This window comes from Melopsittacus undulatus, chromosome 4 (assembly GCF_012275295.1).
Source record: "Melopsittacus undulatus isolate bMelUnd1 chromosome 4, bMelUnd1.mat.Z, whole genome shotgun sequence".
Taxonomy (NCBI): domain Eukaryota; kingdom Metazoa; phylum Chordata; class Aves; order Psittaciformes; family Psittaculidae; genus Melopsittacus; species Melopsittacus undulatus.
In genome coordinates this window covers 15,880,409-15,941,443 of record NC_047530.1, presented here as the reverse complement: position 1 = coordinate 15,941,443, position 61,035 = coordinate 15,880,409, and the positions used below count along the sequence as shown (strand labels likewise).

Below are 61,035 nucleotides of genomic sequence, written 5' to 3'. Positions count from 1 at the left end.
GCCTCGACCGGATGCGGGACAACGCGCAGTAACAAAACAAAGACTTTCCCGACCCCAGCCCCCGTTCCATCCGGCTGCACCGCCAGTCTCTCGGGGTGCCGGGGGCAGCAGGGTTGCGGCGGTGGCCCGGGAGGGGCGGGCGCAGGGCTGCTGCAAAGCAGCGGTGTGTCCCGGTAAGGCCGAGCCGGCAAGGCCCAGCCGCTGCGCGCTGCAGGTCTGAGGCAATTCCCTCCCTTCCTACTGCCTATCGCCACAGAAACCCGCCCAGCCTCAACCCTCTCCGTGTCATGCCCCTTTCCTCAGCCAATGCGAAGCGGCGTGGAAGGCGGGGCTTGGGGCGCTCACTGACACGAGTCCAATGGGAAGAGCAAGCTAACGAGTGGTGACCAATGGGGGACGACACCGGTGAGGGCGAGACTGAGAGGCGAGAGGCTGGGCGGGCAGGGGGGCGAGGCCGAGAGGGCGAGGGCACTCAATCAGGTGAGGGCGGTGTTGACGGGCGGTAGCGGAGGCCAATGGCGGCGAGGAGGCGGGGCCCTGCCGTTCCCTCCCGCCGCCGAAGCTGCCAGAGAGTCAGGTGGCTCCGGGATGCGCGGCCGCGGCGGCAGGCGGAGGCGGCGAGGTGGGGGCCCGGCGGCGGCTCGGCGGCACGCGCTGCCTGCCCTCGCCTCTTCCCGCGCCGGGCTGAGGCGGCCCCGCGCCGGGCGCTGACCCCCCCCCGTCAGGCGCCTGGCCGTATGAACAATAGGCGGCGGTACCGGCTCCGCCGCCCCCCGCAGCGCCCGGCAGCCGCGGGCGCCTCCCCCTATGGAGCAGCTTCGCCATGGATCCCCTCACAGAGCTCAGCCAGGAGGGCGCGGGCGGCGGGGAGCCGCCGGGCGACGGGCCGCTCTGGACCGCCGTCTTCGAGTACGAGGCGTGCGGCGAGGACGAGCTGAGCCTGCGGCCGGGGGACGTGGTGCAGGTGCTGTCCCGGGACTCGCACGTGTCCGGTGACGAGGGCTGGTGGACGGGCAAGATCGACCAGCGCGTCGGCATCTTCCCCAGCAACTACGTGAGCAGCGGCGTGCAGGGGGGCGGCCCGGAGCTGCGGGCCCGATATCCGCCGCCCCCCGCTATACAGCGTAAGGCGGCCTGCGCCCGGGGCGGGGGGCTCGGCGTGGCCCCTCGCTGTCTCCCGGCGGGAAGGAGAGGGGAGGAGACCTGGTCCCGGCAGTCCGGGAGAGCTGGGGGGGAGGGACCGGGCCGGATCGGCGGGAACCAGACCTGATGGGATGGGGTGGGAGGAGAGCCCCGACCCTCCTGAGCTCCTTGACGGCAGCCTGGACCGCCGAGGGTGGGGGGAGGAGCAGCCCGGTGGGGAGCGGCCGCGGCGAGGCGGGGGGGTAGGGTACAGCGGGCACCGCGGTGGCCCTTGCCGCGGGAGCGGAGGGGGGATGCGGCGGCTCGGCCCTTCCCACTCTGGCGGTCCGGTCCGTTCCCTTTCCCAGGCGCAGCCGCATTTCTGCTGCTCCAGTGCCCCTCTGCTTCCAGGCCGGCTCTCCTTTCCGACCCTCGCTCAGGCGTTAGCTTTTCGGTGACGCCGGGAGCAGTTTCCCATTGTTAAGTGCTGTGTTTGCAGGGACTGATAAATCTTCACCAAGCGGAAGAAGCTTGGTGGCTGAGCAGTGTGTGTGTGTGGGATCACCTGGGGCTCTGCTGACACCCCCTTAGGAATTATATCCTCAAGGAGAGGTTGCCCTGTAGGTAGGAAGCCATTGCTTTCTGCAGTGTTGTTTCACTGCTAATGCTTGTTCAGTATCTTTCTCTCTCCTAACCAAAGGCTTATTATTTCTGACTTAAAAATTCCTTAGTTGGCATGTGTTACCAGGTTCCTCCCTAGCCCTTTGCTGTCTTAATAATTCTTTCTAAATACTGTGAATGAGTTTTAATCCAAGTTTGGATAGCTGGGCCTACCTGAGGGTTGCTTGGCTGAGTTGTGATGCTGAAGGCACAAAGGGATCGGTTTGTTTCTGTGAACTTCAGTGCAGTTTTGAAGCCTTTGTTGGAGAAAGAGAATAGGGATGTTTCATCTCTACATTTGTTTTAGCCACTGTGGACAATTGTGGAAAGAGAAACAGCATGGAAAGACTGTTTCTAGATCCTGTTTATCTCTAGCGACAATTCAGGCAAGATTAAAGTTTTTTTTTGAGGGGCAGAGAAAAATCTTCAGACTAGTAGGCTTTTCTAGAAAGGAAAAGGAGTAAAAAGATGCTTTGCCCTACTTAGGACATATCTCCAAGGAATGCAACTAATAGCTTTTGTCTTATTCTATGTTCTGATTGAAAACATTTAGGTGAAACCTCAGTGGTTCATCGTATTGGCCTTTGGATTGTGAAGGGGCTAGGCTGGGCAGTGATGGTGCTTGTATTCATGCTGTACATTCCTCCCCCCATGCACTGTGAGCGCTCATTAGGTTTTGCTTTTGAGATAGTTAGGAAAACCATTTCTGCAGAAAATCCTAAAGCCTCAGCTCCACTCCTGTTTTGGCTGTTAGGTGCAGGCTTGGGATTCTCCTGCCTTACTGCACTTGCTGTGGTTTGGTACTTCAGGAACAGTTGTCAAGTTGCATCTTTCCATTTTATTCTCATCTTACCCTTTTAGTGTCACAGCAGGACTACGCTACTTCTGTTAAGTCATCATCCATATGTTCATGACAGTAGAATTTATTGCTCCCCAGTAAGTTCTTAGTATGCCAAAGTAGTTGGTTTTAAGAAACAATGCTATTTGGACAGGGGATAAAGCTGGTTGAATTGGGTTGGATTGAAGTTTCATGTTAAAAATCCCTTAGCAAAGAATAATACCTACTCTTAGAGCTGGTGATGTTAGTTTGATAGCTGTTGGATTAACAAGCTTATTGTCTGTTAACTTATTGGGCTCTGAAGAACTGAAGTTTTGCAGGAATGAAGCAAGGTGTCATTCCAGATGTGCACTGTGGCACAGGAGCTAATTTTAGTTGCTTTCCTAAAGTTTATTTCATGTTTGCTGAAGGCTTTGGAGTGTAAATCCTAGAGATTCTGTTCCCACTGAGAGCTGTAGTACTATAACTAGTAATTGCATGCTGTCTTCCAGCCATTCACGTAGTGTACTTGAATCTTAACCTCAGTGAGGGTACTGTGGATGATCAAAGTAGCCTCTTAAGGCTGTCAGCGGTGGGCCAGTTTGAAGGGCCCTCATCTGTGCTGTGGGCTCTTGCACGCTACAGATTGAATTAAATAGCTTAATTGGATGGTATAATAAATGCAGATTAAACAGCACCTACTTTGCACTTGTCAAGATGGCCACTGGCTCATGGTTTACAGGCTCTGTAATTCCTTGTCAGTCCTCAGAGGAATGATAGCACTTCAGTTCTTAAATTCTAAAGCAAAACATGAATTTTAAACATTCCATTTACCTTACAGTCCAGTAAGGCAGGTCTTCCAAATTAAAAAGGAGTTTAGAAAAACGGTTAGGCTGTTTAGAAGAGTGAAGAAAAAGAAGTATTTTATGCACTAATGTAGGCTCTATAATTAGGAAGCTGAAAGAAAAAAAAACCCATAACCAAACCTGAAAAAACTAATTCAGCGCAAAGTGCCCTAAAAACCCTCTCCAAAAATGAAATAAAACTCTTGTAAGGATGAGGGGTTGTTTTCTGATTAAGTTACCCCTGAGGGTAAGCTGGCTGGTCTGCCTTAAAGAAACATACATTTTCAAAGTAAAGCTAAGGTCATAATTGCAAATAAAAGAAAACTTTCTTTGCAAAACAACTTGCAGTGTAATACATTAAACTCCATCTGGAAGCAGTTTTGCCTGACAGATTTGCTCTAGTTAATTTGTGCACCCGGCAGGGCTCTGTTGTTGCTGAAGTGGAACAGAGGGGTCACAGCGGACAGAAAGAGTTTTGCTTGCCAGGTCTTAGGTTTTCCTTTGCGGGCCGCGGTGCAGGCAGAGTCCCGGTGCAGGCAGGGCCTGGCGCTGCTCTCCGCTCCGGAGCTGTCCGTTCAGCACCGCCGGTGCCCCGCTGAGCCAGCGGGAAGTGCTCGCTCTACGTGTCTTCAGTGCCTCCTGAATCCATGAAATGCATGAAGGCACTGCGTGTGAATACCACCCGAGTGTGTGTCGGGAGTTCAGGGAATGGCCTGTCCATCAGGCATCGTGGCTCACATGCTTGTTCATTTGCTGTCTTTTAATTGCCCTCATCCCCAGGAGCAAGTTAAGTGAGCATTCTACCAGTGTTGAAATTCTGATTGAAGGTGATAGGACTCAGTATCTGATTTATTTAGCTCTTTTGTCTGTGAGAAATACCAGAACAGCTCCTTTTGTGTATTCTCAGTGTCAGAGTAGTCTCATTTGTGGAGTTAGTGTCATTACGGCCTTGTTCTATAATTTCAGTGTTTCTGGTCAGAATCTTCTGCTTCATCTTTTCTAGTAATCTGTAGCTCATGAGCATTTGAACACCAAGGCTGCTAATATAAGGGTGCAACCTTCTGTGTTGTGTAAATCCTTGAAGTTCAGACCATTACCCAAAAGATGTACTCACATAAACAGACAAATTCTTCTTGTGTTCTGGACTGGAAAGGGCCCTTTCTCCTTTTGGAAGACTTTCCCGGTCATCATTCCATCTTGCTTCCCATTAATTTACTGTTCATGGAACACTATGAAAAAGAGCACAGGCATCCTTATTAGACTAGCTAAGGTAGTGTGTGTATTGGCTGTACTGCATGGGAAGGTTGATGATATAATCCCAAGATGTAGTCAACTCCTAGCTCATAGGTTTGACTGACCTATGAAAGTAAGACAGGCTTTTTCAAATCATGTTCAGGGAAGATAGAACTCAGTCATAAAACCCCAGAAGTCTGTAGCTGTGTTTGTATCAACTCCATCCAGTTTTGTGACAATGTCTTGTACTTTTACGTAGGCCTTTAATTAGAGTAAGGGAAATATTTTATTTAAGTGGAATCTAACCTGCTCCCTTGCCTTATATGCCTGTGTAATTTCTTTTGAAAACAGTGGAGAGTTCTGTGTGTACATTCGATAACTAGAAAAGCCAGTAATATAATACAGCACTCTGTATTAATACCTACATCAAGTAAGTCCATTACAGACTTAATTTCCTTTCTGCTAGACAGAGCAGGGGAACAGATGTCAGATTTGGCATTTCAAATGCAGGAAAGTATTAAAAGTCTTGTTGAATTTCTGCTTAAATCCCAGCATTATGGTATTTTTTAATCAGGCAGCATAGCATCAATGGTGTCTCACTAGTGGCCTACCACTACTGTAAATACAACAGTGTCAGTATGTGGATTTCCCATTCTATATTTATCAGTATTGAATAGGTTCTTTTGGCCATCTGTGAGCATAAACAGTGTACAGTTGTACAGGGTTCATTTCCTCACCACTTGTACTCCAGCTGAAATTTATATGCTGAATTAAGACATCTGCATATGTATATTTTTACTACACAACACCACATGGTTACTGTGACAGCTGTAAAGTATATCTGTGAGTGCATGGGGATGTAAAATTATGATTCTGTTATTTCATATAGTCTCTGTAATGCAAACGTAGTGGGCATTAATCAAAACAAGGTTTTTCTTCCTGAGTATGCAGAGCTAGCAATATGTGGTCTGATCCATCTGTTTGTCACACTACTGTCAGTAATGGCAGAATTGGTCAACGAATATGCAATGCTTGTAGAAGTGTAGAAGAATGGGCGTGATTTGGGAAGGACTGAAAGATTGTTAGTGGCAGTTGAGTAAGAGACATTCAAATAAGGGACAAATGCAGGAGCAGATGCTTTTTGTGTTAAATTTTAGCTGTGTTGCATTAAGCACTGTATAGTGAAGTCAGTGGGTGTTCTTTCTTTTCTGGAATCTTGTAATGTCACTGAGGGCCTGTAAGTGTTAGAAGTGGTTAAGTGTGGTAAGAGGAGGCTATTTTATTGTGTCCTTTGCCAACATTAGGTCAAATTCATCACCATTCACAGTGAGTACTTCATACAGATTTATAATACTGCAGGATCTGTTTTACCATATTGTTTATCAATGTAAGATTGTCAGAAGGGACTAATACTTTCATGTGCATTGTTTTGGAGTGAAAATTGGCCCTTCCTGCAAGGATGAGGCTGGGGAACAGGGACCTTCAGCTGAGCCAATGTTCAGACTGCATAGTTGCTAAATGTTTACTTTTTTTTTTCCTCTTTCCCTAGTCCTGGAGATCGACTTCTCAGAGCTTGTTCTGGAGGAAATCATTGGCATAGGGGGCTTCGGAAAAGTGTATCGAGCTGTATGGATAGGAGATGAGGTTGCTGTCAAGGCAGCTCGCTATGATCCTGATGAGGACATCAGCCAGACCATTGAGAATGTCCGCCAAGAGGCCAAGCTCTTTGCAATGTTAAAGCATCCCAACATCATTGCCCTGAGGGGTGTGTGTTTGAAGGAACCTAATCTTTGTTTAATCATGGAGTTTGCCCGTGGTGGATCATTAAATAGAGTGTTGTCTGGTAAAAGGATACCTCCTGACATACTAGTGAACTGGGCTGTACAGATTGCAAGGGGAATGAACTACCTGCACGAGGAAGCAATTGTTCCCATAATTCACCGTGACCTGAAGTCCAGCAACAGTAAGTGCTACACAGTGAGCAGCCAGGCTGCTGGGATATGGCTTTGGAAAGAAATTGTACAAAGAGTGAGGGTAGTAATGTTAACTTAGTGATCGTTTCTTGTGAACCACTGTATCCTCTAATTCAGTCCCAGAGGGGTTTATATTTTCCACAGTATGGTGTTACAGACCACTGGAAATGTGTACTTTCACTTTGTAGGAGCAACTTAAATGATTGGATGGAAGACCAGCTGTAAATGTAACATGCTTCTCTAGTAGTTCATATATATATATACAGTGTCTCAGTTTTATTGCATTTCAGCAGTCTCCTGTATGTTGAAATGTCTTGTTGAACTTAAAATGTTTACTCTCCCTCCACTTTTTGGAAGGATAAATGCTCCTTTGGAAAGATGAATGCTTTCATTTTAGTTGGTAGATTTTGCTGTATAGATAAGATGCAAGCCTATTTTCCTTGTGAGAGATTTAACCCATCCCTTCTGAATTGGATCTTTCTTTATCCGTCATAGAGCTGGTGTTGACAGAAACATTAACTCAGGTAAATGAAATGGCCTTGCACACCCAGGACTTCAGCTGTTGTTTGTGCTGCTTTACATGGGATGAAGCTGACCCATTAGAGTACTGAACTTTGGTAGTTACTGTTCTGGAAATCATGGCAAATAGCTACTCTGTAGCACTAATACCATTATTGTCTGCCACTTGGGTATTGTTTTGTAGTGTGTCTGTTTTCGTAAAGTTAAAATTGCCTTGAAGTTAAACACATGCACAGAACATTATTGATGAGTGTGGGAGCAAACTGCTGCCGTTGTTTGAAGATCATCTTCTCCTTTCCTGATGCCTGCATGCAGCTGTTTAGCCTTTCTCTCTGCTTGTCTATGACTTATTGGTGAGAGCAATCGCGTACCTGCATGTTGGCTGCAATGGTTTAGATAGGTGTGTTAGTATAATTTTAATTTATGGCTTGAGTTAATAAAGACGCTAGGAACTGAGTGGCTTGGACGCAGACACATGTTCTCTTTTGCTTAGAGGGCAGTAACATCTAGCAAAGAGGTCTGACAGATGGGAATTTTTATATCTTAAATAGATTCACTAGAGCTAGCATTAACCATTATAATCATGTAAATTTCTAGGCCTTGCAGAATCCTTCTATGTTTTTTTGGCCTCAGATCTTGGGGCAGTGAATTTGCATAGTTTGTTATGAAGGAAAAAAAAAAGTATTATTAACTCTTATTAGTGAGTTTGAAATTAGGAACTAGGAGAGCTTTCAAATTACTTTCGATGGTGTTATTATTACACTATTAAAGTTTCCGTTTTTGTCAGAATAAGGCAATCTTAATGTCTATAAAATATTTACTAATATCTAAATCCTTCCCTTAAAAATGGCAGTATATACAGGCGTGTGGATAAATGCTATAAAATTAAGGATTAATTGGTTTGGTTAATGGATGACAGGCTGTGTCTGTGAATAGTAATAAATTATTCCCGCTAAATGTTGTACCTTTTCTCCTTACTTAAGGAAATATTTACTTGCTTATTTTGCTAACAGGCTGTCAAGACGTTATTGTTTAATGTTGTCTGAACATTTTTTGAGGTTTACAATGAAAGTTATTTTTAAAATAAAAAGCCACCAGCTCTTGGTGTTTCACTGTTTTATTTTCACTAGATACTGCTTGTTGTAAGAGGGAAATGTCAACCAGAGAATCATCTCAACTAGATGGGCACCAGTGCACAGTGCCACTAACCAGACACAGATATGGATGCTAGAAAATATCTGTACTGTCAGCACCAAGAGTAAATGTCTCTTGTCACAGTGAATCAGCAGTATGTAATTGTTCTGCACTGTAAATTGTCAGTGAGAAGTTGAAGGTATTGCTAAATATATTAGTAGAATTTTCCTCATTTGGGAGGGAGGAAATAAAGGGAGAGGAAGAATGAATGGGAATGCCTGTAGAAGGATTCAAAGACATCCTGTTTGGAGGAGAGAAATAGAGAATTTATGTGGTGGTCTTGACCAAAGATACCATCTGATCTAGTACAGAAATGATGGTTACAGGAAAATTCTAGCCCAGCTAAGTCTACAGCAAGCAGTATTACATTTGGGAAACTAAATAAATGTAGGAGCTGGTACTGGAGTGAAGGACTTCAGATATTGTAAGGAAAATTCATTGGTTTGTAACTCTCTTTTGAAATAAGATGAATTAGTAACCTCAGATACGGGATTGACATGTTACAACAGCTGTTTAGTTTGGCAGTACAGAATTCTTCATTCTGTGCTGTCTGGTGGAAGAGAAATTTTCAAAAATATGTGCTATTTTAAACATTTGAAAATACATGGTATTTTCTGGGCATATCTGTAAAGCAAATGTCATTAATATTAGATTATGACAAGGGTAAGAGCTTTGGAGGGGGCAAGAGGGTGAGGGGACCTGTTGGTCATTTTTGTTTGGTTGGATTTATTGTCCCCAAAAGTGTGTATTAGCCATAGATGCAGATAGACTTAACTCGTTACAATAAACAATTTTGGACTGCCCAAGTCATGTCTTTCCTGAGTACTCTGTCACTGTGTTGCTGAAATCCCTTATATGTAGTAAACATCTTGGAAATTTCTCTCCTCTGTTTTCTATGAAAAGGTTTTTACTTGTTTTGTGAAGGTAAGTGGACTAAGTGTGCAGTTGCATTCTGATTTATATATGGCTTTATTTGCATTTTCAGTGTTTTTCTAATGTACTTAGTCTTCTCAATATCTGTGGATAACTGAGATCAGGTTATGTTGTTAGGTTTGTGTCTGTAGTTGCGAGTAGAGCATTTACTTGTGTTACCCACAGACCAACAGATAGATTGTAATGTGTCTCTGGACAAGGACCAGCTTGTGCTTGCAAGAACGTGGGAAAGATTCATGCAGACTCATTTCTTTCATGTACTAAACATCTAGAAGTACTGTAGAGCTGTCAGGGGAGCATCAGCTGTATTGATCTTCTGATTGGTACTACCTACATTTAGTAACAGACAGTGATTCTCATGCATCTCATTTTGCCTTCAACACCAGCTGGGACCTGCACTATCTATCTGAAGGTGCAGGATGAGTTAGTTTGGGAGACAGAGAACAAGATGGTGGAGCGGGAAAAAACAGAGTTGCCTTATTTAAAATCAAAGTTTCTACTAGAATAGAGGAAAATTGGAGACCTGCTTTCAGACATCTGCCTGTATTTTGGCAGATACAGAATGCATAAAGACTGTACTTCATGATGAAACTTTTCAGAAGGTCATGTTACATTTTAAATGGTAAAATAAGTCAAGTGGACACCTGAATACAAGTCTAAAATTACCACCAGGATATGGAAGGAAAACAAAACCCTTTTTAATCACATCTGGTGCAGCTTTGTGGTCTCAAGTAGGAGGTAGCAAAACAATGCTTAGAATGATTCTCAGCATTTTGGATGGCATGATAAAGAAGATAAGATTTTGGAAGGCAATTTCATCTTGTAAAGGGCTGAGCTTCAGGAGATTATTTGACAATTCCAGGAAGTGTCTGTTTCTTGAGATTCTCATCAAAAAGTACTCTCCAAACTGTTTTTCTTCCTTTAATGAAAAGGTGGACATTTTGTCTGTTCAAGCATTTTTCTTCATTTTTTCCCTGCTTTTCATTATCATGACTTTATGTTTAATAGTAATACATTTAGCGTGTGATAAGATTGTCCTGTGCATTTTAAGTACAACGTTCATTGGAGGCAGATTTTTATTGCAAAACTTACAGGCTGAGGGTTGCCCACTTCATTGCATTGGGGATGCTATCAGGAAATGAATACGTAAAGATCTTTACAGAAAAAATTGAACACCTGTGATTTATTTTTAGAGTCCCTGAAATCTTTTATGCTATTAGTTCAGTTGGCAGTGTTGTTCAGTAGGAGAGTGTTACAGTGGTGTTACCAACTTGTATGTCAGCTGTATAACTACACAAGATAGCAACCCAGGAAAAACTTTTTTGGCTCTGTAAGGAGATAAGGTTTTCTCTTTTGGCATTGGATTCAAGAGAAGAGATTCAGAGCAGGCTGGCGTAGAAGGACTTGGGGGTGTTGTTCAATGAGAAAATGAACATGAGCCGGTTTCAGTGTGCACTCACAGCCCAGAAAGTCAACTGTATCCTGGGCTGCATCAAAAGAAGCGTGACCAGCAGGTAGAAGGAGGTGATCCTGCCCCTCTACTCTGTTCTTGTGAGACCTCACTTGGAGTATTGTGCACAGTTCTGGTGTCCTCAACATAAAAATGACATGGAACTATTGGAACAAGTCCAACAATAGGGGGCTGGAGCACCTCCTATATGAAGACAGGCTGAGAAAGTTGGGGCTGTTCAGCCTGGAGAAGAGAAGGCTGCATGGAGACCTCACAGCAGCCTTCCAGTATCTGAGGGGGGCCTCTAAGGGTGCTATTGAGGGACTCTTCATTAGGGACTGTAATAATAGGACAAGGGGTAATGGGTTAAAACTTAAACAGGGGAAGTTTAGATTGGATCTAAGGAAGAAGTTCTTTGTTGTGAGGGTGGTGAGGCACTGGAATGGGTTGCCCAAGGAGGCTGTGAATGCTCCATGCCTGGCAGTGTTCAAGGCCAGGTTGGATGAAACCTTGGGTGATATGGTTTAGTGTGAGGTGTCCCTGCCCATGGCAGGGGGGTTGGAACTAGATGATCTTAAAGTCTTTTCCAACCCTAACTATTCTATGATTCTAAGAGATGCTATTTATTCCATATAAAAATTAATCTGACAGAATCCTCTCTGGCAGAATTTACTTCCCTTCATCTGGTGATTGCTACCCTTTCCCTCTTCAGTTGTGTATTGGTACTTCACTGAGCTTATGTTACAGAATCGGTAGTAGGCCTCTCCTAGTGTGAAGGCTCCTAAATAATCTAAATGCTGAGCTATAGGGGAAAAAAGCACTTAGGAATGCCTACTGAAGTCGAATCACTGTGTTTAATACATCTCTTAGAGTCTTCCTTCTTCTTATCTCTTATTTGTGATTTGAATTTCATTTCTGGACAGAGAAAGGTGCTTGGTATACAATGCTTAGGATCAGAAAGGGCAGTCTTGTTGGTTTTAGTGAAGAATTGTAAATAATGAAGCTGATTCTGTTTGTTTCTATTTGTCTGTCAATGTTAGATATGCCAGCATTGCTATAGGAATAATGCTAGTTAACTAGTGCTGCAGAGAACTAGTAAAAGCATATTTGCTTTTTTTTGACTGGCTCAGCAAAATACATTTGTTATTTGCACTATGTTGAAAGATTTTGCTGAGCATGTTCATGCCATTTAGCAAAGTGCTTTATAAAAGTCACCATGTTTGTGTTCCGCAAAGTGGCACAGAAGATTAGCAGCAAAGTGACATAGCCAAGGTCAGAGAAAGAGGTAAGGACAGAGCTCAAAATAAACCCTAGCAATTCTGATTCAGTCAAGTCAGTGGTTCTTCCCTTCTTGTTCTTTGAAGGCATTCACCTCTCCTACTTTTTGGATCACCAAGGTAAGCTTGTGGTATCCTGAGATTCAAAGTTCTAGCTTTCTGAAGAAATTGAAACTCTGCTATAGCTTTGCTTATTTATTTTATGCAGTTGTTAGAGCCCTTTTCTGTTCATGAAAGTGCTAATAGAGTTGACTTTCACACGGTCTCTGGACAGTTCTTCCGAAGACTTAAAATATCCCTTGTTCCTTTTCTTCTTTTCTTCTTTTCTTCTTTTTTTATTTTTGTTTTTTATTTTTAAAGTATAGGCAGAATTTAGAGACAGGGGTTTGTTGTGACTAGTTCACATCCAACCCAAGGACAACACAGAACTTAAATTTACGTATCCATCTCAATAATGTGATCAGGTATCTCATTCCTTGTTGCAGTATTCAATTCCCAGTCCTTTCATAATTGACACTCTTCTGTTGGTCTTTACACAGAAGGAAAAGTACTTAATGTAAACATATTTGTTGTAGAGGAGAGCTCTTCCAAGGTCTGCTGGAAGCATGTTGGCAGAGGAGTTTGGAAGTCTGCACTATTATTGCTGCTGCTGATACTTCAGTGTAATTTGCTGACTAACTCTGCAATGTTGTACCTTCTATCAGAATGGATTTCCTTTTTCAGGGCAATTAGACAAGTGTGAGTAATGCTTTATTTAAAGTAGAGTGAAACTGTTTCAATGGCATAGGATCTGAATGCTTTACACTGGGTGAATAATTGATCTGGCCTTAGTTGTGTGGTTCTTTGCTCTTGAAGAGGAAAGTTAAAAATCTGAGGATTGTTATTTTTTTGGTGGTGAATCAGTAAATCTCCTTTTATTTATTTATTTATGTATGTATTTATTTTAGATTTAGCATGTGTGCTGAGTAGAAATCAAGCCTTTCAAACAGACTGAATATACTCCTATAGGTGATTAAAGATGACTCTCCAGGTTCTGCCCTTAGGCAATTATTTGATTCTATGGGCATGCTATACAGTATTGGTAATGGTGCATAATTCCTAGTTCTGGTTACTCTGCTTATTTCTCTGTCTCCCCAGAGTATCAGCCTTTGTGTGGATATCCTGACCACTTGCATTGTGATTAAAAAAATCCAAATAACTAGTATATTTTTGTGTGTGATGAGGAAATTCGTGCCAGTAATGCCACAACATTCGTTGAACAGAATGAAGATATTATACCTGAAAGTGATGACAATTTTTAAGCCGTTGAGACCCAGGAATTCACAGAAGTAGAGTGACAGTTGACTTTGTTGATTTTCTTTTTTGTGGGTAATTTTTTTTGTTTAGCTTGTATGAATTAGTGCAACTACTTTGCTCTAAGAGGTCTGACAGATGCTTTCATGTTGCAGTCTGATTTCCAGTATGTTTTAGTAGATTCCTCAAAGTTGCAAAATGAAAATACATCTCCTATAAGTGGTTTGTTTTGGAATTGATGGCTTCACTGTTAATTGCAAGTCAGAAAAACTTCATGGAACACGCTTGATGTCCACAAGAACACTTTGGTATCCTCCTGCCCACACCAAATAGCAAAATGGCAATTTCACAAATGGAATCCCTTATTTTCTTAGATAAGAATGGAAAGAGTTCCTCTCATTTTCAAGAAATGAAATTGTGTCTGTTACTTTTAAAAACCTAGCTCATACCCTTTTCACATCTTTTTGCCACTGCATATTTTTTGCAAGGTTCTTTTCTGCTCCTAAGAACAAAATAACCCAGAGTTATGACACTAAGCATGTTCTTGAAATTGTGCATATGGAACTATAGAACATATACGAGGAGACTTTAAGCACCATGATGCAGGAGGTGTGCCTAGGCATCTGTGTGCTTCCCCATGAATTCACTGTCTGACCATCTGTGACAGAGCTGGGATAAATCTGTGTTCTTCTGAAATTTCTAAGTAGCAAGTCGAGTGAGAACAGCCTTGTTGTGGCATTTCCAGGAAGCTAGAATAACTTTTCCAGCTCCCTCACCCCCTTTTTTTAATTGGTGTTTCTCCCATGTCAATTATCTTAATTTGAATTTTGAGAGATTTTTGTCAGCAGTTTCAGTTTTGCTTTTCTCATCAAACAATTTCTTCAGAATTTCAACATACCCAAAGCAAACAACTTCACTTTTGAAGCATCAGAAGTTAAGCACACTCTTGCTCTTTGAAGTGATGATTCATCACCCAAGATGGTTTCCTTAATTTAAACCCATTTTGAAGGTGGTGCCTCTTCCCTTAAGGCAAGCCAAGGAAAGCCTTCAGCTGTTGGAAAGAATGCAGGATATAGCACATGATTTTAAGTAGCTGCTTTTTGGTACATGTTTATTTTCTGATTCTAGGAGAGTTTCAGTTAGGTTGGTGTGACTTAGATTTCCAGAAGGTTGCCAGAGTTGACTGGCATAGCGGATAATTGCTTCTTAATTGTCTGCTGGTGGAAAAGTCAATTCAGTATTCCTCAGACCTGAACTTTTTGCAGATATGAAGAAGAAACAGTAACAGAACTTCATGCATTTAGAAGAGAAACTATCTCAATATGTAAGGATTTATAATGATGTTTTTTGGTTTCATCAATGTTTCTTAAGATCAAAGAGGACTCACATGTGCAGTAGTGAATCTTTTGATCCTAGCCTGTAGCAGAGTCATTCTGGTGGTAATGGCAGCATGGTACAGCATCCTTCAGGGTCCTTTTCAGATGGAAGTAGCCAAAGGATAGACAGCCCTCCTATGGGTTGTTCGGGTTACTACCATGCACAGCCCTTCCACTCTGCTTTCTAGAAGCACTGTCATATTACTCAAGCATTTATTATAACACCATTTTGGTCTGCTTGTTTGTATTACAACTTGAAACCTTCATTTAAAATGTGAGCACATCTTCAACCTTGCTGATTTATAGACTTACTGTTTAGATGTGTAGCAAATGATAGTCATCATGCCAATAGCTCCATTTACTAGTAACAGGTAAATATTTCTGCCACTAAGATCTTGCTGATCACAACAATTGCTGTGCTTAAACTGGGGATTCCTGGGGGGTTCTCAAGGTACTATAAAGTGGTAGTATGGATATTTGCTGTAAAGAGGGTATTTGTAAGGGCAGTGGGATGCATATGAACCAGGCTGTGTGGTCCATCTGCCACAAAAGTGTTAGAGGATTTCCTGTTGTTTCTCCTCTTTGACTATGGGCCTAGGAAAAAATGTTAGAATAGTCCTTAGTTGTTTTTGATTTTGCGTTGTCCAAGGATCCTGATGATAAGAAAATCACATAACTTTGATTAATGGAACTTGATATGTCTAATTCTGCTTGTTGAAGCATTGTCAATCTTGCTCTTGTATTTATTGGTTTGTTTTCTTATTTGATGTAATCAGTCACATAGCGTGTGGTTTTGATATGATTATGGTCATCTGGTAACTGGAGGAAATACTTAACGCTTCACCAGGGTACTGTGTAGTCACTAGTGATCACTGAGAAAGCTGAGTCAGAAAAGTAACAGAAACCTAACACATCAAAAAGTGAACAGCATTCTGATAGCTTTACTGCATTAGCTGTTATCTTGCATGGTCTTTCATGTGCAACAGTGCAGGACTACCCTCTTTCTCAGCAGGTGGCATCTTGTACTGCTCAGCTTAAGGTAAAACTTGGCAGTATTCAGTAAAGCCTGAATTTCACTGTTGTCATCTGTAGCTTGGTGTTGACTGTGCATCACGGAGCCCTTTTAATATTTGTTCTGATGAATGGAAATACACCTCTTGTCATTTTTTAAAGGTTTTTTAGTTACATCTGATTTAAAAAAAACAAAATAAAACCACCAACCAACCAAACCACAGAAAAAAACCCAACAAATGCCCTCAGCTTCTGGTGTGGTTTTTGCTGCTGTCTGTGAAGTTTTTATCTTCCTTACCTTTTAGTCTGTGGAGTACCAGCCTGTTTCAGGAATGAATAATACTTGGTGCTACTGTCTGTTTCACAGGGATGTCTTAGCTGAAGCCAAAGCAAAACAGTTTTGCACTACTTTTGTCATCATGAATTTAATGGTTTTATTTGCCTGGAAATGGCTCCCACTGAACCAGCATTATTATTAAATCTCTTTTCAAGCAATCTCTTGAGCAACAACTAATGAATGTCTTTCATGCAATTCTGCTCATCTCTTTCCTTTTTTTTTGTTGTTGCCTAATACAGTTCTTGCTGTTGCAAGCTTTCGAACTGATATGGTCTGGCTAAGCACTGTGTTGGGTATAGATGAAGTTATATTTTTTCCTTAGAGCATTTAGCTGATTATGAGGAGTACAGTAATCCATGCCTGAGCTGGAAGGTTGTTCCAGTGCAAGCAGTATGGCAGGATATAGTCTGAAACCAGAGCTGTTCCATTTTCCAGGAAACTCACCTGCATATTCTCCAGGAGCGTTCAGTGAGTTTTGTACCAGATCACTAAAATGATAAGACTTTTATCAGCTTGACTGAAAAAAAGGTGAAAGGATCGATTCTAAATATATAATGCCTGTGGAGGCCTTTCCTATCCCCTCCCCCATTATGCATTAGCTCTTTAGAGTTAGTGAACTGCACAGCTTAAAATCCAAGAACTGCTGTGCTGCCACATCCATCACCTCCTCTAGGTTGATAAAAGAGGACAGTCGGCCAGCTTGGTGGATTTGCTGAACTCTCATGTACACCCAATAATTAAAAAGCTGTTGCTTCCAAGGTATCTTATTTTTATTAATGTGTATTGCTGGATGGTTAGTAATAAAAAAGGGGAAATACTTGCATGTTACTAGGGACAATGTTTGTATTCTTTGGTTTTCCTTCTAATATCTGAAATTTTGAGTGAGGCTTAAATTCTGTGTTCTTCAGGATCTTATGAAACACTCTAATATTTGCTTGTGGTGCATAAGACAAAAGTTGCAGCCCTACTGAAGTGAACGGCAGAGTACCCAACAGAAGGTGGGTAAAGGCTGCATGTGGAAAGCCCAGACTCAATCCATGTGCAGATCTGTTAATCACTTTAAGTACTTTGAATGAAGGATCAAGAGCAGATTGCTCATTATCTGGATACTTGTGAAGCAAAGCTGTGCAGGCTGACTAAGGAATGTAGAGCTAAAATTGCAAATTAGATTTTGGCAATCCATTACAATATGAGGTCTCATTTTGGAGCGAGTTTTTGAAATCCTTTTCCAAAAGCTTAGTTTTGTCCTGAAGGCAGTATGCCAGTGTACTGCCAGTAGGACTTAATAAATAAAAAAAAAAGAACACCTGGCAAGCTTGTCCCCTTTGCAATAATGATGCTTTTTTGATGTGTTAGAGAAAGTGCAGCTAGCGTTTGGCTATATGAGACCATGACACTCTAACAATGCAGCAGTATATTAAAGCTATATTTTTATTTAACATCTGGTTATTTACCACCACCACCATCTGAGCTGAAATGTATCTTGAGAAATTTTGCTTACTCCTGGGAGGGGAAAAATGGGATTGGAACAATCATGATAAGTTCCAGAGAGGGACTTTTACGAGGACCTGTAGTGACAGGACAAGGAGGAGTGACAGAGGGGACATTTAGATTAGATATTAGGAAGAAGCTCTTCACTATGGGGTGGTGAAGCTATGCCACAGGTTGCCCAGAGAAGCTGTGGGTGCCCCATCCCTGGCAGTGTTCAAGTCCAGGTTAGATGGGGCTTGGAGCAATCTGGTCTAGTGGATGGTGTCCCTGCCTGTTGTAGGGGGTTTGAAGGTCCCTTCCAACCCAGACCATTCCATGATTCTGTGAAGTTCAATGAGGCTACCTTGTATGCAATCGCATTTTTGTTTGATCTAAGGACACTTTGCTCCTTATAGGACTATGATTAATGTTTGCTGTTCCTATAGTACCTTCTAAATAAGAGCCCTGAAGATTTCAGAATGCATTGTGTTTCTTCAGAGTAGAAGGGAAGGGGTGAGCAAATGGCTGCATGGTGCTGAGCTCCTGGTTGGGTGTAAACCACAACCATTTAGAAGGCAGTCAAAGGGATTTGGACAAAGCAAAGATTATACCTAGATTGTGAGGAGATGAGTACAAAAAATACATAAACTGGAATTGGCCATCCCAGTTGTGAAATTCCATTGGGTGTGTGTCAGGGAAGAAATTCAAAATTAGGTGTAGGATTAATATTTTAGTGTTCATGGACCCTTCGGAGTAGAAGTTCTCAGGAAGAGCCTCCAGAGCAGTCCTACCTCAGATAACTTTATTCTGTGGTCTGAAAAACAAACCCATAGAAAACATTAGGGGTTGAATAAGGAGACTCCTGTGTTCAAGATGAGGCTTCCTGTAACAGATTGGCTTGGGTTTGGACACATTCTGCCATGGGTAGGTGGGAGAGTCTGGATCCTGTGATATTAATCAGTCTTTTTTTTCCTTTCTGGCGTACTGTCAGCTTCAGTAAGCCTTTAGCTGACTTCTGAAACTTGTGTAAAGCAATTTTTTAATAAACTTGGAATTGTTTGGAAATGGAAATATTCTCCGTTTCCTTTAACTCTTGCACTTGAGACTTCTGCTGTATTTCAGGAAGAAGTTTAATGGTAGTGCCTCCTCATACAGGTCTGGATTGTTCTTGTGGTTTAAGCCCAGCCAGTATCTCAGAACCATGCAGCTGCTCCCTCGTTCCCCCCCTTTCCTCCCCCCAACTCCTGGAGGGATGGGGAGGAGAATTGAAAGAATGTAACTCCCACGGACTGAGATAAGAACAGTCCAGTAACTAAGGTATAACACAAACCAGTACTGCTACCACCAATAATAATAATGATAAAGGAAATAACAAGGAAAGAGAATTGGGGAGTCATTGGGGACTCCATACAGCTGCCTTCCATCTCCGACGCTTCCAAAGCACTGGAGGGGCCCAGTGGGCTGGATACTCACCCATATTGTCCCACATACCCTGCCACTTACAACTGTCCAGCCTTGGGGAAAATCTCTTGGTCCTCCTATCTTGTCATCTAACCCTAGACAAGACCCAAACACGACTCCGCTTAACTTTTGAGATCAGATAAAATGGTCATGGGTAAAGCACACTCTGTATGTGTGCCAACATGCTGATCCCCATCACAATCAGTAGGCAGGTCTCAATGATACCCAAAGGCTATTCAAAACCTTCAGAACTCTCAAATGATGCTGCTGTACTTGTCACTGGGGCTGGTGTAGCTGCTGTGCTTGGAGCTGGAGTAGCTGCGCCGTCTGCTGTGGTTGGAGCTTGAGTAGCTGCTCTGCTTGTCGCTGCGGTTGGTGTAGCTGACCAATTTGGTCACCTTCTATGATGGGGCTACAGAACTAATGGGCAGGGGTAGAGCAGTTGATGTCATCTACCTGGACTTGTGCAAAGCTTTCAACACTGTCCCACATGACATCCGTGTCTCTAAATTGGAGAGACATCAATTTGATAGGTGGACTACTTGGTGGATAAAGAACTGGCTGGGTGGCTGCACCCAAAGAATTGTGATCAAGGGCTCAGTGTCCAGTTGGAGACCAGTAATGCGTGGTATCTCTCAGGGATTGGTGTAGGGACTGATCCAGTTCAACATCTTTGTTGGTGACATGGACAGTGGGATTGAGTGTGCCCTCAGCAAGTTTGCCGATGACACCAAGCTGTGTGGTTCTGTTGATACGCTGGAGGGAAGGAATGCCATCCAGAGGGACCTTGACACGCTTGTGAGGTGGGCTGATGCCAACCTCATGAAGTTGAACCATGACAAGTGCAAGGTCCTACACCTGGGTTGGAGCAATCGCAGGCACAGCTACTACTAGTTGGGCAGGGGAGAGATTCAGAACAGGCCTGTGGAGAAGGACTGGGGCATGTTGTTTGATGAGAAAATGAACATGAGCCGGCTTCAGTGTGTGCTTACAGCCCAGAAAGCCAACCGTATCCTGGGCTGCATCAAAAGGAGTGTGACCAGCAGGTAGAAGGAGGTGATCCTGCCCCTCTACTCTGCTCTTGTGAGACCTCACTTGGAGTATTGTGTTCAGTTCTGGTGTCCTCAACATAAAAATGACATGGATCTGTTGGAACAAGTCCAGAGGAGGGCCACGAGGATGCTCAGGGGACTGGAGCACCTCCCATATGAAGACAGACTGAGAAAGTTGGGGCTGTTCAGCCTGGAGAAGAGAAGGCTACGTGGAGACTTCATAGCAGCCTTCCAGTATCTGAAGGGGGCCTACAGGGATGCTGGAGAGGGACTCTTCATTAGGGACTGTAGTGATAGGACAAGGGTTAATGGGTTAAAACTTAAACAGGGGAAGTTTAGACTGGATATAAGAAAGAAGTTCCTTACTGTGAGGGTGGTGAGGCACTGGAATGGGTTGCCCAGGGAGGTTGTGAATGCTCCATGCCTGGCAGTGTTCAAGGCCAGGTTGGACAGATCCTTGGGTGATACAGTTTAGTGCGAGGTGTCCTTGTCTTGGCAGGGGGGTTGGAACTAGATGATCTTATGGTCTTTTCCAACTTTGATGATTCTGCGATTCTAAACTGTTGTGTCATTTTGATAGCTTGCAATTAGGGCTTCACCTGGGACTTCCACCACCCCCAGTGTCTCTTGCTTCAGGAGCTTCCTTTAAGCTCAGGCTAACTTGAAGTACCTTCATAATCAGATTTTTTTATGTTTCTGGCAAGCAAGCCTATGATTTTTTTCTTCAGATTGTTCTTCCAACCTGTTTCAAAGCACTGCTGTCTACCCTAGCATGCTAAAAACACTGTTAATGGTAGGCTCAGTGAAAAATGGATAAAGCTTCAAAATATAACAATAGAAACCATGAGTTAATGTTGCTTTATCACTAGGTGGTAGTCCTGTTGTTTCATGGTCTGCCTAGGACTGTGGTGTTTAAATAAAAAAAATGGCAGGTATTCTGGCACTAAAATATGAGTGTACTGTCTCAGTTTGGGAAAAGTTATATGGAACTTAAATGTGAAGCCAGCAATCATCCATCAATTTAGAGATATATCCTGGCATATCACAGGCAACAAAACCAGGTTTTTTAACCCTACAGTTGGGAGCCTTGTCTTCCAGCCTGCTCCCTTCCATATTTCTTTCTGTATGCTTTCAGTTCACATTGCACTTAGTCACTCTCTTACTTAATTCTCCCTTCACTTAATTATTGTAACCATTTCCATCAGGTTTAATGTTCATTTGCTAATAGGTTTCTGTTCTTGTGTGCCAGGCTTACCGAGTAGCATCACTTGGTGTGACCCCTAAGCTGGACCATGCAAGAGAAAGTCTTGGATTTTTTTTTACAATTTCTTCCCTGCTTCTTAATACATACAGTTGGGACTGGGAAAGGGAGCATGAAGTTTTTGATACAGCAGTTGTCATGAAATATGGAGGCGACGAGCAAGTTTTGTGCTTAACTATTGTGTGGTATTGTAAGGTAATCTTGCTTTCCTGGGTATTTTGTTGGTGTCAGTTTTTGCCTTAGGAAGGTCCTTTAATATAAATTTGGAATACAATAGCAGGGTAGTTAAAGAAGCTGAAGCTGGTATAGCCAGAAATTTTTTGTATGCCTGGCTGTTCACATTATTTTGTGCGGTAGACAGCAGCCCATTTCCTCTGTCTTTGTATGTAACAATGGGCTATTTTTGCAGTGGGTGATCACACTGTAGTAGTTCCTCCCTGAATGTTGTTCTGCTTCAGAAGTGATGAGTCAGCTTTCAGCACAAGCAAAGGAGTATTCTGTTCAGCATTACACTGTGCTGATAAACCTAATCCTTTCTCTAGGTTGAGGAACCAGGAAAAGGCTATTATATGACTATATTTTGCTGCCTTGTCACTTAATTTTGACAATGAGCTGAAATGAGGAGCCATTTTCTACCAGTTCTTTGGCGTTCCTAGCAACTGGATCAGCATGGGTTAAAGTGTTTATTTTGCTCTGCTTGCTCTTTCCCACTGCTTTGGGCCACCAGAGACTAAGAATTGGACAGTTCTAACTGTCCAAAAGTATAGCTGAAAACTAAAATAACACTCCCAAAAGAAATAAGCAAAAAAATCTGATGGTGTTACTGCCTTCCAGGAGAAGTTTGTGTTTCTGAGAGGAGGTTATAGCATGTTTTCTGGCTTTGCTGGTGTAACTTGAGGGGAACAGCAGCTGTTAATTTAGTTGCAAAAAAAATTTCTTAATTTCCCTTGTGAAAACTTTCCTTCTGTGAAAGTAATCTACTTCTTTAAATTATCTTTCCATGCATTCTGGAGGTAGTATAGTGCTGGGTGAAAAACAGGAGGTGTGTTACTGAGGTTTTATAAAGTGATCAACCTAAAACCTAAGTAAAGCGTTATCATGTTTGTTTTAGTGATTAGATTGAAAGATTGAGTGCAGATGGCTTATCTGTTTATGTAGGGTAGAGGAGTGTGTTTGAAAGAAAAATAGATGGGTTTGGGAAAAAGAAAATTAAAGGAAAGGGATAGAAATTTTTATATTCTGGCAGAAGAAAAGAGATCCAGATCATCAGTGCTTCTAGCAGAATTGGAAAGAAGAAAGAACATCTAATAGAAATAAGATGAGCAGAAAAAAAATCAACAATGCAGTTATTTGCAGTGGACCACTATAATAAAGTTGAGAATATTCCCTAAACAAAGTTTGGCCAGCAGTTTTAAGCTTCTTACTGCAATAGCTAATATTGCGTGGTTTACCCGGCCCTCTTCTTATTTATTAAAATGTACGTATAACTAGATCAAAGGATATACCCATGTCTTTACCTTGGCATGGTGGTTTTGTGTATCTGATCTCATGGTACACACAGTAACAAAATTTTAAAACTGCAGGTTTCGGTGTTTTTGCTGCAGTGATTTCTCCCTCTGAAAGGACATAGATTAGTCCTAGGTACATGTATTCCCAGTCCTAAGCACACCAGTGCAGGTTCATGGGTTCCTAGTGGAAATTCAGTGTTCTAACATGAAGCTCCACTTTTGGAACTTTCCTTAAAGGTCTTATTAGATCAACAGCAGCCTTAACTCTGTCCTGTTAAATAATCCTGCACTGTCTAATGCCCCACAGAGCAGCCATCTCCATAATGACTTGTGATTATGACACAGAACTGAAGATGCAGTACTAGCAGCTACATAAAGGCTGAAAGATATAATGGTTTCTTAGAAATCCTAATCAAGTTGCTTTTTTTTTATTGCTTTGAGTGCTAAGGAAGAGGGGTTTATCTTTCTAGTAAAGCATAATAATGTGGAATGGGGGCTATTAGGGGAAAGAGATGACTGTCAGATACCATTGTGTCAGTCATACTCCAGTGGGTCTGTTTCTGTTAGGTCTATTTTCAGTATAAATGTTTGTTTAAACAGCAAAAGCATCTGAGTTAGCCCTGGCCCATTCTTGATGTCACTGATCCACAGCGGTGACTCATGATACTGAGAATCACCTCCTTTGGGATCTGTTATCACTGGGATCTATGTACTTCTGAAGACTTGGTTACTTTCAGTAAGGCTGACATTGGATTCTGTCAAAAGCCTGCTAGTTATTAGTATGCATACAGAATGATACTTAAACTGAAGAATGTAAACAGGCTTCACCCAACCTCAAGAAGCTGATTTCTATCACTTCCAACTCTACTAGAAAAGCTGATAGCTCAAATCACAAACAAAGGTAGGAGGATCTTGGGTACATCATCAGTTCTTCTCCCCATGCCTTGCTAACCAAGAAACCATCTTTTAATGGTACCAGCATTAGCTGAATTAATTCCCTATTACCGTTTGTGCAAATTGAGACTGGAATGAGAAACTCCAGTTGTATTAGGGAAGTCTCTAATGACACTTCTGTTTCAGCATCTGGTGTTGCCTGCTAACTAAAGAGGATTAGACACAGTGAAAGATCTGGTTAATGGCCAGCATTCAGTGCTGCAGAATGTACTGAAGATGCTCTTTGTGAACTGAGTCTGTTTTGGCTCTGGCCTCTTAACTATTGCTTCAATAGTCAGAGCAACTAAATAGACCATATCTTAAGTAAATGGACCTATTCTTGTGGAAATTTTTATTGCTCTTCCAGAATACTGTGATTTGGAGGGGGTAAATACCAGGACTTGTGAACTAAGGATGATTCTCTGGTAATAAGCATCTCAATTGCTGATTTCATTCATGGCAACAAGGACAAATTAAAGGATACAAGTAAGAGAGGCTGTTTAGTAGTTGGGATGGTCTTACAGGCCTAGGTGCCACAGTTAGTACTGTGAGCATGATGGTAATTGTCCATGAAGTATCTACAGCCCAAGCATAGGGTATTCTAAATCTTCAGAGTGGACTACCAGCTGCCACCTATAGGTCTGAACTACTCAGAGATGACTGAAAATGCTGTAAATTTAGTGATGAAAGGGAGCCGTGCTCTGCTGCTTTTCCTCTTTGTTACTGAAGCTTGTTTTGTCCTCAGCAGAAGCCAAAGCATCACATACGTGAAAACCTGTGCTGAAAATATAAGTTTACTCATCTCTAGCAATACATGGTTGTTCAATTAATTGCTGTAAAGTCAGACACTAATGACTGCACCAGACTGTCTTGTCAAATGATCTTTGAATTCTGCCTTACGCTATTCTGCTAGTTAGTTTGTCTTGTCATCAAACCAGTAAGCATTGGTTTATTGCCATTGGTTACCTAACCCACCCCTTTGTTTATATGGTGCCCACTTATTTCTCTGTGCTTTTCAGGAAACCTCACAGGAGTCTGGAATGAAAATATCCTTAATGCTTCTTGTAAGGCAGGAAAGATATTTTCAGAGAACATGGGAGAACCTCAGTAGACATTTCCATTTCAAAGAAGAAAGACTGGTCTTCATCATAACCTAGATAAGAGGAGGCCCAGTGTTTAATTTTTACCTTTGTATCTCTTAAACTCAGACCTAGCATGTCTGAACTGACTGTTGTCATTCAGAACTTGGTGTGTGCCTATCTCTCAAACCATTGTCAGAAATGATTATTGAGAGTACTTCTGGTAATAAAATTACTAGTAAATTCTCGGTGGTTGAAATTACACATCTAAATCACATGTAGCTGTATCTGGATGACTGCCTGATCTGGGGAAGGTCTTGCTAGGAGATGGGTCATATGGCTTGTCTCTTTGGGTCATATTGCTTGTTGTCTCAGCTGGGAAACCTTGAGATATGGAAGAGGTCTCTTGCTAGATGGAATTCGTTTGAGCTGTCATTAATTTCTCATTGTCAAATGCTTGTTTTCCAGAGTTAAAAATCTTTCAGGAATATACGAAAATGTATGTGAGCATTTGTGGCTTATTGCTTCTATAAGCACAGATGTTGAGGATAACCCTTAATCTAAATTTGCTAACAATATTTCATGCTAGTTTAAGCCAGTGTGCTTTGCTTTGCACTTGCAGTGTGCAAAGAACATGGTATTGGTGATTTGCTATATTAAGTTGTTTTGCTGTAGCAGTTGGGTCCTCAAAGCTGTTATAACGTGCTTTTAATTCCTCTTTTTAATGTGTGTGTAATACCTGGTTTGCATCACCAGTCCCTTTTGTACACTGCCAGTTGGCTCTTACCCATACTACTTAAGATGAGCTTTTAGCCTCTGTTGCAGTGGGAAAAGATGCTTTTGAGTTGTTAGGAGTAGTAGCACATAGCATACCTTCATCTACAACTTGGCTCTGTGCATGCACACAGGAAGAGATCACTTGCGTGGGCCCTGCTGGAACAGGGCAATGGTGATCCACCAGCTAACAAGCTGACACACATTCTGCATGTTCCTGCTGACTTGGGTCTTGTTTTTCCCTAGTTGCCTGAAAACTAGACCCAGTATCTTTGCTGCCGAAAAAAATATCTTTTTTAAGGCTGGGAATGTGGAATATTTTCAGTTAATTTTTCTACCTTTTGAAAAACCTTTTTATCTCATGTAGACATTTTAAATCAACACACCAGAATGATAATATTTACTGCCTTGGTTAGATAAACTGTGTTTTTTGATGTAGGTGCTCTGTATTCATGTCTGAATTCATGTTAGGCTGATTACCTGACTGCTGTTAGCTCTGTCCTAAGTGATCAGATCTATTCAGAGATGGAAGGGAATTTAAAATCTAAGTGTAGGAAGTATGTTGCTTATTGTGGTAGGCTAATGAGTTGCAGAAGAGAACTTGCACTCAAAAGTATTAAACAAGAGGTAATAACTGGTTGTAAATAAAGCTCACAAGCAAATGAAACCATGTTGATTAGCATGAATAAAATGCATTTGCAGTGTCCTAGCAAGTTGGCTTGTGTTCTCCATGAAAGAGATTTTTAAGGAAGAAACTGAAAGGAATTAATATTTCACCTGTTTATAAGATTTTTCATTGAATCTGAACAAACGCAAGAGGGAGAATCAAGGTTTTCAGTTTGAAAATCTGACAAATGGGCTAGAGAGGTTCCTAGCAGTTAGGAGTAAGCCTGTTGATACTGACCACGATAAGAACTGAAACAGATGCTGGAAAGAGTTATGATTCTTAAAATTAAGTTTTACAATTTTGGCTTGCAGGATTGTTATCCCAAGCAGTTTTTACAAGGAAATAGGAGGGGAGTTAAGGATGTAACTAAGGAATCAAGGACTTGCAATAATTGCAGCTCTTTCATTGTCCTTCCCTGTGGTCTTTTGTCATGGTAATTTATCTTACTTAGTGTGCATCTGACAAAAGAACAAGTTCATGGATACAAAAGATCTGTGTAAGTACTAATTATTTTGTTAGAAGCTAATACAAATCGAGGTAATTAGATTTAAATAACCTCTTGCCAGAAAGGTATGTACAATCCAACTGTGATATCTGGCGCTCTGTGTATTGAGCTCATTCAAATAGAATATGATCTACCTTGTGAACAAATTTATTTGTTGCTCATTGTGTTTGTGGAGGAAAGCAAAAAAACTCTAAAGCCAATGCTTGTTTTTTTCAAAGTTTTGTTTTGCCTTTACAGCTTCATGGTATATCTATATATTACTGCATTTAAAATTTAAATTAGATTTTATTATTCTGCCAACTCCGTAGGCAGAGTGCATGCACGCTAGAAGAAGAAACTTGGTATGTATATTCCAAGAAGGTTTTTACACTTGCAGTTAGTGAGCAACTTGTTACCAGTTTCTCTTAGCAGTCCATCTACTAGAAAGAAGGAAAAAAGGCTTGCTAGAAGAAGATCCACAAAGGAAGCCTTCTTCTGTTCCTGTTTCTTGTGATGGTTCTGTTCTGCACTGAAGTGTGGCACTAAAAATACATACTTTTGCACAAATGAGAAGAGTAGTAATTATAGGCGTCAAACTCCTCCTCCTTCTGCAATTAGGGAAATGGAGCATTCAGTAATGTTAGAAAGGAATTTTGCACTAGAAGCAAGAACCAAGAGCTTAACCATGAGTCCAGTTCATTCACAACTTGAGCTGGCCTACAAAAGTCTTGAAGTAGTATTTCGTGTATTCTGAAACCTTGTAGAAAGAGTAGCTGATTTTTTTTTTCTTTAAAATATTATTTTTTTTTAATTTTCAGAGAACAGGCTCTTTAACATTAATAAGAGTAAATGCAGTATTTAATGTTCAGATGTATATTACTTACTGTGCAGAAGGGTTCAAATAACATTTTGGGTTCTATTTCATGGGATATCCCATTTTGATTGTTGGAGGGAAATATGAGAATGGATATAAGATTATTCTCCTCCCTTCCCCCTTTCCCCCTCAAAAGCTGTGTTAGCTGCAGACTGATACTTGAGTCTTTTCATGGCCTGCTGAAAATAGTCATGGAGACGATTTTTATATGTACTGTAATTTTTGCAATGTTTTTGTCTTTTATAGGTTCTGTTATGATCCATGGTTGATTGGTTGTAGGTTGCTTGGTTTGTTTGGGGTTTTATTATTGTTATTAATTTAATTATTCAGTTTGCACACATATACATGGAAAGGGGGAATCCCCTCTTGTTTTCTACAGACCTTTGTCTACTAAAATTAAAACCTGAGTAACTGCATAATGACGATGTATTAGTGGCTTGATGCCTTTCACTGTGAAGTCATTGTACTCATGGCAATACAAATATTCTTTTCTTTGTGGTTCTTTACAAGTAGCTGAAAATCATTCCATGGCTATGTTACTTACGGAAGTCTAGTGGCCTGTTACATTCTGCTGCTTGATGTTGCATTTCTGGCGCACCTTTTGTGGTCACTTTATGTTAAGATAAAGAGAATAATGAGGTGCTGCTAAAGCCGAGTGGATACTTCTGGCCTCTGGTTTACACTCATTTCACAGTGGGATGACAGTACAGCTTTCTGGTTAACGAGGAATATTTATACTAAAGTATTCCTGAGTTCTGCCTCCTCAATATTTTTTTTAAAGTTCTTGGGAATAGAATCCTTTACCATTGAAACATGCCAGCTTAATTAAGAAAATAGTTTCATAATGATGGGGGGGGGAGTCTATAACATGGTGGTGTATATGAAGTCTTGAACTGGGTGTGTTATTATGGATCATAAACATTAATTCGTCTAATTGTGACTTTAAAAAAACTCTAAACATCTGTGTACATAGAGCTTCCACTACTGACACATTTACATGAAGAGTATTTCCAGCCTGTGTGTGTATCTGGATTTAAAAAAATAAAGTCCTCTAAGCAGTTCAAGAAAGAGATGCTATTACTGGCTTGCTGAGAGAGGATTAATTAGGGAATGTCTTCCCTTATCTGGATTTCTAGAAGTTACAGTGGTTCACTTCCTCTTAGCAGAGAATTATTATGCAGAATGACACTAGGGATTATGTAAAATTATCATGTTGCTATCTGTTTGTTCTCTGGGACTTGGTATTTTGGTTAAATATAAGTTATTTGCTGGACAACAGATCACTTGTCAGATAAAGGGATCAGCTTAAAGTAACTTTTAATAGTGTGGTATGTTTGAATAACAGAAAGTCAGGGAGAATCTTGAGATTGGGGAGATCTCCAGGAGGATTTTTTTTGCATAAATACTAGCTTTACTCTGCATACCTTTTATTCCCCCCCCTTCCCTTTTCTCCAGTACTGATACTCGAAAAGGTGGAAAATGGAGATCTGAGCAACAAGATATTGAAGATCACGGATTTCGGCTTGGCCAGGGAATGGCATAAAACTACCAAAATGAGCGCAGCTGGGACATATGCCTGGATGGCTCCTGAGGTCATCCGCTCCTCCATGTTCTCCAAAGGCAGCGATGTGTGGAGGTATACATTTGGCATTAAGTGATTGGATACTAAGAAGTAACTAGACCTGCCAGGAAACTCTCTTATGTTTAAGGATGAGTAATGGTGAACCAAATACTAAAATTCAGGTCTTAAAAAAACTTTATCCACCAGCTTTCCATCTATCAGATTCTCAGACTACTTTACTTTGCTTGTAAACTTTATTTTTTACTGTAGGAAGTGGTGAGCCAACTCCTGCATGCCTCTAAATTTTTGTTCTATAAATTTACATTCAGATTATCTTATGATTCCCAATGCCCTCTGCTTAATCTAAAACAAACTTTTTGTGCTTATTTGGCTATTGGCTGACATAATCAAAGGCCATAAAACTGTGAAATACTTAAAATTACTATTTTTTTTACTGTTTTACCAACAGTAAGATCATCTTATGGTTTTGGTAATAGTCTGTCACTGACGTGTATGTACATAAACACGCGGTACTTAGTCACATTCCTTGTGCAGTTTCAGCATGGATACATTTTTCACTTTCGTAATAATCTTAGGAATTATATCCACCCTTCTAGTCTTTCATATAGAATAGTAAATCTCTTCTCTAGGTCCATCTGAGTATGTAATCCATAAATCGTAATTTGCATATATATATATATTGTCTTTTCCATTCATGCACTGGGATTTTTGAGAGTAGGAATTACTTTGGTGGAGAGGGGTATAAGGGTCAGCCTATAGGCTTCTAGAAATTGAGTTTGAATATGACCATTAAGTGAATTGGTAAACCCAGAATTTGGTAAATAGCCCTAAAGCAATGACTTTTCTGGATGCTGTGTCACATAGAATTAGTACTGAACATCGGAAATGGATGAATTAGAGGGAATTTTGTTGGTGGAGGGAGAGCTATTGAAATGTCAGGATGACTGTCTTTAGAGCAGTCAAATTCTGTTGCTGGGCAGTAGTCAAATTCTGTTGCTGGGCAGTAGTCAAATTCTGTTGCTGGGCAGTAGTGCTCCCACACAAGTATGTGCATGCTGTGAAATCTGTCAGGATCAAGAAACATCCCAGCTGGCAGAATTGCCTGGTTCTTATGGCAGAGATTCAGTGTGGGGATTTTAATTTTCCTCGTCCAATTTTGCTGAATAGATAATATATTGCCTTGTGATAAGCCTGTGAACTTGTATTTTGTGCACTAGTGGTGTGGATAAAATTGACTCTGTAATTAAATGTGGTAGCCTCTGTAGTTAATCTGAGACAAACTAAGCAAGGCTTTTATTCTGAGCAAAGTCTGGCAGAAATGAAAACCTGAAGGCTGTGCACCTTTTCTGTGCACATGATGACAATACTGGTTTGTACACAGCTTGTCAAGCTCAAACCTCAGTTCTTTCTTCTGTGAAACAGTGCTGGGAATGGCCTTTAAAGGGTAACCTGGGGGAGAAGAAGTGAAGGGGGAGACAACTTCCCTGTGATTGTAACTTTACTAATCCAGGCATGCTGTGAACAGATGCATAGATGTTCTGTATCACTATGACATCATTTTAAGAAAGATGAGACATAACAGGTCAGTTGGTGATTTTCGTAATGGTAGGTCAAGTGCCTCTGCATCTGTTCAAAAATACCAGTTTGGTCATTGACCTAAGGACTGTGAATCACTTCAGGATTTAAGGATTATAAATAACTGAAATTATTTGTTAGAATATTTTCAGAATATTGTATTTCTATTTTTAAGATTCTTTGCAAATTTTCTCTTTTTATAGTTACCAGTCTTCCCTTGAAAATGGGTTGAGTTTCCCTCAGTGCTCTTCCTTACACAGAGGGTCATCTCCATTAGGAGAGCTGTTGTACTGACTCTGAATAAGCTTTCTCTCTGGTGGCCAAAACCTTGAATCAGTTAAATAAGCTGAAAAGAACATGGTGTTTGAGGCACGTATACAGAGAACAAATACTTGCCCGTGCAGTCACTACTGTTATGTCAATTATTGTAAGCACTAGATTTTACAAAGGCAGTCATGGTCACATGTAATAAATCCTGTCCCCACCGAAGGATGCAATTTGAAATTCTTAACAGGATGAACTTTTCTATTCTATTAGGCTTGCCTCTCCTGTTGTCCACTTCAGCCTCTTGGTTAATCACTGGAATAAAGGGAATTTTTTGCCTGACAACCTTACAGTTAGTCTGTGCAGCATCAACAAAACTGGCTGTCTTTATTAGCATTCACAAACCCTTTTATTTCAACACCTTTTCTTTAAAGCTTATTAGAATAATACTGCTGGTTGAATTGCTGCCCAGCCTTTTAACAGCAATCTTGTTCTGCTTTTGCTCTTGCTGCACAAACAGGTGAAGAAGATGCGGAAGATGTTTGCCAGGACTGAAATTGCCAATCTTATCATAAATAACTGCTTGATGCAATTCCTTTCGAAACATGTATCAAACTCCATTTAAAGAACTCATTTGTCCCACTCTAAAGGAGGGTTGGCAAAAATTTACAAGGCTGAGGAATGTTCACACATGCCGGTGTCTGTCACCAGGGCTGGGCCACTGCAAAGCTTCTTGATAATAACAGCACTTGGTACATCTTGCTAGAGAAAATTTGTTGCTCTGAGTTTTGCTGTGCTGCACCCACAAGCTTTAGCTGTACAGTAGAAAGCTTGTGCTTATATTGTGCGGAGGACAAAGAAGCTAGGGTTTTATTTAAATATGTCAGTTTCTGTAAGTCTATTTGTGTTTGAGCCTTATGCATTTGCTTTGCATTTACAGGGGTGAGGAGGTAGCGCAGATATTGCAGTTTATCCAGTACTGTACAGTAAGCAGTAGACATATAATTCAAATTTCTTTGTCATTTTAACTGTTTAAATGTATTTCTTGTTTGCTGCACACTTTGTTTTTTACTTGTGCTGCTTAAAAGGCAATCAAGTTGTCAGTATGATTGGTATGCAGAATGTAAAACCACCATACAACCTTCATCTGAGTTCCCTGTGTTCCTCAGTTTAGATGTTTTGAAGACGTATCTATTCTGAGACCAGTAAAATAATTAGGAATTTAATTTTCATTTAGGAATGGAATACCAGAACTACCTAAAACATCTGATTAGTAGGTCAGGTTGTTTCAGTGGTGGGTGTAAGAACTTCAGTCACTAGAATATTTCATTTGAATAAGGTGTTGGCAAGCATTTCCATCTACAGCTTACTGCGTGCAGGCTTCTGTAGTCTTCTATGTGTAATGAAGCACTGGCAAGACTTCAGTACCTGGCAGATAAATGTTGACTAGCAATGTTGGTAGAAGCTCATGTGGGACAAGTGTTGCAACTGACTGTTGTGAAATACGCAGGAAATGTCTACTCTGGAACTGCCAGTCTGATAACAGGCAAAATGCTGTTAATAGCCATTAAAATGTAATGAAGTTTATTTCTTAACAAAGGTAATGTATTAATGTTCTGGTTTCTGTTGTTGCTGGCGTTTCCTTATTGGGCTGATAGTTCCTTTCTCATGGAAAGTGCTGTACCTAGGGAGATGGATAAGAGCAACCTATGGTACAAAAACTTGAGCAATAACAGTGAGAAGAAATTACTGTTTTTTTGTAAGTTCACAGACTTACAAGGGAGGTGGCAAAATCACATGTGAAATCCTGCAAGACCTTCAGGCTTCTTCCTGAAAATCCAGTCTGTAGGATTAGACCTGATGTTAAATGGCTTAAGGGATTACTGGGTCACTGGGAGATGGTTAATTATTCATACAAGTGTCAGTTGACTTGGATGCATGGTCAGCATCACATGGCTCATTTTGTAATTAAAGCCCCAAAATTGCTACTGTGTGCTGCAAGAATAAATGAGCTTGATAAGTTTTGATTCCTCCCTGTTGAGAGTGAGGAGAGGCCCTTGGTTCTTTCTTCCTATTCCTTTTTTTGTATAAATCTCTCTGACTTTTTCCTTTGGCATTCCCAATCCTCTGCTTGAGGAATTAATGGAAAACACTCTGTTCAGCACCTCTCTTACTGTTTAATCACTTGGGATGATTGTTGTTCATATACCACAAAGCGGTGTTTCCCTTTTTCTGCAGAAGCAGTATTATCAACAATGAACTGTAAGTACATGAGGAAGAGGTGGATTCAGCTTTGTCAGAAACGAAGTGACCTTTTCTGCAATCTGTCCATTCCTTTGTCTTTTTAAAAATTACCCCACTGAAAAAATGCTTTGAGCACATCAGTAGTGCTTTCCTAACCATCCCATTACAAAAACTGTCTAATACATGCTTTATTCAGCACTAGTGGTAAAGTAATAACAAAACTCTTTGGTACCTTTTCCTGCCTTTTGATATCAACACTTGTACCCAAACTGGAAAGTAACGTGAAAAACCAATCAGATTTAGACAGGCCAAATATATATTCAGTACAGGATTCCTTTTCTTTGAGTCTTAGGAATCCTAGGAAGACAGAAAGAAAATGGGAAATTCTTAAACTCCTGTTTATTTATTTATTTATTTATTTCAGATGAAGCTCTTGAAACAGTCAGGAACTGAGAATCTTGATGAAAAGAAATGTGCTAGCAGCAAAGGCTGGATCTCTAGTGACTGAAATTCCATATCTAAATAGGAAAAGTAGAGTTAAGCCTGTCCAACAGCAGCAGTTACAATGAATTTGATGGGTTGGGAGGAAGATTGCAAGGGTGCAGGTTGCAATGAAATAATGAAAATGTTGGTTACTCCCAGATGGATAGGGCACTTGCTGCTTTGAAACAAGAAGATATTAATCTTTGAGCTTCAGAAATTGCTGTTTCATGGAGCAGCTATGCAGGGAGTATTTAGGAGAAGCAGCTTTTCATTTGGTCTTCAGGTGTGCTTACGAGAGGCTTTCAAAACTGTACAATGTGATTGTGATCAAAATACATGTATACTTAGATTCAGTATCTTTGCCAGAGCAATTAAGAAAAATCATTTTGTTACAGTAGTGTTTAATATCAAGGAGATTAATGACAACATTGAGAAATTTTGCTTAAAAACAATAAAACGAGAATGTGGAACATGGTTATCTTTTGAGGATGCTATGTTAAAGCTCAGAGAAATGCACAGGAAAGACTTTAGATGAATGAAGAAGACAATGTAGAAGAGACATCCTTCAAAAGGATGAACCTGTATTCAAATGAGAAAATTAGGCATGGACTTAAGTGCTGGCAAGTTGAATGTAAAACACTCCCGAAAATTAAAAGGATTTTGAGGAGAGTCTTGTGAAAACCATAAAAACAAATAAATTGCTTTCAGATGCAGCACAAGTGAAAACACTGCAGAACATACAGCCCACAGGCCACTTAGTGACTTGTGTCTGCTGTAATGGAACAAAGAGGGGCTTTTTAAGCTGAAGATTTCTCTTTAGGGAACCTGAGCTGGAGGACATCTCATGCTGAAATACTGTCCACAGAGGTGTTAAAACTGACTGATAAAATGGGCAGTAACAACAGTTTGCTGGAATTTACAGTGACACTGAAGATTTCTACAGGAATATGACAGAGCTGTGCTGTGTAATATGTTGCTTAAAGCTGCCTTAATGCTAGAGGAAGTGGAAGGCAGCAGACATGATGGCAGTTCTTAAGAGCTTCCTGAGGATCAGCAAGTCTGATTTTGGGTTCTACTAAATGGTAGAAACAGCACTAAAGAGGGAGGACCTGGTGGACATATAAGCATATATGGGGAAGAGTCAGCTTTTGTTAGAAGAAAATCAGATCCTGTGAAAAAATGGGAATTCTTGAAGGGGTTACTGTGTATGTGAACAAGTGGTAAGATTGCTTGTGCCATATTTGGATTTACGAAAACTTTAAACAAAAACTTTCTTCAAAAACTTTTAAAGAAAGTAAATTGATGGGGGAAAAGAGGACAGGTCTGTTTCTCATCACTTAGTTATTAATTACCAGAGGAATAAATCAGTTTTCTTGGGGAATTATGTGTTCAACGTAATCATAAGTAATTAGAAAAAAAAATGGCTAGGTAACATTTGCTGATAACACCAAGTTATTCATGATAAGAAAAGTTAATCTTCAGAGAGCTGAGGAAAAGCTTTACTGTAATGAATGATAAAATAGATGAAATGGTAATAAATACAAAATAGTACATAAGAGAGAGTTTCACATGTACAGTGATGGACTCTATATTTTACTATTATTATTCATTATAAAGATATTGGAGTTACTGTGATAACCTAGCTCATGTTGTAAGGAGTCAGAAAGGCAAGTGGCAAATTAAAATTTAATAGGAAAGAAAGAACAGGAAATACTGTGCCTCTCTATGTATCTTTAAAACTTTGTGATTTTGGTCATTCCAAAAGAAGACGTCGAGTTCAATGAAAGATATGAAATGGCTTTTCTTCAGGAGAGTAACTAGATTAGGGCTTAGCTAGAATAGGATTTTGGGAGCTGGAGGGAAAATGATTTAGGCAGGTTGTAGTAGGAGCCTGTGAAATCACGTATGACATGGAAGAAGTTGATAGGGAATTTATGTTCATTCTTCCTTGTATTGAAAGAACTACAGGGAAGCAAACGAAATTACCTAATGACAAGCCCAAACCAAACATGTGCAATTATTTTTTGGTAATGCATCATTAAATTCGTGGGGTTCACTACCACAGAACGTGGTAAGTGGGTTCAGAAGAGAATATGACAGGTCAGTGGAACAAAAAACTGTCAGGTCACAAAATATGAAGCTGTCTCTGTCTCAGGTTTCCTAGAAGCAGAGAGAATATTCTGAGAATAGGTTGTTTATCATATACCTGGGGAAAGAACAGTCCTGGAACTATTTCTTTAACATCATAGTTAATATTTCATAGAACACTTTAAGAACAACTTGATTCTGAAGAAGTATTTTGCAGTTATTTTTAACAATCGCAACCCACCAAACAATCCTCCTTCACATTTTTGAGGGTTTCACTGGGTTCTGATTTGAAATTTGCTAAATTAGTCAGAAGGTTTTTGTTAATGTTTTCCAGACTGTTCCCAGTTTCCAGTGAGAAAATTATTTATGAAAAAGTGGCTATTTCAGTCTTAATTAAAAAAGCAGGTAAAATAAGGCACTTTGCCACCTTGGCAACCATCATGAACTTGTCCAGAAAACTGCTATTTCTTCGTATACCAGACTCACCCTGATAGGTTCGGGTACTTTTTTTGTTGCTTAACTGTGAATGTGTTAAAGTCAAATACCTATTGTCTTTTCTGTTTTCTTCCTGGTAGTTACGGTGTGCTGCTTTGGGAGCTGCTAACAGGGGAAGTACCATTCCGAGGAATTGATGGTCTTGCAGTAGCATATGGTGTTGCCATGAATAAACTTGCCCTTCCAATCCCTTCCACGTGTCCAGAGCCTTTTGCCAAACTCATGGAAGGTAAGCCAGTGGCAGTGTAAGTATGGTTTGTGCTGTATCTGGAGTGTCGTTGAACACTGTCTCCTTGTGTTTGGCTTTATTCAGTGGTGCAGGTTATGATGGGAGCTAGGCTTGACTGTTAGTGTTGCTGTGACAGTTACTCTATTGCAAGAGTAGTACGCAAAAGTAATTTCCCTAACATTTGTTAATCAATTGGCTTTGTAGGAAAATGGGAGTTACTGCTGTTGTCATCTAGCTTCTTGTTTTCTAGTACTGAAGACTCACCAACACCGAAACTTAACATATATTGGTCTCGTTTGAAATCTTCAACTTTATTTGAAATTCATATCTCGAACATCTTGCTAGGCAGTGTCTGGTTTGGAATGAAACTTTATCCTACTGACATTTCAGGGAGATGGTTTAAATGTGGCTTTGACATTTGAAAACAACCCATATTATCAGTCAGAATGATGTGATTTTCTGCTTTGTGTGTGGAGATAGTTCATGCCCAAAGTAGGCTATATATGGAGGAAAGTAATATAGGAGTTTGTTATCAGAGCTTCTGTAGTTATTAAAAAGGATTCTGTGAGGGAGCTTTTGGATGTACCTATGTGACCTGCTCTGCTGGCTATTGCAGCTACTTACATATCTCCTGAGCTTCAGTTGTTCCTCCCTTCCTCCCTCCTTCTTTTCCTCTCTCTCTCACAGTAGTACCTTTAGTATGTTTTTCAGTGACCTTATTCTCAAGTTTCAGGTATAGTAGCTCGAAAGCAATATAAATTAACAAACTGCATCTGAAAGAGTTAATGCAACTGCAAGCTCAGTGCTATACCAGGGCAATTTATTTTGACATAGTTCCCTGAAAATGCCCTGGATTTGTTAAATGTAAGTAAGGTTATCTGCTGCTGGGGTTAAAAATCATGCCCTCTATTGGGAAACTAGGGTAGAGACTCATGGCCAGTGCTTGAAGCCAGGAGCACAGGGGTGCACCCACATGGCTTTGGAGCACTCAGCTTCTCCGTTTGCAGGGGGAAGAAGAGAACAAGAAAACAATTACTTTCTGCCCCTTCACCAAAACTGTTTTTCAGACAGGTTGTTTCCCATCTTGGGTGAACTCTTGTTCCCCTAATGCTGCTTTTACTTTTGAATGCCTGCTCTGGTGGTCTTTGCTGAGACAACAGAGCTGAACTTTCCCTCCTTACAGAAAAGACTTGTATGTTACAACTGTCCTCATTAGTGCAAATAATGGCAAATCTAGGCCTGGGAAAATAAAAGCCACAGGCCACCTGCATAGTTATCCTGTTAACTCATTCATTCATGCATTTGACTGGCTGTGATGTTTTGTTTTACTTTGGGTCACATTTGCTTTGCCATGCTTAAAACCTGGGGTAAAGAAGTAGGAATTATGGCACTGACAGTCCAGCTGTATTGCACATTGCCACTAATTGGTCATCAGCAGGGGACCTTCAAAGTGCTCTTTAACATCCTCAGTACTCTATTTTGATAAGGGAAGCAATTTTGAAATCCATAAACACAAATGTGTTCCAGCTTATGCCTCCTGGAACCTGACCAGATGCTTAAATACCAGCTTTTTGATACCAGCAGTTTTGAAACTGAAGCTCCCAAGTGCAAAATCTCAGTAATGCTAAAATCAAAGGAAAGACCTGCAAAACCAAGCCTCACCAGTTGCACAGATTTTGTGAAGTGTTATTTGGTTTTAATTACAGCTGCTCGTTGGTGTATTTCAATCCGTAAAACTGATGAATGAATGTCTTTTAAGACATTACCAGAATGTTTTTAAGCATGTTTCCTTTTTTCCAGCTGTAAGGTCCAGGAAACTTTAGAAAATCTTTACAACTCATGCTGCAGTAATGTGTATCTGAAATCCAGAGACCACTTAAAGCAATGACAGTATGAGCATATTGAGAGACACTCATATGTTAGTTTCTCTATTCATGCACAGAAGCTGTATTCCTTAGAAATATGCTTGATTGCTAAGCTTTTTCTGTTTGGTTCTTAGAATCATAGAATCATTCAATTTTGGCATGCAGGGGTCTACCAGTACTAAAGAGAAGAAGGATACTTGTTGAACAAGAATCTTTGTAAGTGCCAGTACAGGACAATACAGAATGAGAAAGTGATGCTTTCTGCAGGAAGTAGAAATAATAGTGAAGTGAGAGGGAGAAGTAAGGATTTCGTATTCAAAAGCATTGTTAAGTAAAACATTTTGACTTAATGACTTTTTAAATACATGTTATTAATGATTTTTATAGCTTGAGATGTTCCTTCATACCATTTTCTGTTTCAGTTTCTGTCTCAACATGCAATTCCCATCACTGTAAAAGGAGTACCTTTTTGTACTATTGCTAGTTGAGTTGCCTCATGTGGTAAGATAGGACCTTAAATTCTGTGATTTTAGAGCTCTGTAATTGGGTAAGTTATTGCATTAGATTGTAAATGAAAAAACTTATTTATCCGTGGTTTCTCTTAAAAGCAAAATAAAAAAGCCTGATGAAACAATTTTCTCTCAAATAATAAAGAACCCTTACAAATAAGAAAACTGAAAATGCACTATTTGATGTCATTATGTGCTTGAATCTCCTGTTTTCACTCAAGTTATGCTTGATGCCCAGTCTGCTTCACAAGAGAGATGTTCAGTTCTGTGGAAGACATTCATAATGACTCAGCTTAATATTAGTTTGGCATTAGAGAGAACTCTGATAGCATATCCTGCAGTATGGCTGTTAACATTGCAGAGTAAGTGTGATAGAACAATTGTTTGCAGCTCTTGCATAGTGTCTTCAGTCTGTGAGCACATACAACTTAAAGCAAAAGGGTTAAAGAAATTATTTATGATTTTTAATATATATTTGAAAATGTAACTTCCTGTAAAATGGGTAAACTTCTATTTTATGTGGCATATTACTGCAGTAGAACCTAGAGACCGGGTAGTTCAAGATCTTAGGTGATGCTGGGTATTGTATGAACATGAAAGCATGAAATCCATACTTGACTATGAAGCTACAATACTCAATGCAAGTGGGAAATGGAGAAGATGAGGTAACACAGATAGTGTGCATGCTACTCTTAGCCACTGGGGATCAGTAAAGTACAACTCATCTTCTCAAACCTCCATACTAAGAGATGCTTAACAACTGCTTATCTTTGTCCTGTTCTAGATTGCTGGAACCCTGACCCACACTCACGACCTTCCTTTGCCAGTATCCTAGACCATCTCACCGCCATAGAAGAGTCTGGTTTCTTTGAAATGCCCAAAGATTCCTTCCACTCCCTGCAGGAAGACTGGAAACAAGAGATCCAAGAGATGTTTGATCAGCTCAGAGCCAAAGAAAAGGTAAGTCCCTGAATCAATGGCAGGTTATGATGCACAAAAGGGAAAAATCATGAGTAAAATAAATATCCTCATGCTGAACTGCTACTCTAATATTATAGTGAGCTTCCATTACACACTATGCAAATTGCTATGATGAGTTGTCTCCATTGTTTAATGTATCTGATAGCTATTTCACTGTTAGATCTTAATTGAGAAGCCAGATGATAGCTGTAAACAGTAAACACAGGGGAGGTGATTTCAACATATATACTCTAATAAGCATGGCAGTTTTGGTTCTGTGAGGTTTGTGTTTTCCAGGTTCTAAGTACAGCTAAAGTGGATAGACTATAATAAGCATGAGTATTACCAGGGGAATGGCATAATAAGTGTTACAATTGAAGTCCATCTGGGTAAATAGCAGGAAACAAAAATACTAGCAGGAATAAAAGGAATTGTGACTATCAGCCTCCAAGAGGCTGATGTGAAAAAGCTGAAGTTTTCTTCAAGCATACTTATGTAAAGCACAGCTTGCTGCATTAGATGGGTCCTTGCAGGGACTGTCTTTACAGTTGTTGCTATGAAATACTGCAGTGGAATCACTAATAATATTTTTATGAAGGTTCATGGTCTCTTGCCTGAAAGAATTTTGTAATAAGCAACCAACTTGATTTGGGCTCAGAAGTTGGACTTGGGAGGCAGAGAGAAGGAGCTATATATATCCTGTTCACCTCAGGAGTGAAATGCACTAAATTTCGCCTCCATCATGATGGGACAGGTAACAGTGACATCACTAAAAAAAAATTAAATAATCTAAGCTAAAATCTAACCTGTGATCTATTTGAAGTTTAGCTTCAAGTCTTCAGTTTGGAACTAGCCAGCTGGAGATAATTATTCCGAGTGCTGAATTCTTTTGTCCTTGTGGTAAGAGGAGTGCAGTAAAAAGACATTTTGAGATCTCAAGGACAGTTTCAGTTGATTTATTTTGTCAACAGGGGAAAAATTGGAAAGTTTGCCTTATGCATCTTTAAGCCTAAGGTGCAGCCATGCTTGGTGGAAAATTATGGGAATGGCCTGATGTTTTCCTCATTCATTTTTGTTAGAGATGTGTTTTTTGCTATTACGATGCATGAGACGGCAAGGTTATTTTTAAATAGTCTAAGTCATTACTGAAGTTAATATAGGTATTTGTTGAACAGGAAAGCAAGGATTGAATCTTTTGACTGTTATGAATAAATCTTCCAGAATGGTTCCCATATGCATGATACTCTTCAATGGCTCTCATAAACATGCTCGTGTTAGATATCTAGAGTATTTTCTCATGACAATGAATTTAGGAGTCAGTACCTTTGCACAGAATCACAGTGTGGTTGAAGTTGGAGGGACCTCTGAAGGTCATGTGGTCCAAGTCATTCACACACAACCAGCTAGAGCCAGGTGCCTAGGACTGTGTGTAGATGGTCTGCAAGGTGGGAGGCTCCACAGCCTCTATAGGTAACCTGTGCCAGTGTTCAGTAATGCCTATGGTAAAAAAGGGTTCAGAGGGTACCTCCTGTGTGCCTATTGCCTCTTGTCCTGTCACTAGACACTGCTGAAAGGAGCCTGGCCTATCTTCTTTGCACCCTTCCTTCAGGCTTTTATACACACTGATAAGATCACCTTTCCCCCCACCCAAACTTTCTCTTTGCTAGGATAAACAGACCCATCTCTCTTTTTGCCCTTCCTCACAGGCAAGATACTCCAGTCTCTTAATGATCTTCAGGGCCCTTTGTTGGACTCTTTCCATGTCAGTATCTTTTTTTCTGGAGACCCCAGAACTGAACACAGCCTTACAATGCTGATACCCATATTTTAATACTGATAGGAAGAGTCTTAAATGGCAAGCACAGAAGTTCTTGAAGATTGCTTTTGTCTTTCAGCTGAGCCTTTAAACAGTGGTGCTAGCAGTGCTCTGAGCACAAGTCATTGCTGCTGTATCTTCAGAATATATAGTGTTAACCTTAACCCACAGGTCACAAGGTAGTTTTTTGTTTCTCCTTCTCTCCCTTGCAGGAGCTGCGCACATGGGAAGAAGAACTGAGTCGTGCTGCTGTTGAACAGAAGAACCATGAGGAGTTGCTACGAAGGAGGGAACAGGAGCTGGCAGAACGTGAGATTGACATCCTGGAAAGGGAGCTCAACATCATTATCCACCAGCTGTGTCAGGAGAAGCCTCGGGTGAAGAAACGCATGGGGAAATTCAAGAGGAACCGGCTCAAGTTAAAAGATGGCAATCATATCAGCCTGCCTTCAGGTTGGTCACATGTTAGGCTGTGTCAGGTGAAATGAGAAGAAGAGTTGAACCTGTAGGTTTGGTAACTCCTTTCTATTGATACATACACATTAGAATCATAGAATCTAGAAAGTATTTAATGTACCTTGGGAAAAACATGCATCTTGAGATCAAGAAACTCAAGAAAATATGATCATCTTGTGGCTGGCATTCCCCAGAATTCCAAATATAAAGGACAGAAGTAAGTTTGAGTTATGACATGTTTGTTAGTCAATGGCTGTATATGGTTCATAGTAAAAACGTTGGTGTTGCTGTGCCTGGGATTGCTCCAACCCAGGTGCAGGACCTTGCACTTCGCTTGGTTAAACTTCATGAGGTTGGCATCAGCCCACCTCACAAGTGTGTCAAGGTCCCTCTGGATGGCATTCCTTCCCTCCAGTGTATCAACCGAACCACACAGCTTGGTGTCATTGGCAAACTTGCTGAGGGCACACTCAATCCCACTGTTCATGTCAGCGACAAACATATTAAACAAGACCGGTCCCAACACCAGTCTCTGAGAGACACCACTCGTTACTGGTCTCCAGCTGGACATTGAGCCATTGACCACAACTCTTTATGTGCTGCCATCCAGCCGGTTCTTTATCCCTCGAGTGGTCCACCTATCAAATTGATGTCTCTCCAATTTAGAGACAAGGATGTCATGTGGGACAGTGTCGAATGCTTTGCACAAGTCCAGGTAGATGACATCAGCTGCTCTACCCCTGTCCATCGGTTCCATAGCCCCGTCATAGAAAGCCACCAAATTGGTCAGGCAGGATTTCCCCTTAGTAAAGCCATGCTGGCTGTCACCAAGCACCTTGTTGTTTTTCATGTGCCCTAGCATGCCTTCCAGGAGAATCTGCTCCAAGATTTTTCCAGGCACAGAGGTGAGACTGACTGGTCTGTAATTCCCCGGATCATCCATTTTCCCCTTCTTGAAAATGGGGGTTATATTTCCCTTTTTCCAGTCATCAGGAACTTCACCTGACTGCCATGATTTTTCTAATATGATGGTCAGTGGCTTAGCAACTTCATTTGCCAGCTCCTTCAGGACCCATGGATGGATTTCATCAGGTCCCATGTACGTTCAGGTTCTTAAGATGGTCTCGAACCAGCTCCTCTCCTACAGTGGGCCCAAGGTCTAGATTTTCAGATCGCCTGAGGCTCATCCATCATTACCTCAAGGATCATGGCTTACACTATATTCTGTGTTTTCTGAGAGAGGTTGGCTGTTCACAAGAGCAATGATAAAATGTGCTTGTTAACTATGCTTTTCTTTAGGTCTGTAAACACATATTGCTGGTGGTTTTCCTTAGCTTAAACTGAGAGAAGATGAAAGGAATTTATCCTGGGATATACTTTGGCTTAAATGTCAGTCAGTGCATGGGGATATGTGTGTGTATGTATCTCACATACACACTAAGATGATATATTTTTGTGAGTGTGAATGCACATTTTTGTTCTGAAGTAACTGCATGTACAACAGCAGAATAGCTATTAACTGTAAAACTTTATTTCTACATAGATCCTGTAATTTGCACTCTTTGTAAGTTAACATGAATTATTACTTCATTTTTTTATATTAAACAAAAGAATTTTAACTTTCTGGTTTTGTTTTGATTTTCTTTCTTTTGGGAAACAGATTTTCAGCATAAATTCACTGTGCAGGCTTCTCCAACGATGGATAAAAGGAAAAGCTTGATCAGTAGCTGCTCCAGCCCTCCTGCAAGTCCTACCATTATTCCCAGACTCAGGGCCATACAGTGTAAGGAGCTCAATGTAGTATTTAATTTGGGAAATGTGCAGTCTGTCAGCGTGGTAAGATGCCAAGATTCCATATCTAGGACAGGACTGTAAAGAAAGTGTTTCTAAAGTGTTTGCCTTGCATCCTGCATGTATACATTTGGAGAGAAAAATTGAGTATGTTGGTGATGGGGGGGGGAAGTATGTCCTTCTTTGGAGTCCAAACCTGACTTACCCATGCTCTTGAAACATTGCTACTTATGTAGAAAAATACATTGCTTGGGTGTACTAACTTGCAGAACAGAACTGTGAAGCATTATTAAGGTGGATTAAGTTACTGTTGGAATAAAAGAAAACCGAGGGGGCTTGTCATGAAAATAGTTTCCCCTAATAAACTAGAATTAGGCAGACAGTCATGTTTAGAAGTATGAAAGGGATTTTAATTAGTATGTAGTGTTTGTATTGGATATCACAACACTTGTGTGTCTGGTATCGAACTAGTGGTTCTAAAAGAAACACCAGTGATAGCATAAAGCTGTAAAGCCTACTTATACTAGTTTTGAAGGGATGTAGTTGTTAGATATGTGTTGATAAATGGTCAGAACTATGGGAAATAAGCCTGAAGGGGTGTTTTCATTACTATTCCTGCCCAGCCTATGTTTTATTCTTTGTGTTGCTGTGGAACCAATTCTTTAATTTGTGTATCTTTTTTTCTTTCTCATTTTCCACTGTTCTTCCCACCTGTGAAGTGACTCCGGCTGAAAGCAGTAAAACGTGGGGACGAAGCTCAGTCCTTCCAAAGGAGGAAGGAGAGGAAGAAGAGAAGAGAGGCCAGAAGAAAAAGGGACGCACCTGGGGACCAAGCTCGCTTTGTCACAAGGAGCTAGGTGCAGGAGAAGATGGGTAAGAGAGAACCTGGACCAGACTGGTTTCTAGGTTCTAAAATCAGTTATGAGCTGGCTCATAGGAGATTTGCCTTTCCTCTTGCAAACATTTTTCCAAACTTATTTTCTGTACCAGGGATATTAGAGATTACAATACTGCATTGCAGTCAGGCCCTTGCTAGAGGTACAGCATTGACTGACGTTTTCACTGTCTGTTGTTACCTTGGTATGTATACTTGTAAGCAGTAGAATTTTGTGGCTGTGCATAACTGTTTCTCTAGTAGCTTTTCTTTATTTCCAGGCTCAACTTCCTGTAGTTTCATATAATAGCTGAAACTACTTCTCCTTTACAATTCACAGCTATGCTTTTTCTTGCCCTAAATGCTGTTATTTGAGGTTCAACAAGACAAAGTGCTGTGTCCTGCAACCCTGTGCAGTGCTCCAGGCTTGGGGAAGAGCTGCTCAGCAGACAAGGACCTGGAGGTGTTGGTTGATGGAGCTGAACATAAGCCAGCTTGTGCCCAGGCAGCCAAGAAGGCCAACGGCATCCTGGCCTGTATCAGAAATAGTATAGCCAGCAGGGCCAGGGAAGTGATCTCCCCCTGTACTCAGCAGTGGTGAGGGTACATCTTGAATCCTGTGTTCAGCTCTGAGCCCCTCACTACAAGAAAGGAGGTGCTGGAGTGGGTCCAGAGAAGGGCAATGAAGCTGGTGAAGGGTCTGGAGCACAAGTCTGATGAGGAACAGTTGAGGGAACTGGGAGTGTTTAGTCTGGAGAAGGGAAGGTTCAGGGGAGACTTTATCGCTCTCTACAATTGCCTGAAAGGAGGATGTAGTGAGGTGGGCTTTGGTCTCTTCTCCCAACTAACGAGTGATAGGACAAGAGCTAATGGCTTCAGGTTGTGCCAGGGGAGGTTTAGGCTGGATATTAGGAAGAATTTCTTCATGTAGAGAGTGATCAGGCACTGGAACAGGCTGCCCAGGGCAGTGGTGGAATCACTGTCCCTGGGAGTGTTCAAAAACCATGTACATGAGGCCCTCAGTAATATGGTTTAGCGGTGCTCTTGGAAGTCCTGGGGTAATGGTTAGACTTGATGATCTTAAAGGTCTTTTCCAACCTGGTTGATTCTATGATTATTTTAGAAGTATCTGGTAGAGCCAGAAACATATCTCCTCTTTGGGCTTTTGAAAAGGACATGTAGCTTGAGTGAATATATCCTGAAAGTGATTTTTGCATAGATCTATTTCTGTAGATTCTTATCTTGTGGCTTCCTTTTTTGTGTGCTTGTCTGAATTGTTTATACCAGCACCCCAATGGATCATTGCTGAAATTCTGCTTTAAACATAGGAATATTTTGATCTTCTAAGAAGTTTGAATGCCTTGTTATTTTTAGTGGAGTTGGAAGCTTTTTCCCCTGCTAAATTGATAGTTTGATTCCTGCCGTATTTTTTAGCAGGGCAAATAAAATGGTTATAATTTTTCTTTAAAATTATGTCCTCAGGTGTGAAATTCTTGGAAAACAGATATTTACATAATGCATCACTATCGCAGTCCTCTGCAAGAGGGCCTGGATTTGAGTGTTCTAATGACATTGAAATGTTCTTCCTCAAAGGTACTCTTGACATGTGAACAGGGCAATGTGGGGGAAGCTGCTTTGACTGCTGCCTGTGCTTTACCTATTGTCACGCTTTAAAATTATTGATTATATAAAAGGGCAGGAGATCACTGAAGCTGGCAGAAAAACATTTCCACCTTGATAGAAGTCATGTTCTTAGAATTCTGGGAATAAAGCTCTTCAATTTTCTGTTCAGTCTGAAGCTCTGAATTGCTTTTGGGTACAGACAGCTGGAGGGGAGTTGCTTGCTAACCATGGTTGCTCTTAAAACAATGGTGTTCTTTCTACAACTGAGATGTTGGATAGTATTCATCACCTTTTCCAGGGAGACTCAAAGCTATAGCATTTTGCAGAGTATCTGAAACATGATAGTGTTGCTGAGAGAGTAGAGTGGTTAACACATAAAATGAAATACAGCTTCTTGCTGAGATTATGCAGACTTAATTTTAAGGTCTGCACTGCAGACTTTAAATTAAAGAGAGCAGAGTTACAGTAAATGTTAGTGACTCAAAAGATTGAGTTCTTGCTATTTTTACTGTTTTATAATTCTAATTTTGGAGGGTGGGGGGTAATGAGGTAAAGTGAAGAGCTAAACTTAGGATAGAAAAGTCCAATTCAAATCTTCTTCATGACACTGTTCTAGTAGCAGCAGTGCTACTATTCCAGCTGCTTTCATGACTCTGATCAATGGAACTTGAATCTTCATCTTTTTTATCACTTTCCATGTGATCTCCACAGAAAGCAACTCTAAATCTATGCAAGAATTACATTGTGAGAATTTCAGTGAAATTCTCTAGCATGAATAAACTGACCTGTAATTAACGTCAAATAAAGGCAGTCATGAAAAGATTATACAGTGATTATTCACTCTTCTGCATTTATCTTTGAGCATAATGAATATGCACAGCAGCAGAAGGATGCTGTGCTGAATTGCAGAGACTGGATGAAGCTTTATTTTGGACTAGTGTTGTAACAGTTCAGTTGTGATCTTATGCTATATACTCAAGGATATCTGGTGAAGTCTTAATTGTCTTTAAACTGGGCATTGGCTTAGTCTCTGGCTGTTGCTGTGGCTTGGGTGATCTTTACCCTGCTTAAGTTTTCATGCTGGTGATGCTACCGATTTTACAGAAGGTGACACTAGATGTGGGGTAGTCATGGTTCTTTAGCAATGCTCTCTTAAAATCATGCAAGCTAAATAGGGGTGAGCCTGAGAATGGTAGACACATTTTATTCGTGACAGTATTGTATTAGTGCCTCAACATTACAGAATATTACAGAATGGTATTACGACAGTGGAGGTGCAGTCTTACAGTTGTAGGTAAGTTTTTTGCAATTTGCTGAGCAAATAAGCTTTGTCACCTTATTAATCCTAAAGAGAGGTGCTTTTGACTTCCCTATAGAAAAAGGCAACAGAGAAATAATTCAATCATAATGCAACAATCAGAGTAATAACCTTCCTGTTATTTAATCTAAATAGATTACAGGTAAGAAGTCTTCAGGTTCCTGAATTGTTTTGCTGGTGTCTGAAATAGGTAGTTTTACTGCTAACATTTTCAAATCATTCCAGTTGCTTTTTCCTTGGAGCAGCAACAGGTAATATTGCTGTAGTAGGAATGTACTCAGCATGTTTTGAATTGTTTACAAATGCACACTACTGTCTAATTTTTAAGGGGATGTCAAGCTATCCTCTGGACAGGTTTCTGGGGTCTGCTTGTAACTTGGGGAGGAGAGAGAGAAAAAATGAAAAATAAAAAGGAAGGATGAAGATTTTATAACCTTGAGGCAATCATAGCAGGCATTGAAATTATTTTGGTAGCTATTTATCTCTCTGTTCAGACAGAGCTGCTTACTAGAGTTGTTTCTGATGTCATGAAAGTACTGCAGGGAACAAATAGGTTGATGGTAGTGAATACCTATGAATACTAATAAGCTCAGGTGCCTGGTGACATACTCTTAAATGCAGGTGACATCAGTAAGGATTTGGGTTTGGGTTTTTCACTCGTTTGTGGTTTAAGTAAAAGAAGCAATAACATGATTTATGATTTTTATTACCTGTTTTTCCATAATATACTTTTAAATGTCTGTACTTCAATGAGATGTTTTCTTTAGAGAACAAATATTGGGATTTATAATACAGAGGCATGACTCCACTGTTACAGTGACCTGAGCATATTATTGTCCCAGTGAATGATCTTTGACTTCCATTGCTCATTTGTATTTCACATTGAGATGTTTTTGGAGACATTTTTCCCCTCCTCCCGCTGAGCACTTTATTTTTTACCTGACATGGTAGATTTGCCTTGGTTTAAAAAGAAAGTGTTCCATCTGATTTTTTTAGTGGTGTTTTCTATTATTCTGCATTCATGGTATCAGCGGAGGGCTTTTGACCACCATGATGTAATGAATGAGGGAGGGACTTTCTGACTTTTCTTGTATTTTAAGGTGCTGTAAAGATGTTGCAAAATGTCTTGCTATGGGAGGAGTTCAAATATATGTAGTTAAAGTGGATTCATACATACCCTATGTAGAATATGGAAGGGGGGGGAATGACAATTGGTTGTGAACGTGGTACATTTTCTCCCATCATTCTACTGTTTCAGTCTGAAAGCTCTGGTAGAAGGATACAAACAGTGGTCATCCAGTGCACCGAACCTGGGGAAGATCCAGAGAACTGCTCCTGCTTTTCCAGGTTTCACCAGCTTAGCAGAGATGGGTAAAAGAATTCCCTGGACTTTATATTCTCATCTCCACTTCCATTCACATCTGAATAAACCTCTCTTTTCCTGACCTTCACCCAGTACCTTACAGCAACGTTTTCATTTAGGTGGTATCCAGTTTTCTTTTATTCTTTGGGAAATAATTTTCTCCTTTTTGATTTTCTTTCTGTTTACCTTTCTGCTTGTGCCTCTTATCTGTCAAGGAAACAAGCTTCTTTCAGTTCCCCTCTAGCACCGTGCTACCTCTCATTTCCATTCTTGTTCATGGTATTTAGATGTGCAGCATGGTTACACCTTCACTTGTAAGGAAAGATCCTTGTAATTTTCCTGCCTTTTGCCCTTCACTCCCAAACATATAATTTTACTCTAGAAATAACTGAGGTGTAACTTGTTTCTGAAATACTGCTCTGCAGTTGATCCCAAACACTTTGATAGTGTTTCCAGTTATTTGTCTCAGTCTATGGGCTTTGGAGACAGTAGGCTGTATTTGGCACTTGGAATGATGCTTGCAATGAGGACAGTTCTGTCTTCTGAGTTAAGCTTATTTTCGTGTATGTTTGTAAGACAGTGAAATTTGCCAGTGAAAATGTTACATCAGTGCAAAGTCTGTTTTCATTTGCTTTTCAGATGATGAAGACAGTGAATGCCTCAATGGGGAGGGCAAGGTTCACCCTTCACCTGGGCACAATCAGTCATACCTCTGCATCCCATTTCAGAAGAATGAAGACTGGGATGGCCCTTCTAGTGATGCCAATGAGGAGTCCACCCCTGTGAACTCTGCTACGAGTACCCCACAGTTGACACCCACCAACAGCCTCAAACGTAGTGGCTCTCACCAGAAGCGATGTGAGATTGCATTGCTTGGCTGTGGAGCAGTGCTGGCTGCTGCAGGCCTGGGTTTTGATCTATTAGAAGCAGGGAAGTGTCAGCTGCTGATCGAGGAGGAGCCAGAGGCACCCAAGGAAGAGAAGAAGAAGCGTGACAGCCTTTTCCAGCGAGCTGGACGCCCGCGCAGGAGCACTAGTCCACCTTCCAGAAAGATCTTCAGGAAAGATGATCCCATGTTGTTGCTAGGCGAGCCATCCACATCCCTCACCCTTCTGTCCCTGTCTTCCATTTCCGAATGTAATTCCACCCGGTCCCTGCTGCGCTCAGACAGTGATGAGATTGTGGTGTATGAAATGCCTGTCAGCCCAGTGACAGTCAAGGCTCCCATGCCAGCCATTACCAACCCACTGGTCAATGTCCAGATCGAGAGGTTCAAACAAGACCCCAACCAGTCCCTGACTCCCACCCATGTGACGCTCTCTTCCCACACCCAGCAAAGCGGGCACAGGCGCACACCTTCTGATGGGGCCATCAAAGGGAGTGGACTAGTTGTCAATGGGTGTCCAACCAGTGGATGCCCTTCCAGTAGCTGTTTAACTGGAGCACTGGGAGCAGGTAGGTTTTCAGCCATCTTCCTTTTCCTCTTCAGAATAAAGACCCAAAGAGTATAACTATTCATTAGGAAGTAAACATGTTGCTTACACAGCATGCATTGTGATGGCTAGTCCACATGATGAGCTTATAGGTGCTGCCTTTACACAAAGATGAACAGAATAATGCAGTAATGGTCTCTGTTCCAGCATCTCAGCTAAGGAATTCTCCCCTCCTGTCCTGTGAAGCAGAGTGTAGTACTGTTTCTTAGATAAAGATGGTACCAATGTACAAATGCTGTGCATTTTAGCAGTTCCTTGGTATTCCAATGCCTTTATACACTTGTTTGTATTGCTGTTATAATATCAAAGTAAATTCTGATCTTTAAGGCAGTGAAAACAGGATCTCTAAAACAGTTTGGGGCTGTGCCACTGTTGCTCTTATTCTTTTGCAAGCAAAAGGGATCTTCCTGTGTAGGCAGTGTTCTCGCTGTTGCAGTCTTTAGGAGTGGCTATGACTTGATAACTTAAAAAAATACTTTCCTGTTTTCTTGCTCTAGTAATTCAGAGGGAAAAAAAAGAACTAGAATAATAAATTAAAATCTGATTTAATTAGACTTTTCCCAAAGGTAAAACAAAATGTGAGGTTGTCTGTTGAATGGCAGTCTGCAGTAAAAATGTGGGTTAATGCAACCGAGAATACTCATTAAAATTGTATTCATGAAAATTTAAAAGTTGTGTTTATATATAAAAGAAAACACCATCCTCCACCCCTACACAAAAAGCTACTGACAAGTGTCCACAGTAGGTGGTGTTCATTGAGTCTTCAGGAAGTTGGTACTGCTCACTGCAAATAGATGTCACATACCCTGCTGTGCAAGTGTCTCCCTGATCCATTCAAGTTATTGATGGCTAATGTGCCCTTGGAAGGATTTGGAAAGTCCTCACCACTGATAGGAGGTCAAACCCATGCTCTTCAGTCTGAGAACTGAAGAAAGCAAATGAGAGAATGAACAAAACTTGTTCGTTGTGCCAGGCCAGTGTCTTACAATGTGTTGAGAACAGCATAGGGTTAAAGAAGACAGTTCCTTCAGATTGGTGTGATTCTGAAGAAAGGATCTTCATAGATTCTGACTGGAGGCTTTCTGCTTTGAAAATGTTTTAGCAGTATACATACAATAAGTTAAGATCTGTTGGAACCATTTAGCAGTGACATCTAACATGTTTCCTTCTTCTCTTACATCCTCTGTTTTGGATAGGTGTATTAAAAACACCTAGTCCAAGTAGAGATCCCAGTGAGGTCCCTCGCCTGCCAGACCCCAACCTTGTTTTCCCTCCAGCCCCGAGACGATGGAATGCACAGCAGGACCCCACACTGGAAAGACCCAAGACACTGGAATTCCTGCCTCGGCCACGTCCTGCAGCCGGTCGCCAGCGGCTTGATCCCTGGTGGTTTGTATCACCCAGCAATACCAAGGGTGAATCTTCTGCTAACAGTTCAAGTACTGATACTCCAAGCAATCTGGACTCCTGTTTTGCTAGTAGCAGCAGCACTGTAGAAGAGAGACCTGGACTGCCTGCACTGCTTCCTTTCCAGGTGGGTCTTCCTGTAGAGGAGCGGACACTGTTGGACATAGATGCTGAGGGGCAGAGCCAGGACAGCACCATTCCGCTATGCAGAAGTGAACTTAACTCACAAAAAGCTGCAGCATATGAACTCAAGCAAGAATTCTGGTCCTAGTAGGAAATCCGCTGGGGACAGTGAGCCCCTCTAAATTCAATCCTACTTTTTGCACTGAGAATGCACTTTGAAGACAGACGAGATGGAGGGATGCTACAGAGATCATATGGTGCTGCCTCTGCTGAAGATGTGTTGTTCGACTGCCTGCTTTTTTTTGCAGTTGGATGAAACTTGGCAGCTGTGAGCTGCTGACTTGCTGTGGGGTTTTTCTGTAGTCTTCCCTGCCCTCTTATTGCAGTTTGAATCTGCAATGAGCTGAAATTATCATATCAAAGTCTTTGTTACTGACCTTGTAGGATTTGGCACTTGCAGTAAGTATATTGATATCTATCCTGGTATTAATCAGTATTTTCAAAACTCAGATACTACACTGCAGCAGACATCAGTGTTTGATGTTTTCCCAAGGAATCCAGGACAGAAACAAGTAAATATCTGGAGACTACATTCTCTAAAATGTGTTCAGATCATTAGATAGTCCTGGGAATCATGGTGCCCCCAGAGAAGGAGCAGAAGTAGCTGTCTTCAACTCACTTGTCCTCTTTTGCTCATGTGATAGTGCAGGGTGGAACAGATTGCAGAGGAAGGGCATGGCATTCCTACTGATGGAGATTTTTAAGAACAGACCAACTAGACTGTTGGGAATGAGTAGGTGTAGTTAATCCTGACTTCAAGGCAGGTTGGATGGACTTCAGTGATCTCTTGAGGTCCTTCTTGGCCGTATTTTTGTATGATCCTGTGCTTTCAGAAAGATGGAGGCTTATGGTATAGCTGTTAACTCTAGCTTGCTTTTTTGTTTAAAACTTTGGTTCCATCAGCCTCCTTTTCCCACCCCCTGTATTCCAGGCTCGTAGTCAAGCTGCTCAGCTTTGGGAAGGGAATTAGCAGGAGCTGTTTCTTTAAAGCTGTATTGGCTTGGTTGTATCCTCTCACTTGTTTGTTTTTTTTTAACTTCCTGGTTTTCCTCCTTTCTTACACTTTTTAGGAGTGGCCCTTGAAACCCAAGACTGTTCTTCTGCACACTGATAATTGTTTAAAGCTCTTTTGAAATTGAGGCTTGTTAGTAGTTGGATTGTGCAAACAAGAATCAGAACATCTGGATTCTGTTTTATTTTGTCACTGTCTCACTGTGTGACTGTGGGCAAATAATGTAACCTCTGTGCCTAAATTTCCCCGTCTGTAAATAATAGGAGTAATACCTACCTCACAGGGGGAGGGGTTGGGACATATGTAATAGAGATAAAGTCCTTTGAGATCTTTGAGTGAAAGGCACTATAGACATGTAAAACTTTATTCTTGTTCAGATATGTAAAAACTGCTAACTGGAGCAAGAACAGACCCCTGTCTTGAAGGAGGAAGTCACACAAATGGGGTGTGCCTATGCTCACAACATTCTGTAAAGAGACTGCAGGTGTGTATGTGCCTCTGCAGGTATATCTTACTGGCTTTAATGAGAGCTTCACTCTTCCCCAGTTTTGGCATTATAAATAAGGGATGTGGCCTTTATATGAGCATAGTAGGGTAGTCTGCTTTATTGCAGGATACGGCATATCTGTTCACTCTTTTTGTAGAGATCAGTGCTCATTTTGCTGATCTACTGTCCATTTGGGTACAAATAACTGATGTGACAGTGCTGCCAATGAAGTCCTCAGCCTGTTAGGTCAGTCCATGAAGTCAATGTAGCCAAATACTTTCTCAAAGCTGTCAGCACAGAGAACCTGTGTGTTTTAAATGTTTGTAACCTGATGTTAAAAAGCAGCATGTGTGGGGAGGTACCATACTTAAGGGTCTTTAGTTCTGTTTAAGGGCTAAAACCAGCATGTTGCCATTAGTCAAGCACGCCTTTTTTTTCCCAAGTAATTACAGTTTGTTTTCCTGTAGAAAGGTCACACATTTCTTGTTTATCACATTCCATGAAATGTGTTTAATGGCAGAATTGCTTTTTGCTGCCTTCCCCAGTGAATGCTACAGAGCTAGCCTTAATGGTGCTATCCAGCTGCTGAAGCTGGGTAGACTGTTGACTGAAGACAAGGTATTCTGATGTGGAGCTAAGATACTTAAAAAAAAAAACTTGAATTGCTGACACTTCTGTTAAATGTAGATCTTTGGCATTATTGATTTCTTAAGCACTCATCCTTTTTCTTTCTATTTCTGAAAACTCAGTTTGTGATGTAGAGACCAAAAAAAGGCAAGCCCCACCCAACAGATGGTTAATATGGATTATGCTATAGAGAAAAACTCAAGGTATGACAATTCAGAGGCTGTGTCAGGGTCATAAAAGCAGGAGATTATATATTTTTCATACTCTAACTTACCATTTTACCGTCTGAAACGAAACTGGATCAGCTGTTCTGCAATGCAGTGTTTTCTATCTAAAAAGTATCATCACAAACATCATAGAAAACATCATCATTTAAGACATCACCTGGAATAGGTCTGTTTGAACAGAAAAAGATCTGTTTACTTGCATGGAGTGGGAGGTTACTTTTCTGATCACATTAGATTACTCAACCCACTAAACTTTATAGTAGTTGGCCAGTTACTTTTACCAAGTCAACCATAAGGTTTCTGTCAAGTCCCCAGCAGACAAGACTACTGTAAAGCCAAGTTGCCCTGTCACCTCTTTTGCTTAAGGAAGTTGAGGATGAAGCATCAAAGCTCCTTTCTTCTCTCTCCCTTTTAGGTAACAACTTGGTGACAGTGCTGTGTAGCTGACCCATTACAAGTACTTTGCTCTGAAGACCATCTTCCCAAATACCAAATAGACATTGTTACATCAAGGGAACTAGGTAGGACAGATGACAAGGAGTCAAGGATCCAGATCAGGGTTTCCAGCCTAGATACTCTGTACTACAATGCTGACAGAAAGACTAGGTAGAAGTGTAACATTTGGTGTCATGGTTTGGTTTTGGTTTTTTTTTTTTTGTTTTGTGGTGTTTTGTGTTTGGTTTGTTTTCTGGTTATGGGTGTGTTACATTGTTGTTCTGTTGGGTTTTTTTGGTTTTTCTTGGGTGAGGTAGTCTTTGAGCATCAGCCCATCACTGTCTTCCAGCTGGGAGCCCTGTGGCTACCCTTAGGTATCAGGCAAGAGGAGTCTGCTGTAGAACCAAAGCTGTTGGCTTTAGCAGGTGGTGGGTATTCTCTGGCAGGCAGAGTGGGCTCTCAAGGCAAAGATTTGTCAGGTGTTTTACCTTATGCATCCCAAAAGCTGCTGCAGCTGGTGCTCTGAGGCCTAGAGGCTATATGCATGTTTAAGCTAGCTGATATCCTCTCTGTATCTCCATCCATACCATCCTGGCTTGATTTCCCTCCTTTCTTAATCTGTTGAGGGATTCCTTCTAGTTGTTGGAGCTGAGGTGCTCCAAATCTCCACTGTAGACACTGAGAACATAGGAGTCCATCAACTTATAGGTCTTTTTTTTTCTACTTGTTAGTATTCTTATTTGTCAGGGAGACAGAAGTTCCAGAATACTGTTGATTGACATACCTTCCTGCAGTGCTCTTGAGGAAGATGGTGAAAAACTTTCTATTAAAACATTTTAATAAATGTATTGTTTCTTAAATAGCTGATTTTTTTTCTGAGAAAAAAAGATAAAATAAGATCATAAAATCACTGAGCAGTCTAAATATAATGACAAAAGAATGGTGTAAAGTGCATTTAAACAATTACAGGCCTCACAAAGAGGAAGTGACATTTTTAAACTGATAGTAATAGGATGGTTGCTGAGAGAAATCTTTCTGGTCTGGAAATGTATTTTATTTTAAAAAGTCAGCTGGCAGTATACACTAATTTATATAATTGATGTGGCCATTTAGGAAATAGAAAAGAGTTTGCCAGCCATTCAGAATATGCTATCTTTGTAGCATGTTTGTTTTTCCTATAAAACTTTGGGGAAAGCACAGACATAGCAACCAGTGCAAAAAATGACAAATTCTTTGATGGAGATGATGGAAACTGCACAATGCTCAGTTTTGCCAGCAAGTAGGTTTTATCTCCTTCCAGTCTTTTCAGAGGTGCATATGTAACTCTATAGGTGTGTTGGGTTTTTTGTTTTCCTTCAGGTTATTATTCCGATGGGTTGATATTCAGCATGGGGCCAGGAAACTCAGTGAAAATATTGTTTTTGTAATGGTTTTCTAACAAAGTTAATATTTTCAAAGTGAATTTTTCATCACTGATGTGGAAAGGCCTGTTCTGGTTTGGCATGCTTTTATGATGAAGTATTTTTCTGTACCTCTAGGAATGGGAGTAGTTGCCTTCCTCTTCATAGCATGCTGTTATATTAAGACTTGATGGACAATACTGCGTAGAGATATTACTTGGATGTAGCATGAAACCAGATACCTCTCATAGTGTTGAAGGTGAGGCAGTAATGATCAAATAAAGAAAGGTCTTTGCCATCTAGAGTGTTATGTTAAACAGAAAATTGAGTCACCTTTCTATTTTAAGCTTAACTTTTATTTGAAACTTTATACATCTCTGTGGGATGAATATGGGAGCTGGAGTCCCATTAGATGTGTGAAACCAGACCTAATACTGCATTCCGGAATTCAATGATAGCCTGTTACTTTTGTAAGTAATTTTAAGTTAATATTAATGGTTTTGTTTCTTTGGGGTTTTCTTGAAAACCTTTCTTCGTGGAAAAAGTGCTTATTGCTTTCTAGCCTTTTCCATGTGTTCTAGAAGTATTCCCAAGAACTCTTACCAATTGCATGGCAAATAAGGAGGCTTGTATCTTGCACAGTGATAACAGGTCATCCTTTTGGCTTCACTTTTTTCAGTATGAAACAAGGTTTCCTACAGTTGGAAATTAAGATTTATGATCCTTAATCATTCCCCTGTAACTGCAGAACAGTTTCTTAGCTTCCATATTTGTAACTCACTTCAGGCTATAGTTGGGTAAAACAGGAATTAAGAGTGAGGGGGTAGGCATGTGTTAAAACATATTTGCAAACAAGCAATAAACACAACGTCTCTGTGCAAAGAGAACCAAAACATGCTGGCATGAAGGTAACTTTCAGACTTCATAACTATGGTTGATCATATAATTAAGATAGCTTTAGGAAAGAATGCATTCTTCTGTTTTTCTGAGTTTCCTATTGTAAGATGAAATTGTGTTGGTTTGCACAGTCAGTGGTATTGTATCCAGCTAGACAGAAAGATCTTTCATCTCTTCCTTTTTCTTTTTTCCCTATTTCCAATTCAGTTCATGGTTTAGATTGCTTTGTTTTGGTTTTGGGTATTATTTTTTGTGTGGTTGAACAGCAAAAGAGTCTTAAGAAGAACTTCTGTTTATTGTTTCCTCAGCCCTACTTTCACAGTTTTGTGAGGCAGTATGGAAATGCATTTGTGGTTTATTCTGCTGCTCCCTGTGTTGAACGCAGTAGTACGCAGTCACATGCTGCGATTAAAATGTGCATTTGCTTTTGTTTTTTTCTCATGCTCAGCCTTTTCAAGCAGCTTTGCCGTTGGTCAGAGATGAATACACCTTCTGAAATGACCTACATCAGCTTTATTTTTGAATGCTAAGAGAAAGTCATTCCCAGGCCGAGGTGTGTGTGCTTGATGAAAAGGTAAATTGCCACTGGTGATTGAGTGGTGACCTGATGTAGTTACCAGAATTATTATTGATCCTATCTAACAGAACTGCAACTGGAAAGTCTTCAGCATTGCATCAGTGTTGTGTACAAGAAACACGTTTCATCTCCCTCTGTACAGGAGTGAAAAATATTTTTCTTTTATTTTCTTTTTTCCTTTGGTTCTAAATGACCAGGAACATTATTTTCCTACTGAGAATGGCTTCTTACATTGTAGTTTATTGGTTCTGCAGGGTTTTTGTTTGTTTTTTTTTTGTATAAGCCTGTGTAATGCATAGGTATGTATTAGGTGTATCCTGTGTTTCCAGGTGCCTTCCATCTCATGTCTCCTTGCTAGGGCCTGAGGTTGTTTTTTGGAGGGAACTCCCTGGTCGAAACTTTTAGTACTGTAGCATTCTTTGTCACACATCAGGCCATCACACACCAGCATTGTAAACATTTCATGCCCTCCCATTTAGTGATGTGCATACACCCTTGTGGAAATAAGTATGTTATTTTTATCTCTCAATGAGAATTCTGCCTCTGTCGCATCTGTATTGGTTATTAATTCTTGCTACCATAGTACTTGCAGGCCTAAGACAGAAACCAATACATGTTTTAGGTGTGATTTCACCCAGAATGTTTCCAAGCTGGAAGTGTAAGACACAACTGGGGGAAGTGAAAGTAGAGGTTGGCAGAAAATAGCAAATAAAATAGTTAAATTATCCTTCTTAATGTAATAAGCAGAGAACAGAGGGATAGTAGCTGCTTGGTCATCTATTGACCATTGTAAGTAAGTTGTGTCCTAAAGAAGAATTTAAGGAATGTGTACTGGGCTGGTTGTTCTGTTTTATTTTACCCTGAGCTACCTCATTTGTAGAGACAGAATGGGAAGAAAGCGTAAGTTTTGGTAAGAATTGCTGTAGGTTGGCAGTTGAGGAAGGAGTTATGGGAGGACAGAGGCAAACACTTGTATTTGGCTCTTTGACATGCAAATTCCTGATGGAAAAATAAATCCAGCAATTCAGTTTTATAAGTTTGCACTTGCATTTGCTATGTATGTCTCCAAAAGAAACAATAAATTACAAGGCAGGGTGTTCTCTTGATGGTTTCTGACCTGTGGAAGAGCTGATTATCCACAGACCAAAAGATGATTTCATGTTGGTCACTTCTGCTTTGAAAACAGATCTTTTTAAAAATAATCTCATGTGCTCTTACAGTGGACCTGCACACAATCCCGATTGTTCCCCTGTATTTGCAGTTTTGTTTTCCTAATGTATCAGATCCTAATATAGTCCTTATTGTATCTGAATGCTAATAATGTGCAGACAGCCCAAAATTGTTAATATTAGGAAACCATGACACATTTTTAGTGTGTAGTGTAATAGTTTCAAACTCAGCTTGAAGCGGGCTATTGTTAGGTCTGTAACTGATGGGTGAGATGGATGCATAGCTGAGAAAAGGGGGCTTAGATCTGCAGGAGGAATGCCAAAGTTTTATTTGCTTAAAATAAATTATTTGAACAATAATGGCTGGGGGGCGTGGGGAGGGGAGGGTCAGGGAAGGAGAGAGACAGGAGGAGAGAGCTTAATTATCCAGAAATACTTTTCTAGGATCTTGTCCATGCTAAAATTTTAGCTTGCAGGATAGCTACTGAGAACCTCCATTGTGTTCAAAAGTTGTTGGCTGAAATCCCGAAATAAAACCAGAATAATGCGTCTTATATATGCTATTTCAGAGTGATTGATATTTTCTCCCTGTTCCATCTTGATTGTTTCAGTTAATGTTTTCTCAAGAACAGATGTTGAGATTGGATAAAGCTAACCTCTTCTTGAAGTAAGACATATGGGTCTGATAAAGAAGAAACATTGTTCTAGCCATGTCCTGATGCTTTTGTGTCTTGCTGTCTTAGCAGCAGAGGTTATAATGGAGCAGAGAGACATGCTGCTGTTTTTTCCAAGCTTCATTGATAAGAATGCTGCTAACAACAGATTTCATTATATAGGATGAACAAGTTATTTGGGAACCTTTGTACTTCATTTCTCCTCATTGAGTTTCAGAGCAAACCTGGCTTGTGATTACTGTTTGGCATAGCTCTGAGTGTTGCACAGTGAGCTTCTTGAGTTCATCTACATCTGGAGTAGAACTGAGCTTCTTCCTTGGGTTCTATGGAATTTGTGAATGTGGCCACTTCTCAGCTTGTGTAATGTATTTTCTCCCAGGCCCAGTTGGTGTCACTAACTGAGTTGTCATCCTCAACTGATTGCCTGGATATTCGTAGCAGGCTTGTTCCTTCTGTCTTGGGTGCTTTAGTGAGCAGCTCTTACAAAGTCAACAGGGTTAGCATTTGTATCTGAATAGGGCAACTAATACCTCTGAGCTGAATTTTCACACTGCATCTCAAGCAAGTGTTACTGTGTTAGTTCTGCCATTGCTCTGTTTTCAAGGTTATCTTGACAACCATAACATCTAGAAATCCTAGACTGTAAAGAATAAAGCCACAGCAAAATTAAAATTAAAAAAAAAAAAAGGAAAAGAGTTGAGTTTGGGCAAAGAGTAAAACCTGTTCTTTGTGCAACATAGGTCTCTTAGGAGAATGGCTAAATTCCAAGTGGAGAATATATGTAGATTCATTTAAAGTCAGTAGGCACCCATGTACCTCATATTTGGCACTTATAGTAGCAAACCACGTAAAGCCAAGGACATCTAGTAGTAAAAGTTTATATTTGGGGTAATTAACTTTTAAGTTAAAAGGGAAGAGGCCTCAATTCAAGAAAGCTGTTCATCACGTACTTAAACATCACTGAAGTCAGTGGAATATATCTGTGGGTCAAAATGTACAAGACCCCAGTTCAGCAAAGCTCTTTTAACCTAAACTGGGGGATTGTCCTGTAGAGATTAATGCTGAAGGACCAGGCTCTGTATGTTGATTGTCAGAGGAAAGAGTCAGTTTACCTGAGGATGGAGTTCCTTTACAAGCCTCTGGGTAAATGCTGGTTTCATTGCTGACTCTTGTGGCCTTTCCCTGACTGCACATGCCATGCCTCTTTGACTGCTAGTTCTTACCACAAACAGGCTAAGCTTTGAGAATGTTTTCTGACGCAGGAAGAAAGAACAACTACTTCTGCATTAGTGCATTGCCTGATGTAAAG

At 40.7% G+C, this 61,035-nt stretch overlaps 1 protein-coding gene across 1 annotated transcript; it reads left to right on the top strand.

The window, feature by feature from the left end:
- The first annotated feature begins 823 nt into the window (after positions 1 to 823).
- MAP3K9 (mitogen-activated protein kinase kinase kinase 9) lies at positions 824 to 52,309 on the top strand. The gene is made up of 11 exons (XM_034062145.1): positions 824 to 1,124; positions 6,227 to 6,640; positions 29,059 to 29,239; positions 36,415 to 36,563; positions 39,722 to 39,897; positions 41,926 to 42,166; positions 43,830 to 43,952; positions 44,680 to 44,833; positions 49,034 to 49,146; positions 49,778 to 50,593; positions 51,828 to 52,309. The coding sequence occupies exons 1-11, from the start codon at positions 824 to 826 to the stop codon at positions 52,307 to 52,309; spliced, it is 3,150 nt and encodes a 1,049-aa protein (XP_033918036.1).
- Positions 52,310 to 61,035: the final 8,726 nt, after the last annotated feature.

Bases quoted from the DNA above. Each gene is read 5' to 3' on its own strand.
- MAP3K9 (XM_034062145.1), top strand. From the start codon at position 824: ATGGATCCCCTCACAGAGCTCAGCCAGGAGGGCGCGGGCGGCGGGGAG. The intron at 43,953-44,679 runs GTAAGGAGCTCA...CCACCTGTGAAG, and splicing joins CAGACTCAGGGCCATACAGT to TGACTCCGGCTGAAAGCAGT. The intron at 44,834-49,033 runs GTAAGAGAGAAC...CTACTGTTTCAG, and splicing joins CTAGGTGCAGGAGAAGATGG to TCTGAAAGCTCTGGTAGAAG.